Consider the following 72,089-nt stretch of genomic DNA (forward strand, 5'->3'; position numbering starts at 1 on the left):
GTGACACATGATGTTTTTGAGCCTCATCTTGTTCAGTGTTCACTGTGATCACGCCTTTCACAGGCCACTTACATTATCCCTTCTGTGGAGAGACTTCGGCTTGCGTCCCAAATGCCAGCCTATTTCCTATATAGTGCTCTACTTTTGACCGGGGCCAATGGGGCTGGGAATAGGGTGTCATTTGTCACTTAACACCCTCACGGGCTGCTATGAATCTGATGCAGTCGCTCTTTAGAACCGAGGTGATAAACTGGATCATATTTGATTGTGTCATAATGGATGCATTCCAAATGGCACCTCAATATGTTCTACTCCGAGTGCACTACTTCAGACCAGTGGTAGTGCACTGCGTAGGGAATAGGGTGCCATTTTGGAATGCAGACACCATCTCACTTTCAGAGAGGGAAGAAAGGGCACATCGTGTCCATACTTCATATTACATGATGGAGGATCAGAACCCAGCCAGTGTGGGTTGTATTTCAACGATAGGCCTCTATCTACACTGTTCAAGACAACACCGCCCAGCGATGAGTCATCCAACTAGTACTCGTAAAGGAAGAACAGTAATGTGATTTAGCAGACACATACAATTACCTGAGAAAAAACACAGAAAGACACAACAACAGATCTGTCCCTCAATTTTCTGTCTCTGTCATATCCATCAATATGTTCTTCTTTCTCACAAATGCTTTCTCTCTTTCTCTGTCTGTCTACATCATTGTGTCAGTGGGTCTAGTGGGAACACTTTGATTGTGACACCTGTTGTGCCTGTATGTCCAGGGGGGAACACTTTGATTGTGACACCTGTTGTGCCTGTATGTCCAGGGGGGAACACTTTGATTGTGACACCTGTTGTGCCTGTATGTCCAGGGGGGAACACTTTGATTGTGACACCTGCTGTGCCTGTATGTCCAGGGGGGAACACTTTGATTGTGACACCTGTTGTGCCTGTATGTCCAGGGGGGAACACTTTGATTGTGACACCTGTTGTGCCTGTATGTCCAGGGGGGAACACTTTGATTGTGACACCTGTTGTGCCTGTATGTCCAGGGGGGAACACTTTGATTGTGACACCTGCTGTGCCTGTATGTCCAGGGGGGAACACTTTGATTGTGACACCTGCTGTGCCTGTATGTCCAGAGGGGGAACACTTTGAACGTAACAGCTGCTGTGCCTGGTCATCCGTTGGAAAATCAACATGTGACAGAGAAGGACCATCATCATCATCATCATCATCATCATCATCATCATCATCATCATCATCATCATCATCATCATCACATGAAAAGGAGAGACGACACATGACATCACACCTCTTTTTGAACACATGACTGGAAAGGAGCAACAGGCCTACAGGAGCAGAACATCAGTAATGTTACATGTTGGGTCCTGAGTCTGTCCAGACTATGTTCCAGGTACTGTCTGATCCCAGAAGATGTCAAATGCTGCACCTAGATTAAAAGCAGAGAACATTCTGGGCCAGTGTGCTGCACCTAGGTTAAAAGCAGAGAACATTCTGGGCCAGAATGCACCTAGAATCAGAATCATAAAACACGGGACGAGATGTTAAAAACTGTCCATTGTGCCAATAGATGGAATGCACTCACATGAGATTTGCCGTGATGTTGACAGAGTGGCATGGGAGGTTTATTTCTTAGACTGGGGTAAGATGTCAATTTTGGGACACATCCTCAGTAGTGTGCCTTCGAATCAGTGGGTGTTTCGGCCTTTAATCACTAAACACCCTCATCAAAGGTGGCCAGCTAAAGGGTGATCAAGCCTTAGCTTGTGTCCCATGCCCAATTAAGATGTCCCACGGGACTATGCAAGGCAGGGGCGTCCTCTTCCCTGAGCCAGCCATACAGCTGACCGCATACCTCATATGCCCTCCTCAAGTTGGAGGGATCTGAATTGGGTTCTCAGGTGGGGGTGGGGGGTCATGAAGTTATAGCCCAGCAAGGGTCCTTCCGTTTGATCCAGATCCACTGGCTGCCTCTTTCAGCTGCTTGAGAAACTGCTCTGACGGTCTGCCGCAGAGCCTGTCCATGGATTCCAAGTTCTTTCAGCAACCTGATGATGGAAGAAGCCACGAATCCTCTGCATCCCACTTCAACTGGCCAGACCTTTGCATTCCAGCCACGCTGAGTTGCGTCTGCTGCCAACTCTGTGTAACGCAGTTTCTTACGCTCGTAGGCCTCTTCAACAGAGTTTTCCCATGGGACTGTGAGCTCTATGATGTACACAGCCTTTCGTGAAGGGGACCAGAGTACCATGTCTGGCCTAAGGTTGGTAGAAGCAATCTCAGGTGGAAAAATGAGTTGCTGGCCAATATCGACAAGCATCTTCCAGGTTAAAAGCCTTCCTAGGTTAAAAGCAGAGAACATTCTGGGCCAGGATGCACCTAGGTTAAAAGCAAAGAACATTCTGGGCCAGTGTGCTGCACCTAGGTTAAAAGCAGAGAACATTCTGGGCCAGTGTGCTGCACCTAGGTTAAAAGCAGAGAACATTCTGGGCCAGAATGCACCTAGGTTAAAAGCAGAGAACATTCTGGGCCAGTGTGCTGCACCTAGGTTAAAAGCAGAGAACATTCTGGGCCAGAATGCACCTAGGTTAAAAGCAGGGAACATTCTGGGCCAGTGTGCTGCACCTAGGTTAAAAGCAGAGAACATTCTGGGCCAGGATGCACCTAGATTAAAAGCAGGGAACATTCTGGGCCAGAATGCACCTAGGTTAAAAGCAGAGAACATTCTGGGCCAGAATGCACCTAGGTTAAAAGCAGAGAACATTCTGGGCCAGGGTGCTGCACCTAGGTTAAAAGCAGAGAACATGCTGGGCCAGGATGCACCTAGGTTAAAAGCAGAGAACATTCTGGGCCAGGGTGCTGCACCTAGGTTAAAAGCAGAGAACATTCTGGGCCAGGATGCACCTAGATTAAAAGCAGGGAACATTCTGGGCCAGAATGCACCTAGGTTAAAAGCAGAGAACACTCTGCTCCTCCAACCCTCCAACTACCCACTCCTCCAACCCTCCAACTACCCACTCCTCCAACCCTCCAACTACCCACTCCTCCAACCCTCCAACTACCCACTCCTCCAACCCTCCAACTACCCACTCCTCCAACCCTCCACTCCTCCAACCCTCCAACTACCACTCCTCCAACCCTCCAACTACCCACTCCTCCAACCCTCCAACTACCACTCCTCCAACCCTCTAACTACCCACTCCTCCAACCCTCTCCCCATGTCTCCCTCTCCCCATCTCCCCATGTCTCCATCTCCCCATGTCTCCCTCTCCCCATGTCTCCATCTCCCCATGTCTCCATCTCCCCATGTCTCCCTCTCCCCATGTCTCCATCTCCCCATCTCTCCATGTCTCCATCTCCCCATCTCTCCATCTCTCCATGTCTCCATCTCTCCATGTCTCCATCTCCCCATCTCTCCATCTCTCCATGTCTCCATCTCTCCATGTCTCCATCTCCCCATCTCTCCATGTCTCCATCTCCCCATCTCTCCATGTCTCCATCTCCCCATCTCTCCATCTCTCCATGTCTCCATCTCTCCATGTCTCCATCTCCCCATCTCTCCATCTCTCCATGTCTCCATCTCTCCATCTCTCCATGTCTCCATCTCTCCATGTCTCCATCTCTCCATCTCTCCATGTCTCCATCTCTCCATGTCTCCATCTCTCCATGTCTCCATCTCTCCATCTCCCCATCTCTCCATCTCTCCATGTCTCCATCTCCCCATCTCTCCATGTCTCCATGTCTCCATGTCTCCATCTCCCCATCTCTCCATCTCTCCATCTCTCCATGTCTCCATCTCCCCATCTCTCCATCTCCCCATCTCTCCATGTCTCCATCTCTCCATCTCTCCATGTCTCCATCTCTCCATCTCCCCATCTCTCCATCTCTCCATCTCTCCATGTCTCCATCTCCCCATCTCTCCATGTCTCCATGTCTCCATCTCCCCATCTCTTCATGTCTCCATCTCCCCATCTCTCCATGTCTCCATCTCCCCATCTCTCCATGTCTCCATGTCTCCATGTCTCCATCTCCCCATCTCTCCATGTCTCCATCTCTCCATCTCTCCATGTCTCCATCTCTCCATCTCCCCATCTCTCCATCTCCCCATCTCTCCATCTCTCCATGTCTCCATCTCCCCATCTCCCCATCTCTCCATCTCTCCATCTCCCCATCTCTCCATCTCTCCATGTCTCCATCTCTCCATCTCTCCATCTCTCCATCTCCCCATCTCTCCATCTCCCCATCTCCCCATCTCTCCATCTCTCCATCTCTCCATCTCCCCATCTCTCCATCTCCCCATCTCTCCATCTCTCCATCTCTCCATCTCCTCTCCTTTATTCTAATCAAGGCCACTGTTTTTAACAAGTACACAGCACATAAGAGTTATTTTCTCCACACAGCCACACTGGTTGCATCCGAAATGGCACCCTATTCCCTATGTAGTGCACTACTTTTAGCCAAGGAAAATAGGACTCTGTTCAAAAGTAGTGGACCATATAGAGAATAGGGTACCATTTGGAACAGACAGACAGTTGTTTTCTCCACACACAATGGAGTAATGTGACTCAGTGTGCTCCTGATGGAGGAAAGGGAAGGTAGATCCATGTTGCCATGGAAACAGCTCTCTTGTTGCTACGTCTCGGAACTCGAGGCTCCATTCTATCACCACTTCAACGTTCTGTCGCCTACTGAGGAGTCTAGAGGCCTGACACAAGCCCAGAACCCTTGTCCTTAAAGTGAAATCTGTAATAAACAGTTTTTAAAATGTCAAACACATGTTTTTTTTATTTTAATGGTATGCTTGTGTATAAAATCCATTACTTTGAGGTATTTACCACCCACACAGGCCTTTGGAAACAGTATAAAATACATTCAGTAGATATTCTGTGACATTTCAAACTCATTGAGGCTCATAATCTATGGTGTAACGAGAGGAATCAGACAGGAATCAGTAGGATAGTCTGCTCAAGAGATTTGAGCAATGTCCCAAATGGCAAAATATTCCCTATATAGTGTACTACTTTATACCAGAGCACTATGGGCCCTGATCAAAAGTAGTGCACTATGTAGGGAATAGGGTGCCAGCCCTGGTCTAAAGTTGTGCACCCTATAGGGAATATGGTGCCAGCACTGGACTAAAGTAGTGCACTATGTAGGGAATATTTTATTTTTTAAATATTTTTTATTTCACCTTTATTTAACCAGGTAGGCTAGTTGAGAACAAGTTCTCATTTACAACTGCGACCTGGCCAAGATAAAGCATAGCAGTGTGAACAGACAACACAGAGTTACACATGGAGTAAACAATTAACAAGTCAATAACACAGTAGAAAAAAAGGGGGAGTCTATATACAATGTGTGCAAAAGGCATGAGGAGGTAGGCGAATAATTACAATTTGCAGATTAACACTGGAGTGATAAATTATCAGATGGTCATGTACAGGTAGAGATATTGGTGTGCAAAAGAGCAGAAAAGTAAATAAATAAAAACAGTATGGGGATGAGGTAGGTAAAAATGGGTGGGCTATTTGCCGATAGACTATGTACAGCTGCAGCGATCGGTTAGCTGCTCAGATAGCTGATGTTTGAAGTTGGTGAGGGAGATAAAAGTCTCCAACTTCAGCGATTTTTGCAATTCGTTCCAGTCACAGGCATCAGAGTACTGGAACGAAAGGCGGCCAAATGAGGTGTTGGCTTTGGTGCCAGCCCTGGACTAAAGTTGTGCACTATGTAGGGAATAGGGTGCCAGCCCTGGTCTAAAGTTGTGCACTATGTAGGGAATAGGGTACCAGCCCTGGTCTAAAGTTGTGCACTATGTAGGGAATAGGGTGCCAGCCCTGGTCTAAAGTAGTGCACTATGTAGGGAATAGGGTGCCAGCCCTGGTCTAAAGTAGTGCACTATGTAGGGAATAGGGTGCCAGCCCTGGTCTAAAGTTGTGCACTATGTAGGGAATAGGGTGCCAGCCCTGGTCTAAAGTAGTGCACTATGTAGGGAATAGGGTGCCATTTGTGCAAGTTGACGTTTATTGTCATGAATCTTTCCCTGGAGGCAGAACTGAGCAATTTCCAGCAAGATAGTCCAGCTGCAAAGTCAAAATTAGCTTTTTAGTCTTCATTTAAGGTTTGGGTCAGACATTAGGGTCAGACATTAGGGTCAGATATTAGGGTCAGACATTAGGGTCAGACATTAGGGTCAGATATTAGGGTCAGACATTAGGGTCAGACATTAGGGTCAGATATTAGGGTCAGACATTAGGGTCAGACATTAGGGTCAGACATTAGGGTCAGACATTAGGGTCAGACATTAGGGTCAGATATTAGGGTCAGGCATTAGGGTCAGATATTAGGGTCAGAGATTAGGGTCAGACATTAGGGTCAGATATTAGGGTCAGACATTAGGGTCAGACATTAGGGTTAGCAGTGTGGTTAAGGTTTGGGTCAGACATTAGGGTTAGCAGTGTGGTTAAGGTTTGGGTCAGACATTAGGGTCAGACATTAGGGTTAGCAGTGTGGTTAAGGTTTGGGTCAGACATTAGGGTTAGCAGTGTGGTTAAGGTTTGGGTCAGACATTAGGGTTAGCAGTGTGGTTAAGGTTAGGGTCAGACATTAGGGTTAGCAGTGTGGTTAAGGTTAGGGTCAGACATTAGGGTTAGCAGTGTGGTTAAGGTTAGGGTCAGACATTAGGGTTAGCAGTGTGGTTAAGGTTATTGTTAAGGTTTGGGTCAGACATTAGGGTTAGCAGTGTGGTTACGGTTTGGGTCAGACATTAGGGTTAGCAGTGTGGTTAAGGTTTGGGTCAGACATTAGGGTTAGCAGTGTGGTTAAGGTTTGGGTCAGACATTAGGGTTAGCAGTGTGGTTACGGTTTGGGTCAGACATTAGGGTTAGCAGTGTGGTTAAGGTTATCGTTAAGGTTTGGGTCAGACATTAGGGTTAGCATGTGGTTAAGGTTACCGTTAACGTTTGGGTCAGACATTGGGGTTAGCAGTGTGGTTAAGGTTTGGGTCAGACATTAGGGTTAGCAGTGAGGTTAACGTTTGGGTCAGACATTAGGGTTAGCAGTGAGGTTAAGGTTTGGGTCAGACATTAGGGTTAGCAGTGTGGTTAAGGTTAGGGTCAGACATTAGGGTTAACAGTGTGGTTAAGGATATCATTAAGGTTAGGTCCAAAATCAGATGTGATGACTTTGAGGCTGTGCCAGCTAGTGAGCCCTCTGCAGAGCTGCCTCCAGAACAACATTCATGACAATAAATGCCAACCTGCATGACTTCGACTTTTTCTGTTTCTCGTCCTCACTTGATAAGACATTTTGATGAAACTACAGATCAAAAAACACAACCTCAGAAAAGAGCAGAGACACTGTTGAGGCAAAACCACACGAGGGCAGCAGAGATAAAGACATGGTCGATTTCACAATGACAAAACACCAAGAACACCTTCCATGACGTAGACTGACCAGGTGAATCCAGGTGAAAGCTATGATCTCACTTGTTAAATCCACTTCAATCAGTGTGGATGAAGGGGAGGGTTAAAGAAGGATTTCTAAGCCTTGAGACAACCCTGACATGGATAGGGAATGAGTTGCCATTCAGAGGGTGAATGGGCAAGACAAAGATTTATGTGCCTTTGAACGGGGTGTGATAGTAGGTGCCAGGCACACCGGTTTGTGTCAAGAACTGCAACGCTGCTGGGTTTTTCACCCTCAACAGTTTCCCCTGTGTATCAAGAATGGACCACCACCCAAAGGACATCCAGCCAACTGGACACAACTGTGGGAAGCATTGGAGTCAACATGGGCCAGCATCCCTGTGGAACGCTTTCGACACCTTGTAGAGTCAACATGGGCCAGCATCCCTGTGGAACGCTTTCAACACCTTGTAGACTCCATGTCCCAACGAATTGAGGCTGTTCTGTCCTCCTCTTGTCCTCCTCCGCCCCACCTCCTCTGCTGCTGTCTTCCTCTTGTCCTCCCCCACATCCTCTGCTGCTGTCCTCCTCTTGTCCTCCCCATCCCCTCTGCTACTGTCCTCCTCTTGTCCTCCCCCGCCCCACCTCCTATGCTGCTGTCCTCCTCTTGTCCTCCCCTGCCCCGCCCCCCACCTCCTCTGCTGCTGTCCTCCTCTTGTCCTCCCCTGCCCCGCCCCCCACCTCCTCTAGTGCTGTCCTCCTCTTGTCCTCCCCTGCCCCGCCCCACCTCCTCTGCTGCTGTCCTCCTCTTGTGTCCCCCCTGCCCCGCCCCCCTCCTCTGGTCTAAAGTAGTGCACTATATATAGGGAATAGGGTGCCATTGGGCTCTGGACTGAAGTACTGCATTATATAGGGAATAGAGTGATATTGGGCTCTGGTCTAAATTAGTGCAATATATATGGAATAGGGTGCCATTGACTGTTGAGCTCTGGTCTAAAGTAGTGCACTATATAGGGAATAGGGTGCCATTTGGTACACCGTCTCTTTAAGTGTAATCTTTGTCACTTCAAGGCGGAGGGAGCAGGTATTTCCTGAATATCCTGATTCCCCTCCAACCATAGAGTCAGTCACAGGATCAGCAGATGTCCTTATGTCAACCTGTATAGGAATGCTCTTTCACTTTGATGGATTACAGTTGATTGCAGGGTACAGGTTATTATCATTACGTGTGGGGTGTTGTTGTTGTTGTTGTTGTTGTTTGTGTGTGTGGGGGGGGGGGGATACCTAGACAGTTGTACAACTGAATGCCTTCAACTGAAATTTGTCTTCCGGATTTAACCCAACCCCTCTGACACACACACACACACACACACACACACACACACACACACACACACACACACACACACACACACACACACACACACACACACACACACACAGAAGAATGTGTCCTTATTTCCTCTGAGAGGGAAACTGATTCAGAGGAGAGGCTTGTACTGTATTATACATGAGGACATGACATCACACAACGTCCCATTAGTGGAGACGAGTCAAGAGCAAGAGAGCATAATGTGTGTGTGTGTGTGTGTGTGGGGGGGGGGTAGGAAATAGAGTGCTTAGTGGAGTCCCTTAGGATCTCCACTTTGTCTTAATATGACCCTGAGAGAATGTCATTACGGTAAGTGCTGTGAGTCATCATCATCATCACCACCTTCATCGTCATTCCTATAATCATCATCATCATCATCACCACCTTCATCGTCATTCCTATAATCATCATCACCACCTTCATCGTCATTCCTATAATCATCATCATCACCTTCATCGTCATTCCTATCATCATCATCATCACCACCTTCATCGTCATTCCTATAATCATCATCATCATCATCATCATCACCACCTTCATCGTCATTCCTATAATCATCATCATCATCTCCACCTTCATCTTCATTCCTATAATCATCATCACCACCTTCATCATCATTCCTATCATCATCATCACCTTCATCGTCATTCCTATCATCATCATCATCATCATCATCATCATCACCTTCATCGTCATTCCTATCATCATCATCACAACCTTCATCGTCATTCCTATAATCATCATCATCACCTTCATCGTCATTCCTATAATAATCATCATCATCATCACCACCTTCATCGTCATTCCTATAGTCATCATCATCATCACCACCTTCATCGTCATTCCTAAATCATCATCATTATACCATCTTCATCGCCATTCCTATAATCATTCATCACCACCTTCATCGTCATTCCTAAATCATCATCATCATCATCACCATCTTCATCGTCATTCCTATAATCATCATCATCATCATCACCACCTTCATCGTCATTCCTATAATCATCATCACCACCTTCATCGTCATTCCTATAATCATCATCTCCACCTTCATCTTCAGTCATATAGTCATCATCACCACCTTCATCGTCATTCTTATAATCATCATCTCCACCTTCATCTTCATTCATATAGTCATCATCACCACCTTCATCGTCATTCCTATAATCATCATCTCCACCTTCATCGTCATTCATATAGTCATCATCATCATCATCATCACCGCCTTCATCTTCATTCCTAAAGTCATCATCATCATCATCATCATCATAACCACATTCATCTTCATTCCTATAGTCATCCTTGTCATCATCATCATCATCATCACCAGCTGCAGCATCTGCGGCAAATGCAATTGACTGGGCATGATTTGGAAAGGCACACACCTGTCTATATGTCCCACAGTTGACTGGGCATGATTTGGAAAGGTACACACCTGTCTATATGTCCCACAGTTGAATGGGCATGATTTGGAAAGGTACACACCTGTCTATATGTCCCACAGTTGACAGGGCATGATTTGGACAAAACACAAGCCATGAGGTCTATATGTCCCACAGTTGAATGGGCATGATTTGGAAAGACAGGATTGTGTTGACTGGGCATGAGGCACAGACTTGTCTATATGTCCCAAAATTGACTGGGCATGATTTGAAGGTCCACCTGTCATATGTCCCATCAGTCTTCACTGGGCAGATTTGGAACCACACACTGGTCCCACAGTGACTGGGCATGATTTGGAGCTGGCTATATGTCCCACAGTTGACTGGGCATGATTTGGTCAGGGAGGTGACCAAGAACCCGATGGTGTCTAGATGTCCCAGAGTTGACTGTGGAGATTTAGAAAGGGACACACCTGTCTATATGTCCCTGTAGTTGACTGGGCATGATTTGTGAAGGGGCACACCCTGTCTATATGTCCCACAGTTGACTGGGCATGATTTGAAGAAAGGCACACACCTGTCTATATGTCCCACAGTTGACTGGGCATGATTTGTGAAAGGCTACTGACACCTGTCTATATGTCCCAAGTTGACTGGGCATGACCCTTATGGAAAGGCACCTGACACCCTGTATGTGAAGAGCAGTTGACACCCTGCATGTCAGAACAAAAACTGAACCCATGAGGTCAAAGGAATTGTCTGACACTCCGAGACAGGGCTGTGTCGAGGCACAGATATGGGGAAGGGCTGTTTCAAAATGTCCTTGTATGTGAAGGTCCCCAAGAACACAGTGGCCTCCATCATTCTTCAATGGAAGGGTTTGGAACCACCCAAGCTGGCCCCTCTGCCAGACTGAGCAGAGCTGGGGAGAAGGGCCTTGGTCAGGGAGGTGACCAAGAACCCTGATGGTCACTGTGTCTAACAGAGCTCCAGAGTTCCTCTGTGGAGATGGGAGAACTGTTCTGACAGAATGTGACAGACCATGTCTGCAGCACCCCCTGTATGTGAAGGGCTGTGTCTGACACCCTGTATGTGAAGGGCTGTGTCTGACACCCTGTATGTGAAGGGCTGTGTCTGACACCCTGTATGTGAAGGGCTGTGTCTGACACCCTGTATGGCTGTGTCTGTGTCTGACACCCTGTATGTGAAGGGCTGTGTCTGACACCCTGTATGTGAAGAGCTGTGAAGAGCTGTGTCTGACACCCTGTATGTGAAGGGCTGTGTCTGACACCCTGTATGTGAAGGGCTGTGTCTGACACCCTGTATGTGAAGGGCTGTGTCTGACACCCTGTATGTGAAGAGCTGTGTCTGACACCCTGTATGTGAAGGGCTGTGTCTGACACCCTGTATGTGAAGAGCTGTGTCTGACACCCTGTATGTGAAGGGCTGTGTCTGACACCCTGTATGTGAAGAGCTGTGTCTGACACCCTGTATGTGAAGAGCTGTGTCTGACACCCTGTATGTGAAGAGCTGTGTCTGACACCCTGTATGTGAAGAGCTGTGTCTGACACCCTGTATGTGAAGAGCTGTGTCTGACACCCTGTATGTGAAAGTGTCCCCACAACACTTGTCTGTGACAGGTCATTCGGCCTCTGACTGGAGAGAATAGAGAGCGCGAGAGAGAAGGAGAGAGCGATGTCTTTATTATTTTGGAACTTTTGTGAGTGTAATGTACCCTGTAAATGTATTATTGTTTATTTCACGTTTGTTTATCTATTTACCTGCTTTGGCAATGTAAACATATGTTTCCCATGCCAATAAAGCACCTTAAATTGAAAAATAAATTGGATTGAGAAGTTGAAGTTGCTTACCACCCGGGGTACAACGGGTTAAAGCCTGACTCCGCAGGCACAACGCACCCCTCCCTATTCTACCTCTCTCTCCCTCTGTCGTTCCATTTTACTGTGTGTGCTCAGGGGGTTTCTTTGCCATCTGCGAGCACCGCGCTCATGTGTTTGTGTGTTCAGTCTTATGCACACACAATAAACTTTTTTTACCGGACACCAGATAGAATTTCAAAGACACCTGCACCGAAAACAATAATATTCGGAACATTTCTTCCGGACATAATCCTGGACTGCTCTGGAGATCCTTTTTCGTTTGTGGCTTTTAGTACCCCTTTCAACGATTTCTTTTTCATTCGAAACAGGAGCTCGGAAACATGTTGAGGAGAGGAGGTATTTATTTTGAAAGGTTCCCGAAGTTGGGACGCCGATGATGCGCGATGCAAGAGGTAAGGGGAGGAAAGGGGTTTCGGGAAACCGCCCAGTGGTTTGGTAGACGTGATTTTCGGTTTGTTTGAGCGGTTCATTTGTTCGGTTTAGTATGTAACTGTTAGCGCCGATAGCTGAGTCACTGTTGTGCTCTGTGCCTGCCTGGTTGGGCTCGCTGCTCTGTTCTGCACTACTGTTTTGGGAAACCGGGCCCTGCTCTGTCCTATCTGACGCAATGTGCTGCATGATGTGGGTTCATTGCCCCAGTTTATACCTAAACTCGGAGGGCGAAACTGATACCTTGGGCAGGGCAACTAATCTAGGATATAGCCACAAACTTGTAAAACCCAGGTGCTAGGTTGGGCAGACACTTGTCAACAGTAAGGATAGCAGAACATGAACAAGAAAACTATCCCCGATTGCTTAATTCAGACACACCTATGATGTTAAGTAATGAAGGCTATTGTAGGCATGTGGCCGATCGCCTACTCATTACAATGTAACAAACTTCAGCAAGGACTCTGAAGATTATTTACGACGGAGCCAATTCTGAAATCAATCCAGAGATGGACTATTGTCAGAAAGTATTTGTGGGCCTCTTTCTAAGGTTTTAAACATTCAAATGAAACCATGATTCCACCTGCATTACACCGTCTCACGTAGGTCTACCTGTCCAGCATTAGGCTACATAAACTCACGTAGGTCTACCTGTCCAGTATTAGACTACATAAACTCACGTAGGTCTACCTGTCCAGCATTAGGCTACATAAACTCACGTAGGTCTACCTGTCCAGCATTAGGCTACATAAACTCACGTAGGTCTACCTCTATTAGACTGTAAACTCAGCATTAGTATTAGACTACATAAACTCACGTAGGTCTACCTGTCCAGTATTAGACTACATACATAGACTACATCACGTAGGTCTCTACCTGTCCAGTATTAGACTACATAAACTCAAACTACCTGTCCAGCATTAGGTACATAAACTCACGTAGGTCTACCTGTCCAGCATTAGGCTACATAAACTCACGTAGGTCTGTCTACCTGTCCAGTATTAGACTACATAAACTCACGTAGGTCTACCTGTCCAGCATTAGGCTACATAAACTCACGTAGGTCTACCTGTCCAGCATTAAGGTACATAAACTCACGTAGGTCTACCTGTCCAGCATTAGGCTACATAAACTCACGTAGGTCTACCTGTCCAGCATTAGGCTACATAAACTCACGTAGGTCTACCTGTCCAGCATTAGGCTACATAAACTCACGTAGGTCTACCTGTCCAGCATTAGGCTACATAAACTCACGTAGGTCTACCTGTCCAGCATTAGGCTACATAAACTCACGTAGGTCTACCTGTCCAGCATTAGGCTACATAAACTCACGTAGGTCTACCTGTCCAGCATTAGACTACATAAACTCACGTAGGTCTACCTGTCCAGCATTAGACTACATAAACTCACGTAGGTCTACCTGTCCAGCATTAGGCTACATAAACTCACGTAGGTCTACCTGTCCAGCATTAGACTACATAAACTCACGTAGGTCTACCTGTCCAGCATTAGTCCAGCATTAGACTACATAAACTCACGTAGGTCTACCTGTCCAGCATTAGGCTACATAAACTCACGTAGGTCTACCTGTCCAGCATTAGGCTACATAAACTCACGTAGGTCTACCTGTCCAGCATTAGGCTACATAAACTCACGTAGGTCTACCTGTCCAGTATTAGACTACATAAACTCACGTGCTGGTCTACATAAACCTGTCCAGCATATAGATCTACATAAACTCACGTAGGTCTACCTGTCCAGCATTAGGCTACATAAACTCACGTAGGTCTACCTGTCCAGCATTAGGCTACATAAACTCACGTAGGTCTACCTGTCCAGTTTAGACTACATAAACTCATAAACTCGGTTGGTCTAGTAACCATGTCCAGCATTAGGCTACATAAACTCACGTAGGTCTACCTGTCCAGTATTAGACTACATAAACTCACGTAGGTCTACCTGTCCAGTATTAGACTACATAAACTCACGTAGGTCTACCTGTCCAGTATTAGACTACATAAACTCACGTAGGTCTACCTGTCCAGTATTAGACTACATAAACTCACGTAGGTCTGTCTACCTGTCCAGTATTAGACTACATAAACTCACGTAGGTCTACCTGTCCAGCATTAAGGTACATAAACTCACGTAGGTCTACCTGTCCAGCATTAAGGTACATAAACTCACGTAGGTCTACCTGTCCAGCATTAGGCTACATAAACTCACGTAGGTCTACCTGTGTCCAACCCGGGATTTACAGGTCCCAACCCACCAGTGCTGTCTACACTTGCAGGCCTTTGATCCTACATCATAGAATAGGCCTATAACACGTCTTCATGCTCAGTCATACATCATTTATAACTTGTACTGTACTCGTGCTCATGCAGGGTTGGAGTTATGTTTAATCAAGGGCTAGGTCATGGTCTCTCGGTTGTATACAGGAACCATCATGTCCTCTTAGAGACGACAGATACTAAAGGAGAAATCTGCAGTCGCTACATCAGACTTATAAATGAATAATAGGTACCCATTGATTATTGAAGAATATAACTTATACATTCCTCAGGAGCTTAGTTCAACTGTGGTACCCCATCAGAACCCCAAATATAACCTGGTTTTACTCCAATGTTTACAAACAAAGTAAATGTAAATAAACACTGTGGAGCCTCAAAACATTGTTAAAACTATCATTTTTATCATGGATGGTCAGTCCTCCATAGCTCTGTCTAGGAATATGAGGTTGGTTAAATGAAACCCACGTGAGGTCTACCTGTGTCCAACCGAGGGTTGTACAGGTCCCAACCCAGCAGTGCTGTCTACACTTGCATCCATAGCCCTGTCTATGAATATGAGATTGGTTTAGTTTCACCAGCCTCGTCCCTCAGTTTTTACAGAAACAGTGACGGGACTATGCTCTGTTATTGTTTCAACTACGGATTGCCCCTTTAAGTATCCTCTTATATTGGTTTTGTTTTGATGAGTTTGTGTTTTGGGTCGGAGTGGAGTGTTGGCTTGTCAGACCAGCCCTGTTTGTCTCAGGGGATATATGAAGTTTGTGTTGGTGTGTTGTGTGTTGTGTGAGTGGTGTGTGTGACGTGGTGTGCTAGGACCTGTGTCTGAGTGTGTGTGTGTTGCCCTGTGCCCACGGTTTCTTTTGGACCCACTGACTGAATGAGAGAAGGACATGGTACCGTATAGGCATGTCAAGGTGGATATGCTGTAAGGTGCACAATAGTGTAGTTCTATCCTCAAGCCTGCATTATGGATGGAGTGAGGAAAGAGAAAGGAAATAGAACCCATTCCTAATTTAGATAGAAAACAGAGGCCTAGTAAGCCTGAGTGGTGCAGCTAGGACCTAGCCTGAGTGGTGCAGCTAGGACCTAGCCTGAGTGGTGCAGCTAGGACCTAGCCTGAGTGGTGCAGCTAGGACCTAGCCTGAGTGGTGCAGCTGGGACCTAGCCTGAGTGGTGCAGCTAGGACCTAGCCTGAGTGGTGCAGCTAGGACCTAGCCTGAGTGGTGCAGCTAGGACCTAGCCTGAGTGGTGCAGCTAGGACCTAGCCTGAGTGGTGCAGCTAGGACCTAGCCTGAGTGGTGCAGCTGGGACCTAGCCTGAGTGGTGCAGCTGGGACCTAGCCTGAGTGGTGCAGCTAGGACCTAGCCTGAGTGGTGCAGCTGGGACCTAGCCTGAGTGGTGCAGCTGGGACCTAGCCTGAGTGGTGCAGCTGGGACCTAGCCTGAGTGGTGCAGCTAGGACCTAGCCTGAGTGGTGCAGCTAGGACCTAGCCTGAGTGGTGCAGCTAGGACCTAGCCTGAGTGGTGCAGCTAGGACCTAGCCTGAGTGGTGCAGCTAGGACCTAGCCTGAGTGGTGCAGCTAGGACCTAGCCTGAGTGGTGCAGCTAGGACCTAGCCTGAGTGGTGCAGCTAGGACCTAGCCTGAGTGGTGCAGCTAGGACCTAGCCTGAGTGGTGCAGCTAGGACCTAGCCTGAGTGGTGCAGCTAGGACCTAGCCTGAGTGGTGCAGCTAGGACCTAGCCTGAGTGGTGCAGCTAGGACCTAGCCTGAGTGGTGCAGCTGGGACCTAGCCTGAGTGGTGCAGCTGGGACCTAGCCTGAGTGGTGCAGCTGGGACCAGGCAATTGAAGGAGAAAACAGATCTGGGACCAGGCAATGGGAGGACAGCGACATATCTGGACCTGCAAGCTAGAAGGAGTGGTGCAGCTGGACAGATCTGCCTGAGGAATACAGTGTTGCCCAGGGCTAGCTAGGAGGAGAGGGAGGAAATGAAGCCTGAGTGGACCAGGCATACGTAGCCTGAGGAGCTGAACAGAACCTGCCTGGTGACTGAGGCCCTAGCCTGAAAACGACCCCTAGGACCTATGGCCCTGGCTCAAAACGACCAGATCTGGGACCAGGCTATGTCAAAGACAACAGATCTATAACCAGGCTATGTCAAGGAGACAACCCCTGATAGGCCCTTGTCAAAGACGACTATCCCCTATAGGCCCTTGACAAACCTGATCTGGGACCAGGCCCTGTCAGCTGGAGACAACCTATCTGGGACCAGGCCCTGTCAGAAGGACCCCTATCTGGGACCAGCCTGAGCTATAGAAGGAGACAAAGATCTGGGACCCATCCCCTATAGGCCCTGTCCTGAAAACAGATCTGGGATCCAGTCTATAGTTCTAGCAAAACAGAATCATTTAATAAACTACAGGATAATATCCCCTAGTGTTTCAAAGGAGATTGATCACTGTGGAGGCCCTGGTCAAAACGACCCCTATCCCCCATAGGCCCTTGTCAAACACTTTGCCAACGACACTCACCCCTATAGGCCCTTGTCAAACGACCCCTATCCCCTATAGGCCCTTGTCAAAACGACCCCTATCCCCTACCCTCAAAACGACCCTATCCCCTATAGGCCCTTGTCAAAACGACCCCTCTCCTGCAGCCCCCATAGGCCCTTGTCAAAACGACCCCTATCCCCTATAGGCCCTGTCAAAACAGACTCTATCCCCTAATGCCAGGAATACATCAGTGGCCCTTGTCAAAACAGGGCCTATCCCCCATAGGCCCTGAAGTCAAAACAATGCCTATCCCCTATAGCTGTCAACATGAACCTGCCCCTATAGGCCCTTGTCAAAACGACCCCTATCCCCTATAGGCCCTTGTCAAAACGACCCTATCCCCTATCAAAACGACCCCCCTATAGGCCCTTGTCAAAACGACCCCTATCCCCTATAGGCCCTTGTCAAAACGACCCCTATCCCCTAAAACGACCCCTAGGCCCTTGTCAAAACGACCCCTAACCCCTATAGGCCCTTGTCAAAACGACCCCTATCCCCTATAGCCCTTGTCAAAACGACCCCTTTCCCCTATAGGCCCTTGTCAAAACGACCCCTTTCCCCTATAGGCCCTTGTCAAAACGACCCCTATCCCCTATAGCCCTTGTCAAAACGACCCCTATCCAAAATGACCCCTATAGCGCCCTTGTCAAAACGACCCTATCCCCTATAGCCCTTGTCAAAACGACCCCTATCCCCCATAGCCCCTTGTCAAAACGACCCCTATCCCCTATAGGCCCTTGTCAAAACGACCCCTATCCCCTATAGGCCCTTGTCAAAACGACCCCTATCCCCTATAGGCCCTTGTCAAAACGACCCCTATCCCCTATAGCCCTTGTCAAAACGACCCCTATCCCCTATAGCCCTTGTCAAAACGACCCCTATCCCCTATAGCCCTTGTCAAAACGACCCCTATCCCCTATAGCCCTTGTCAAAACGACCCCTATCCCCTATAGCCCTTGTCAAAACGACCCCTATCCCCTATAGCCCTTGTCAAAACGACCCCTATCCCCTATAGCCCTTGTCAAAACGACCCCTATCCCCTATAGGCCCTTGTCAAAACGACCCCTATCCCCTATAGGCCCTTGTCAAAACGACTTGACTTGTGGAGATCTGTAGTTAGTGTGAATCCTACGGGGAAGGTTCCACCTAACTAATATTTATTTATTTTATTTATTTAACTAGGCAAGTCAGTTAAGAACAAATTCTTATTTACAATGACGGCCTACCAGGGAACAGTGTGTTAACTGCCTTATTCAGGGGCACAACAGTAGATTTCTACCTCGTCAGCTCGGGGATTTGATCTAGCAACCTTTCGGTTACAAACCACTATACTACCTGCCACCCCTAATATAAGAGGTCAAGAGGTAGGGGTTGTTTCTGGCCTGGATGTGTCAGGACCACTGGAGATAGTGGTAGTGGAGTTGTTTCTGGCCTGGATGTGTCAGGACCACTGGAGATAGTGGTAGTGGGGTTGTTTCTGGCCTGGATGTGTAAGGACCACTGGAGATAGTGGTAGTGGGCATGTTTCTGGCCTGGATGTGTCAGGACCACTGGAGATAGTGGTAGTGGGGTTGTTTCTGGCCTGGATGTGTAGGACCACTGGAGATAGTGGTAGTGGTAGTGGGGTTGTTTCTGGCCTGGATGTGTCAGGACCACTGGAGATAGTGGTAGTGGGGTTGTTTCTGGCCTGATGTGTAAGGACCACTGGAGATAGTGGTAGTGGGGTTGTTTCTGGCCTGGATGTGTCAGGACCACTGGAGATAGTGGTAGTGGGGTTGTTTCTGGCCTGGATGTGTAAGGACCACTGGAGATAGTGGTAGTGGGGTTGTTTCTGGCCTGGATGTGTCAGGACCACTGGAGATAGTGGTAGTGGGTTGTTTCTGGCCTGGATGTGTAAGGACCACTGGAGATAGTGGTAGTGGAGTTGTTTCTGGCCTGGATGTGTCAGGACCACTGGAGATAGTGGTAGTGGGGTTGTTTCTGGCCTGGATGTGTCAGGACCACTGGAGATAGTGGTAGTGGGGTTGTTTCTGGCCTGGATGTGTCAGGACCACTGGAGATAGTGGTAGTGGAGTTGTTTCTGGCCTGGATGTGTCAGGACCACTGGAGATAGTGGTAGTGGGGTTGTTTCTGGCCTGGAGATAGTGGTAGGGGGGTTGTTTCTGGCCTGGACTGGAGATAGTGGTAGTGGGGTTGTTTCTGGCCTGGATGTGTAAGGACCACTGGAGATAGTGGTAGTGGGGTTGTTTCTGGCCTGGATGTGTCAGGACCACTGGAGATAGTGGTAGTGGGGTTGTTTCTGGCCTGGATGTGTCAGGACCACTGGAGATAGTGGTAGTGGGGTTGTTTCTGGCCTGGATGTGTAAGGACCACTGGAGATAGTGGTAGTGGGGTTGTTTCTGGCCTGGATGTGTAAGGACCACTGGAGATAGTGGTAGTGGGGTTGTTTCTGGCCTGGATGTGTCAGGACCACTGGAGATAGTGGTAGTGGGGTTGTTTCTGGCCTGGATGTGTCAGGACCACTGGAGATAGTGGTAGTGGGGTTGTTTCTGGCCTGGATGTGTCAGGACCACTGGAGATAGTGGTAGTGGGGTTGTTTCTGGCCTGGATGTGTCAGGACCACTGGAGATAGTGGTAGTGGGGTTGTTTCTGGCCTGGATGTGTCAGGACCACTGGAGATAGTGGTAGTGGGGTTGTTTCTGGCCTGGATGTGTCAGGACCACTGGAGATAGTGGTAGTGGGGTTGTTTCTGGCCTGGATGTGTAAGGACCACTGGAGATAGTGGTAGTGGGGTTGTTTCTGGCCTGGATGTGTCAGGACCACTGGAGATAGTGGTAGTGGGGTTGTTTCTGGCCTGGATGTGTCAGGACCACTGGAAATAGTGGTAGTGGGGTTGTTTCTGGCCTGATGGCCCACTGGAGATGTTGTTTCTGGCCTGGATGTGTAGGACCACTGGAGATAGTGGTAGTGGTCATCTGACCGTACAGGAAGCATCCATGGCTATTTTCATCAGCCATCAGTCTATTTCCAACCAGGACTATGACACTGATGTTACTGTACAGTTGTAGCCATAGGGCCCTATATCACAGCAGTGGAGGCTCGGTACACCTACTGAGTCATGATCTTATTCTAGTCAGTTCCGTGTAATCTCTCTCCCAACACTCGTAACATTATCAGGCCTGAGGTCAGCGTTGACATGAAGATTTGATTCTGGGTTCCAAGATGAGTTACTTGACATTGTACTGAATAATTGTTAATGTCAATGTTCCGGTTGTCTTAATTGTGTGATCATTTTGTCATCTATGTATTGGTGAATAGACTTGTTTTATCTAGGTAACATTTTACATGAAGATGGACTTTATAAATTATTTACAAGGGGTTTATTAGGGGTTTATTAGGGGTTTATTAGGGTTTAGTATGATGTTTATTAGGGGTTTATTAGGGTTTATTAGGATGTTTATTAGGGTTTTAGTGGGTTTATTAGGGTTTATTAGGGGTAATTAGCGTTTGTTAGGGGTTTTATTAATTAGGGTTTATTAGGGGTTTGTTTTATTAGGGGTTTTATTTTATTAGGGGTTTATTAGGGTTTATTAGGGGTTTATTTTTGGGGGTTTATTAGGGTTTATTGGGGTTTATTAGGGTTTATTAGTCGTAAATTCATTAGGGCTTATTAGGGGTTATTATGGTTTATTAGGGGTTTATTAGGGTTTAGCTTCAGGGGGCTTCAGCTGGATATTTCAGCTGGATCGATACAGTCAAGAGGGCTTTCGATTCAAGAGGGTTTCAGCTTAGGGAGGGCTTTATTACAGTCAAGGGTTTAGCTTCGAGGGGTTTATTATCGATACAGTAAAAGAGGGCTTCAGCTGGATATACAGTCAAGAGGGCTTTGCATATCGACAGTCAAGTCTGGACTGTCAAAAGAGGGCCAGGTTTTCAAGCAGCTGGATCGATACATTCACTACAGTCAAGAGGGCTTCAGCTGGATCTCTGAGGACTTTGAGGGCTTCATGGGATACAGTCAAGAGGGCTTCAGCTGGATCGATATTCAAAGGGCTTCAGCTGGATCGATACAGTTCAAGAGGGCTACTGGATTCAAGAGGGCTTCAGCTGGATTCAGCCGGATCGATACAGTCAAGAGGGCTTCAGCCGGATCGATACATTCAAGAGGGCTTCAGCCGGATCGATACAGTCAAGAGGGCTTCAGCCGGATCGACAGTCAAGAGGGCAGTCAAGAGGGCTTCAGCTGGCTGGATCGATACAGTCAAGAGGGCTTCAGCTGGATCGATACATCAAGAGGGCTTCAGCTGATCGATACAGTCAAGAGGGCTTCAGCTGGATCGATCAGAGGGCTTCAGCTCGATACAGTCAAGAGGGCTTCAGCCGGATCGATACAGTCAAGAGGGCTTCAGCTGGATCGATACAGTCAAGAGGGCTTCAGCCGGATCGATACAGTCAAGAGGGCTTCAGCCGGATCGATACAGTCAAGAGGGGCTTCAGCCGGATCGATACAGTCAAGAGGGCTTCAGCTGGATTCAGCCGGATCGACAGTCAAGAGGGCTTCTGGAGCTGGATCGATACAGTCAAGAGGGCTTCAGCCGGATCGATACAGTCAAGAGGGCTTCAGCTGGATCGATACAGAGGGCTCAGCTGGATCGATACATTCAAGGGGCTTCAGCTGGATCGATACAGTCAAGAGGGCTTCAGCCGGATCGATACATTCAAGAGGGCTTCAGCTGGAGGGCTTCAGATACATTCAAGAGGGCTTCAGCTGGATCGATACATTCAAGAGGGCTTCAGCTCGGATTCAGCCGGATCGATATATTCATTTCAGCTGGATCGATACATTCAAGAGGGCTTCAGCTGGATCATTCAAGATTCAGCTGGATCGATACATTCAAGAGGGCTTCAGCCGGATCGATATATTCAAGAGGGCTTCAGCATCGATACAGTCAGAGGGCAGCCGGATCGATACAGTCAAGAGGGCTTCAGGATCGATCAAGAGGGCTTCAGCTGGATCGATCAAAGAGGGCTTCAGCCGGATCGATACAGTCAAGAGGGCTTCAGCCGGATCGAAGTCAAGAGGGCTTCAGCCGGATCGATACAGTCAAGAGGGCTTCAGCCGGATCGATACAGTCAAGAGGGCTTCAGCCGGATCGATACAGTCAAGAGGGCTTCTGCTGGATCGATACAAGTCAATAGCACTGCTTCTAAAACACCCCATTGACACCTGCTCGTCCAACATCTCATTCTAAAATCATGGGCATTAAAATGGAGTTGTTCCCCACTTTGTTTCTATAACAGCCTCAACTTTTCTGGGAAGACTTTCCACTAGTTGATGGAACATTGCTGCGGGGACTTGCTTTCATTCAGCCACAAGAGTGTTATTGGGGTCAGGCACTGATGTTGGGCGATTAGGCCTGGTTTCTGCATGGACGTCACTTTGTGCATGGGGAAATTGTCATGCTGAAACTGGAAAGGTGCCATCCCCAAACTGTTGCCACAAAGTTTGAAGCAGAGAATCGTCTAGAATGTTATTGTATGCTGTAGCTATAGAAGATTTCCCTTCACTGGAACTAAAGGGCCCGAACCATGAAAAACAGCCCCAGACCATTATTCCGTCTTACTGTTGGAACTATGCATTAGGGCAGGTAGCGCTCTCCTGGCATCAGCCAAACTCAGATTCGTCTGTCAGACTGCCAGATGGTAAAGTGTGATTCATCACTCCAGGGAACGCGTTTCCACTGCTCCAGAGTACAATGGTGGCGAGCTTTACACCACTCCAGCAGACGCTTGGCATTGCGCCTGGTGATCTTAAGCTTGTGTGTGGCTGCCCGGCCATGGAAACCCCTTTCATGAAGCTCCTGACAGTTATTGTGCTGACGTTGCTTCCAGAGGCAGTTTGGAACTCGGTAGTGAGTGTTGCAACTGAGGACAGACAATTTTTTACGCGCTACGTGCTTCAGCACACAGCTTGTGTGGTCTACCACTTCGCAGCTGAGCTGTTGTTGCTCCTAAACGTTTCCACTTCACAATAACAGCACTTACAGTTGACCGGGGCAGCTGTAGCAGGGCAGAAATTTGACAAACTGACTTGTTGAAAAGGTGGCATTGTATGGAGGTGCCACGATGAAAGTCACTGAGCTCTTCAGTACGGGCCATTCTACTGCCAATGTTTGTCTATGGAGATTACTTGGCTGTCTAGCAAGGTAGAGATTTGACAAACTGACTTGTTAGAAAGGTGACGGTGTCATAGAATGGCAACTGAAGAGTCACTGAGCTCTTCAGTATGGGCCGGGCTGTTTGTCTATGGAGATTGCATGGTGGTGTGCTCAATTTTATACACCTGTCAGCAACCGGTGTAACCGAATCCACTAATTTGAAGGGGATATACTTTTGTATATATAGTATACCATTCACTTATGAACCTGCCTTGAATCCCAAAGCCTGTAGAAGTTTCAGACATGGAGACGTACGACCAGGTCAACGTCTGACTGAGTTAGAGGATAGATCCTCAGTCTGCCTGCTCTAAACCCTTTGTTTAATAGGTACTGCTGACTTATGAGAGGAAAGTGTACTGGCATGACGGTGATGTTTTGGCTGACTCATGGCCCTGGCAGCATGCTGGTAACATGAAGTAGTTTGTTGTCGTCCAGATCTGGGCTGTTCTGTTGTTGTACTACTATTCTATACCCGTTGTTTCTTCTAAAAGACTGGACACGGAAGAGAGTGGATCATTTTTTAAAAAGTCACATCACTTTTTACCAGAGTGGATGTAGTTAAAGTCACATCACTTTTTACCAGAGTGGATGTAGTTAAAGTCACATCACTTTTTACCAGAGTGGATGTGTAGTTAGTCACATCACTTTTTACCAGAGTGGATGTGTAGTTAGTCACATCACTTTTTACCAGAGTGGATCACTTTTTACCAGAGTGGATGTAGTTAAAGTCACATCACTTTTTACCAGAGTGGATGTAGTTAGTCACATCACTTTTTACCAGAGTGGATGTGTAGTTAGTCACATCACTTTTTACCAGAGTGGATGTAGTTAGTCACATCACTTTTTACCAGAGTGGATGTAGTTAAAGTCACATCACTTTTTACCAGAGTGGATGTAGTTAGTCACATCACTTTTTACCAGAGTGGATGTGTAGTTAGTCACATCACTTTTTACCAGAGTGGATGTAGGTAGTCACATCACTTTTTACCAGAGTGGATGTAGTTAAAGTCACATGACTTTTTACCAGAGTGGATGTAGTTAAAGTCACATCACTTTTTACCAGAGTGGATGTAGTTAAAGTCACATCACTTTTTACCAGAGTGGATGTAGTTAAAGACACATCACTTTTTACCAGAGTGGATGTAGTTAAAGTCACATCACTTTTTACCAGAGTGGATGTAGTTAAAGTCACATCACTTTTTACCAGAGTGGATGTAGTTAAAGTCACATCACTTTTTACCAGAGTGGATGTAGTTAAAGACACATCACTTTTTACCAGAGTGGATGTAGTTAGTCACATCACTTTTTACCAGAGTGGATGTAGTTAAAGACACATCACTTTTTACCAGAGTGGATGTAGTTAGTCACATCACTTTTTACCAGAGTGGATGTAGTTAAAGTCACATCACTTTTTACCAGAGTGGATGTAGTTAAAGACACATCACTTTTTACCAGAGTGGATGTAGTTAGTCACATCACTTTTTACCAGAGTGGATGTGTAGTTAGTCACATCACTTTTTACCAGAGTGGATGTAGTTAAAGTCACATCACTTTTTACCAGAGTGGATGTAGTTAATCACATCACTTTTTACCAGAGTGGATGTAGTTAAAGACACATCACTTTTTAACAGAGTGGATGTAGTTAAAGTCACATCACTTTTTACCAGAGTGGATGTAGTTAAAGTCACATCACTTTTTACCAGAGTGGATGTAGTTAAAGACACATCACTTTTTACCAGAGTGGATGTGTAGTTAATCACATCACTTTTTACCAGAGTGGATGTAGTTAAAGTCACATCACTTTTTACCAGAGTGGATGTAGTTAAAGTCACATCACTTTTTACCAGAGTGGATGTAGTTAAAGACACATCACTTTTTACCAGAGTGGATGTGTAGTTAATCACATCACTTTTTACCAGAGTGGATGTAGTTAAAGTCACATCACTTTTTACCAGAGTGGATGTAGTTAAAGACACATCACTTTTTACCAGAGTGGATGTGTAGTTAATCACATCACTTTTTACCAGAGTGGATGTAGTTAAAGTCACATCACTTTTTACCAGAGTGGATGTAGTTAAAGTCACATCACTTTTTACCAGAGTGGATGTAGTTAGTCACATCACTTTTTACCAGAGTGGATGTAGTTAAAGTCACATCACTTTTTACCAGAGTGGATTTAGTTAAAGACACATCACTTTTTACCAGAGTGGATGTAGTTAAAGACACATCACTTTTTACCAGAGTGGATGTAGTTAAAGACACATCACTTTTTACCAGAGTGGATGTAGTTAGTCACATCACTTTTTACCAGAGTGGATGTAGTTAAAGACACATCACTTTTTACCAGAGTGGATGTAGTTAGTCACATCACTTTTTACCAGAGTGGATGTGTAGTTAGTCACATCACTTTTTACCAGAGTGGATGTAGTTAAAGTCACATCACTTTTTACCAGAGTGGATGTAGTTAAAGACATCACTTTTTACCAGAGTGGATGTAGTTAAAGACACATCACTTTTTACCAGAGTGGATGTAGTTATAGTCACATCACTTTTTACCAGAGTGGATGTAGTTAGTCACATCACTTTTTACCAGAGTGGATGTAGTTAAAGTCACATCACTTTTTACCAGAGTGGATGTAGTTAATCACATCACTTTTTACCAGAGTGGATGTAGTTAAAGACACATCACTTTTTACCAGAGTGGATGTAGTTAATCACATCACTTTTTACCAGAGTGGATGTAGTTAAAGACACATCACTTTTTACCAGAGTGGATGTAGTTAAAGTCACATCACTTTTTACCAGAGTGGATGTAGTTAAAGTCACATCACTTTTTACCAGAGTGGATGTAGTTAAAGACACATCACTTTTTACCAGAGTGGATGTAGTTAAAGTCACATCACTTTTTACCAGAGTGGATGTGTAGTTAAAGTCACATCACTTTTTACCAGAGTGGATGTAGTTAAAGTCACATCACCTTTTACCAGAGTGGATGTAGTTAAAGTCACATCACTTTTTACCAGAGTGGATGTAGTTAAAGTCACATCACTTTTTACCAGAGTGGATGTGTAGTTAGTCACATCACTTTTTACTAGAGTGGATGTAGTTAAAGTCACATCACTTTTTACCAAAGTGGATGTAGTTAAAGTCACATCACATTTTACCAGAGTGGATGTAGTTAAAGTCACATCACTTTTTACCAGAGTGGATGTAGTTAGTCACATCACTTTTTACCAGAGTGGATGTAGTTAAAGACACATCACTTTTTACCAGAGTGGATGTAGTTAAAGTCACATCACTTTTTACCAGAGTGGATGTAGTTAAAGACACATCACTTTTTACCAGAGTGGATGTGTAGTTAATCACATCACTTTTTACCAGAGTGGATGTAGTTAAAGTCACATCACTTTTTACCAGAGTGGATGTAGTTAAAGACACATCACTTTTTACCAGAGTGGATGTGTAGTTAATCACATCACTTTTTACCAGAGTGGATGTAGTTAAAGTCACATCACTTTATACCAGAGTGGATGTAGTTAAAGTCACATCACTTTTTACCAGAGTGGATGTAGTTAGTCACATCACTTTTTACCAGAGTGGATGTAGTTAGTCACATCACTTTTTACCAGAGTGGATGTAGTTAAAGTCACATCACTTTTTACCAGAGTGGATGTGTAGTTAGTCACATCACTTTTTACCAGAGTGGATGTAGTTAAAGTCACATCACTTTTTACCAGAGTGGATGTAGTTAAAGACATCACTTTTTACCAGAGTGGATGTAGTTAAAGACACATCACTTTTTACCAGAGTGGATGTAGTTATAGTCACATCACTTTTTACCAGAGTGGATGTAGTTAGTCACATCACTTTTTACCAGAGTGGATGTAGTTAAAGTCACATCACTTTTTACCAGAGTGGATGTAGTTAATCACATCACTTTTTACCAGAGTGGATGTAGTTAAAGACACATCACTTTTTACCAGAGTGGATGTAGTTAATCACATCACTTTTTACCAGAGTGGATGTAGTTAAAGACACATCACTTTTTACCAGAGTGGATGTAGTTAAAGTCACATCACTTTTTACCAGAGTGGATGTAGTTAAAGTCACATCACTTTTTACCAGAGTGGATGTAGTTAAAGACACATCACTTTTTACCAGAGTGGATGTAGTTAAAGTCACATCACTTTTTACCAGAGTGGATGTGTAGTTAAAGTCACATCACTTTTTACCAGAGTGGATGTAGTTAAAGTCACATCACCTTTTACCAGAGTGGATGTAGTTAAAGTCACATCACTTTTTACCAGAGTGGATGTAGTTAAAGTCACATCACTTTTTACCAGAGTGGATGTGTAGTTAGTCACATCACTTTTTACTAGAGTGGATGTAGTTAAAGTCACATCACTTTTTACCAGAGTGGATGTAGTTAAAGTCACATCACATTTTACCAGAGTGGATGTAGTTAAAGTCACATCACTTTTTACCAGAGTGGATGTAGTTAAAGTCACATCACTTTTTACCAGAGTGGATGTAGTTAAAGTCACATCACTTTTTACCAGAGTGGATGTAGTTAAAGTCACATCACTTTTTACCAGAGTGGATGTAGTTAAAGTCACATCACTTTTTACCAGAGTGGATGTAGTTAAAGTCACATCACTTTTTACCAGAGTGGATGTAGTTAAAGTCACATCACTTTTTACCAGAGTGGATGTAGTTAAAGTCACATCACTTTTTACCAGAGTGGATGTAGTTAAAGACACATCACTTTTTACCAGAGTGGATGTAGTTAAAGACACATCACTTTTTACCAGAGTGGATGTAGTTAGTCACATCACTTTTTACCAGAGTGGATGTAGTTAAAGACACATCACTTTTTACCAGAGTGGATGTAGTTAAAGTCACATCACTTTTTACCAGAGTGGATGTAGTTAAAGTCACATCACTTTTTACCAGAGTGGATGTAGTTAGTCACATCACTTTTTACCAGAGTGGATGTAGTTAAAGACACATCACTTTTACCAGAGTGGATGTAGTTAAAGACACATCACTTTTTACCAGAGTGGATGTAGTTAGTCACATCACTTTTTACCAGAGTGGATGTAGTTAAAGTCACATCACTTTTTACCAGAGTGGATGTAGTTAAAGTCACATCACTTTTTACCAGAGTGGATGTAGTTAAAGTCACATCACTTTTTACCAGAGTGGATGTAGTTAAAGTCACATCACTTTTTACCAGAGTGGATGTAGTTAAAGTCACATCACTTTTTACCAGAGTGGATGTAGTTAATCACATCACTTTTTACCAGAGTGGATGTAGTTAAAGACACATCACTTTTTACCAGAGTGGATGTAGTTAGTCACATCACTTTTTACCAGAGTGGATGTAGTTAAAGACACATCACTTTTTACCAGAGTGGATGTAGTTAAAGTCACATCACTTTTTACCAGAGTGGATGTAGTTAAAGTCACATCACTTTTTACCAGAGTGGATGTAGTTAAAGACACATCACTTTTTACCAGAGTGGATGTAGTTAGTCACATCACTTTTTACCAGAGTGGATGTAGTTAAAGACACATCACTTTTTACCAGAGTGGATGTAGTTAAAGTCACATCACTTTTTACCAGAGTGGATGTAGTTAGTCACATCACTTTTTACCAGAGTGGATGCAGTTAATCACATCACTTTTTACCAGAGTGGATGTAGTTAAAGTCACATCACTTTTTACCAGAGTGGATGTAGTTAAAGACACATCACTTTTTACCAGAGTGGATGTAGTTAAAGTCACATCACTTTTTACCAGAGTGGATGTAGTTAAAGTCACATCACTTTTTACCAGAGTGGATGTAGTTAAAGTCACATCACTTTTTACCAGAGTGGATGTGTAGTTAGTCACATCACTTTTTACCAGAGTGGATGTGTAGTTAGTCACATCACTTTTTACCAGAGTGGATGTAGTTAGTCACATCACTTTTTACCAGAGTGGATGTAGTTAAAGTCACATCACTTTTTACCAGAGTGGATGTGTAGTTAAAGTCACATCACTTTTTACCAGTGTGGATGTAGTTAAAGTCACATCACTTTTTACCAGAGTGGATGTAGTTAAAGTCACATCACTTTTTACCAGAGTGGATGTAGTTAGTCACATCACTTTTTACCAGAGTGGATGTAGTTAAAGTCACATCACTTTTTACCAGAGTGGATGTAGTTAAAGTCACATCACTTTTTACCAGAGTGGATGTAGTTAGTCACATCACTTTTTACCAGAGTGGATGTAGTTAAAGTCACATCACTTTTTACCAGAGTGGATGTAGTTAGTCACATCACTTTTTACCAGAGTGGATGTAGTTAGTCACATCACTTTTTACCAGAGTGGATGTAGTTAGTCACATCACTTTTTACCAGAGTGGATGTAGTTAAAGTCACATCACTTTTTACCAGAGTGGATGTGTAGTTAAAGTCACATCACTTTTTACCAGAGTGGATGTGTAGTTAAAGTCACATCACTTTTTACCAGTGTGGATGTAGTTAAAGTCACATCACTTTTTACCAGAGTGGATGTAGTTAAAGTCACATCACTTTTTACCAGAGTGGATGTAGTTAGTCACATCACTTTTTACCAGAGTGGATGTAGTTAAAGTCACATCACTTTTTACCAGAGTGGATGTAGTTAAAGTCACATCACTTTTTACCAGAGTGGATGTAGTTAGTCACATCACTTTTTACCAGAGTGGATGTAGTTAAAGTCACATCACTTTTTACCAGAGTGGATGTAGTTAGTCACATCACTTTTTACCAGAGTGGATGTAGTTAGTCACATCACTTTTTACCAGAGTGGATGTAGTTAGTCACATCACTTTTTACCAGAGTGGATGTAGTTAAAGTCACATCACTTTTTACCAGAGTGGATGTAGTTAAAGTCACATCACTTTTTACCAGAGTGGATGTAGTTAGTCACATCACTTTTTACCAGAGTGGATGTAGTTAAAGTCACATCACTGTTTACCAGAGTGGATGTGTAGTTAAAGTCGCATCACTTTTTACCAGAGTGGATGTAGTTAAAGTCACATCACTTTTTACCAGAGTGGATGTGTAGTTAAAGTCACATCACTTTTTACCAGAGTGGATGTGTAGTTAAAGTCACATCACTTTTTACCAGAGTGGATGTGTAGTTAAAGTCACATCACTTTTTACCAGTGTGGATGTAGTTAGTCACATCACTTTTTACCAGAGTGGATGTGGTTAAAGTCACATCACTTTTTACCAGAGTGGATGTGTAGTTAAAGTCACATCACTTTTACCAGAGTGGATGTGTAGTTAAAGTCACATCACTTTTTACCAGTGTGGATGTAGTTAGTCACATCACTTTTTACCAGAGTGGATGTAGTTAAAGTCACATCACTTTTTACCAGAGTGGATGTGTAGTTAAAGTCACATCACTTTTTACCAGAGTGGATGTGTAGTTAAAGTCACATCACTTTTTACCAGAGTGGATGTAGTTAAAGTCACATCACTTTTTACCAGAGTGGATGTAGTTAGTCACATCACTTTTTACCAGAGTGGATGTAGTTAAAGTCACATCACTTTTTACCAGAGTGGATGTAGTTAAAGTCACATCACTTTTTACCAGAGTGGATGTAGTTAGTCACATCACTTTTTACCAGAGTGGATGTAGTTAAAGTCACATCACTTTTTACCAGAGTGGATGTGTAGTTAAAGTCACATCACTTTTTACCAGAGTGGATGTGTAGTTAAAGTCACATCACTTTTTACCAGTGTGGATGTAGTTAAAGTCACATCACTTTTTACCAGAGTGGATGTAGTTAAAGTCACATCACTTTTTACCAGAGTGGATGTAGTTAGTCACATCACTTTTTACCAGAGTGGATGTAGTTAAAGTCACATCACTTTTTACCAGAGTGGATGTAGTTAAAGTCACATCACTTTTTACCAGAGTGGATGTAGTTAGTCACATCACTTTTTACCAGAGTGGATGTAGTTAAAGTCACATCACTTTTTACCAGAGTGGATGTAGTTAGTCACATCACTTTTTACCAGAGTGGATGTAGTTAGTCACATCACTTTTTACCAGAGTGGATGTAGTTAGTCACATCACTTTTTACCAGAGTGGATGTAGTTAAAGTCACATCACTTTTTACCAGAGTGGATGTAGTTAAAGTCACATCACTTTTTACCAGAGTGGATGTAGTTAGTCACATCACTTTTTACCAGAGTGGATGTAGTTAAAGTCACATCACTGTTTACCAGAGTGGATGTGTAGTTAAAGTCGCATCACTTTTTACCAGAGTGGATGTAGTTAAAGTCACATCACTTTTTACCAGAGTGGATGTGTAGTTAAAGTCACATCACTTTTTACCAGAGTGGATGTGTAGTTAAAGTCACATCACTTTTTACCAGAGTGGATGTGTAGTTAAAGTCACATCACTTTTTACCAGTGTGGATGTAGTTAGTCACATCACTTTTTACCAGAGTGGATGTAGTTAAAGTCACATCACTTTTTACCAGAGTGGATGTGTAGTTAAAGTCACATCACTTTTTACCAGAGTGGATGTGTAGTTAAAGTCACATCACTTTTTACCAGTGTGGATGTAGTTAGTCACATCACTTTTTACCAGAGTGGATGTAGTTAAAGTCACATCACTTTTTACCAGAGTGGATGTGTAGTTAAAGTCACATCACTTTTTACCAGAGTGGATGTGTAGTTAAAGTCACATCACTTTTTACCAGAGTGGATGTAGTTAAAGTCACATCACTTTTTACCAGAGTGGATGTAGTTAGTCACATCACTTTTTACCAGAGTGGATGTAGTTAAAGTCACATCACTTTTTACCAGAGTGGATGTAGTTAAAGTCACATCACTTTTTACCAGAGTGGATGTAGTTAGTCACATCACTTTTTACCAGAGTGGATGTAGTTAAAGTCACATCACTTTTTACCAGAGTGGATGTAGTTAGTCACATCACTTTTTACCAGAGTGGATGTAGTTAGTCACATCACTTTTTACCAGAGTGGATGTAGTTAGTCACATCACTTTTTACCAGAGTGGATGTAGTTAAAGTCACATCACTTTTTACCAGAGTGGATGTAGTTAAAGTCACATCACTTTTTACCAGAGTGGATGTAGTTAGTCACATCACTTTTTACCAGAGTGGATGTAGTTAAAGTCACATCACTGTTTACCAGAGTGGATGTGTAGTTAAAGTCGCATCACTTTTTACCAGAGTGGATGTAGTTAAAGTCACATCACTTTTTACCAGAGTGGATGTGTAGTTAAAGTCACATCACTTTTTACCAGAGTGGATGTGTAGTTAGTCACATCACTTTTTACCAGTGTGGATGTAGTTAGTCACATCACTTTTTACCAGAGTGGATGTAGTTAAAGTCACATCACTTTTTACCAGAGTGGATGTAGTTAAAGTCACATCACTTTTTACCAGAGTGGATGTAGTTAGTCACATCACTTTTTACCAGAGTGGATGTAGTTAAAGTCACATCACTTTTTACCAGTGTGGATGTAGTTAAAGTCACATCACTTTTTACCAGAGTGGATGTAGTTAAAGTCACATGACTTTTCGTGCTGCTGGGATGAAACAATCTTGTAATAGGAAAGTAGTCAATGAATTTCTCCAACATGAATAATTACAAGATGACAAGGTTTGTGTCCTATAAGGATCTCGGTCAGGTCTGGGACAGGTATGTGGTAGAGTGTGTGTCCTATAAGGATCTCGGTCAGGTCTGGGACAGGTATGTGGTAGAGTGTGTGTCCTATAAGGATCTTGGTCAGGTCTGGGACAGGTATGTGGTAGAGTGTGTGTCCTATAAGGATCTTGGTCAGGTCTGGGACAGGTATGTGGTAGAGTGTGTGTCCTATAAGGATCTCGGTCAGGTCTGGGACAGGTATGTGGTAGAGTGTGTGTCCTATAAGGATCTCGGTCAGGTCTGGGACAGGTATGTGGTAGAGTGTGTGTCCTATAAGGATCTCGGTCAGGTCTGGGACAGGTATGTGGTAGAGTGTGTGTCCTATAAGGATCTCGGTCAGGTCTGGGACAGGTATGTGGTAGAGTGTGTGTCCTATAAGGATCTCGGTCAGGTCTGGGACAGGTATGTGGTAGAGTGTGTGTCCTATAAGGATCTCGGTCAGGTCTGGGACAGGTATGTGGTAGAGTGTGTGTCCTATAAGGATCTCGGTCAGGTCTGGGACAGGTATGTGGTAGAGTGTGTGTCCTATAAGGATCTCGGTCAGGTCTGGGACAGGTATGTGGTAGAGTGTGTGTCCTATAAGGATCTCGGTCAGGTCTGGGACAGGTATGTGGTAGAGTGTGTGTCCTATAAGGATCTCGGTCAGGTCTGGGACAGGTATGTGGTAGAGTGTGTGTCCTATAAGGATCTCGGTCAGGTCTGGGACAGGTATGTGGTAGAGTGTGTGTCCTATAAGGATCTCGGTCAGGTCTGGGACAGGTATGTGGTAGAGTGTGTGTCCTATAAGGATCTCGGTCAGGTCTGGGACAGGTATGTGGTAGAGTGTGTGTCTATAAGGATCTCGGTCAGGTCTGGGACAGGTATGTGGTAGAGTGTGTGTCCTATAAGGATCTCGGTCAGGTCTGGGACAGGTATGTGGTAGAGTGTGTGTCCTATAAGGATCTTGGTCAGGTCTGGGACAGGTATGTGGTAGAGTGTGTGTCCTATAAGGATCTCGGTCAGGTCTGGGACAGGTATGTGGTAGAGTGTGTGTCCTATAAGGATCTTGGTCAGGTCTGGGACAGGTATGTGGTAGAGTGTGTGTCCTATAAGGATCTCGGTCAGGTCTGGGACAGGTATGTGGTAGAGTGTGTGTCCTATAAGGATCTCGGTCAGGTCTGGGACAGGTATGTGGTAGAGTGTGTGTCCTATAAGGATCTTGGTCAGGTCTGGGACAGGTATGTGGTAGAGTGTGTGTCCTATAAGGATCTTGGTCAGGTCTGGGACAGGTATGTGGTAGAGTGTGTATCCTATAAGGATCTCGGTCAGGTCTGGGACAGGTATGTGGTAGAGTGTGTGTCCTATAAGGATCTTGGTCAGGTCTGGGACAGGTATGTGGTAGAGTGTGTGTCCTATAAGGATCTCGGTCAGGTCTGGGACAGGTATGTGGTAGAGTGTGTGTCCTATAAGGATCTCGGTCAGGTCTGGGACAGGTATGTGGTAGAGTGTGTGTCCTATAAGGATCTCGGTCAGGTCTGGGACAGGTATGTGGTAGAGTGTGTGTCCTATAAGGATCTCGGTCAGGTCTGGGACAGGTATGTGGTAGAGTGTGTGTCCTATAAGGATCTCGGTCAGGTCTGGGACAGGTATGTGGTAGAGTGTGTGTCCTATAAGGATCTTGGTCAGGTCTGGGACAGGTATGTGGTAGAGTGTGTGTCCTATAAGGATCTCGGTCAGGTCTGGGACAGGTATGTGGTAGAGTGTGTGTCCTATAAGGATCTTGGTCAGGTCTGGGACAGGTATGTGGTAGAGTGTGTGTCCTATAAGGATCTTGGTCAGGTCTGGGACAGGTATTATTACAGTAGTGTAACAGGTACACCCACAGCCGTTTCTTATTACAGTAGTGTAGCAGGTACATCTACAGCCGTTTCTTATTACAGTAGTGGAACAGGTACATCTACAGCCGTTTCTTATTACAGTAGTGTAGCGGGTACATCTACAGCCGTTTCTTATTACAGTAGTGTAGCAGGTACATCTACAGCCGTTTCTTATTACAGTAGTGTAGCAGGTACATCTACAGCCGTTTCCTATTACAGTAGTGTAGCAGGTACATCTACAGCCGTTTCTTATTACAGTAGTGTAACAGGTACATCTACAGCCGTTTCTTATTACAGTAGTGTAGCAGGTACATCTACAGCCGTTTCTTATTACAGTAGTGTAGCGGGTACATCTACAGCCGTTTCTTATTACAGTAGTGGAACAGGTACACCCACAGCCGTTTCTTATTACAGTAGTGTAGCAGGTACATCTACAGCCGTTTCTTATTACAGTAGTGTAGCAGGTACATCTACAGCCGTTTCTTATTACAGTAGTGTAACAGGTTTGTCCGTAGCTGTTTAGTAACTCTAACCTTTGGTGCCCAAGCCGCTTTTCTGCTCTGCTGCCATGGTGATGATGGAATCCTGTCAGACAAACAAGCAGGGGGTGGTGCTCCTCCCTGTCTGTTGGATAACAAAACTTTCAAAGAAGAAAATGCCTATGACTATAGACTAAAAATAATCAGTTTGGGCCCTTCCCAAATGGCACCCTATACCCTCAAAATTAAAGCAAAAGCTTTGACGAAGGCTGTGAGCTTGACAAGCAAGTGATAATGACAATGGCAGTGTGTAGGATTTTATTATATAGGGATAAGTCCCAAAATGCACCCTAACACCTATATGTCCCCTTATAGGCTCTGGTCAAAAGTAGTGAGCTACAAAGGGCTGTGTCCTCACGGTTAAGTCCCCCTCCTGAAAACAAATATTTGTATTCCTGTAAAAAAAAAAACGTCCTTTTGTCCTTCATGATTCTGAAATGGCTGACTGGACAGAGAGGGATGATAGATCGTCTATAGTCAGCTCTCTGTGTGTGTGGTCAGGTCCCACCATGTCTCTTTCTTTCTTGTCCCAAAAGGCACCCTATTCCCTAGTACACTACTTAGTGCACCACTACTACCCCATGGGTCCTGGTCTAAAGTAGTGCACTATATAAGGAATAGGGTGCCATTTGGGCTCTGGTCTAATGGGGTGCACTATATAGGGAATGGGGTGTATTAGGGACACAGCCCTGGTCTACTGGTCACTGATATTACAGTGTGCATCTGTATGTCAGTCTAACTGTGATGTTCTCTTCCCGACCAGGAACACACACTCTGGGCGCCACTGAACTCATCTAGAGGACCACATCTCATCTCCTCCCCTCTCCTTAACTCTACTGACCTCCTCCCTCCCTACCTCTCTCCTCCATCCCAGTTTAAGACTCCCCCCTCCTTAACTCTACTGACATCCCACCCTACCTCCCTCCTCCATCCCAGTTAAAGACTCCCCCCTCCTTAACTCTACCTGTGAGAAGAAAGCTAGTGGGCAGGCCCACTGTACGGTTCCATTGCCCACTTCTTATATATATATATATATTCTTAACACCTGTGAAACACTGACCAATCACCATGCAGACATCATCTCTCCGCCGCCAGGTGAAGAACATGGTCAACCAATACTCAGAGGCAGAGATCAAGGTTTGTTGTTGTGCTTGTTGTTGTTGTTATTTAACATTTGTATTGTTACCTAAAGTTGAAGTTGGAAGTTTACATACACCTGAGCCAAATACATTTAAACTCAGTCTTTCACATTTCCTGACATTTAATCCTAGTAAAAATTCCCTCTCTCATCAGTTAGGATCATCACTTTATTTTAAGAATGTTAAATGTCAGAATAATAGAAGAGAGAATTATTTATTTCAAGTTTTATTTCTTTCATCACATTCCCAGTGGGTCAGAAGTTTACATACACTCAATTAGTCTTTGGTAGCATTGCCTTTAAATAGTTTAACCTGGGTCAAATGTTTCGGGTAGCCTTCCACAAGCTTCCCACAATAAGTTTGGTGAATTTTGGCCCATTCGTCCTGACAGAGCTGGTGTAACTGAATCAGGTTTGTAGGCCTCCTTGCTCGCACATGCTTTTTCCTTGACTTTGTTGTCCTTAAGCTATTTTGCCACAACTTTGGAAGTATGCTTGGGGTTATTGTCCATTTGGAAGACCCATTTGCGATCAAGCTTTAACTTCCTGATTGATGTCTTAAGATGTTGCTTCAATATATCCCCATAATGTTCCTACCTCATGATGCCATCTAGTTTGTGAAGTGCTCCAGTCCCTCCTGCAGCAAAGCACCCCCACAACACGATGCTGCCACCCCCATGCTTCACGGTTGGGATGGTGTTCTTCGGCTTGCAAGCCTCCCCCTTATTCCTCCAAACATAAGATGGTCATTATGGCCAAACTGTTCTATTTTTGTTTCATCAGACCAGAGAACATTTCTCCAAAAAGTACAATCTTTGTCCCCATGTTCAGTTGCAAACCGTAGTCTGTTTTTTTTATGGCGGTTTTTTGGAGCAGTGGCTTCTTCCTTGCTGAGCGGCCTTTCAGGTTATGTCGATATAGGACTCGTTTTACTGTGGATGTAGATACTTTTGTACCCGTTTCCTCCAGCATCTTCACAAGGTCCTTTGCTGTTGTTCTGGAATTGATTTGCACTTTTCACACCAAAGTACGTTCATCTCTAGGAGACAGAACGCGTCTCCTTCCTGAGCGGTATGACGGCTGCGTGGTCCCATGGTGTTTATTCTTGCGTACTGTTGTTTGTACAGATGAATGTGGTACCTTCAGGTGTTTGGAAATCATTTGGACATTTTTTTGAGGTATTGGTGGATTTCTTTTGATTTCCCCATGATGTCAAGAAGAGAGGCTCTGAGTTTGAAGGTAGGCCTTGAAATACATCCACAAGTACACCTCCAATTGACTCAAATGATGTCAACTAGCCTATCAGAAGCTTCTAATGTCATGACATAATTTTCTGGCATTTTTCAAGCTGTTTAAAAGGCACAGTCAACTTTGTGGATGTAAACTTCTGACCCACTGGAATTGTGATACAGTGAATTATAAGTGAAATAATCTGTCTGTAAACAATTGTTGGAAAACATTACTTGTGTCATGCACAAAGTAGATGTCCTAACCGACTTGCCAAAACTATAGTTTGTTAACAAGAAATATGTGGAGTGGTTGAAAAACGAGTTTTAACGACTCCAACATAAGTGTATGTAAACCTTCGACTTCAACTGTCAATATTGTAAAGCTTCTTTGGGTCTGAGAAAAGAGCCATCATAAATCATTCTTATATATTGTAGTTTATCATTTTTCTTGGGCTGGGATTCAAACCGATCGTGCTTTGTTGGTGATTTTAAAGGGAATGTTTGGAGACCTCATTCACGCTGAATGCTGCGTATGTCGGCTCATTCGGAAACGTACTTTTAAATGGCGCATCGCTGACAAAATGAGATCGGATTGAATCCCGGCCCGAATTATATTTTGTCAAACTAAATATGTATTCATATTATTATTATATTAAGGTCCGCGAGGCGACCTCCAACGACCCGTGGGGCCCCCCCTCCTCTCTGATGTCAGAGATCGCTGACCTGACCTTCAACGTGGTGGCGTTCACTGAGGTCATGGGTATGATCTGGAAACGCCTCAACGACAGCGGGAAGAACTGGAGACACGTCTACAAGGTCAACATTCACCTGGAAACTAAATGTTTTCTCTCTGATATTTACTAACATACAACATTCACCTGGAAACTAAATGTTTTCTCTATGATATTTACTGACATACAACATTCACCTGGAAACTAAATGTTTTCTCTATGATATTTACTAACATACAACATTCACCTGGAAACTAAATGTTTTCTCTCTGATATTTACTGACATACAACATTCACCTGGAAACTAAATGTTTTCTCTCTGATATTTACTAACATACAACATTCACCTGGAAACTAAATGTTTTCTCTCTGATATTTACTAACATACAACATTCACCTGGAAACTAAATGTTTTCTCTCTGATATTTACTGACATACAACATTCACCTGGAAACTAAATGTTTTCTCTATGATATTTACTGACATACAACATTCACCTGGAAACTAAATGTTTTCTCTCTGATATTTACTAACATACAACATTCACCTGGAAACTAAATGTTTTCTCTCTGATATTTACTGACATACAACATTCACCTGGAAACTAAATGTTTTCTCTCTGATATTTACTAACATACAACATTCACCTGGAAACTAAATGTTTTCTCTCTGATATTTACTAACATACAACATTCACCTGGAAACTAAATGTTTTCTCTATGATATTTACTAACATACAACATTCACCTGGAAACTAAATGTTTTCTCTCTGATATTTACTAACATACAACATTCACCTGGAAACTAAATGTTTTCTCTCTGATATTTACTAACATACAACATTCACCTGGAAACTAAATGTTTTCTCTATGATATTTACTAACATACAACATTCACCTGGAAACTAAATGTTTTCTCTATGATATTTACTAACATACAACATTCACCTGGAAACTAAATGTTTTCTCTATGATATTTACTGACATACAACATTCACCTGGAAACTAAATGTTTTCTCTATGATATTTACTAACATACAACATTCACCTGGAAACTAAATGTTTTCTCTATGATATTTACTAACATACAACATTCACCTGGAAACTAAATGTTTTCTCTATGATATTTACTGACATACAACATTCACCTGGAAACTAAATGTTTTCTCTATGATATTTACTAACATACAACATTCACCTGGAAACTAAATGTTTTCTCTATGATATTTACTGACATACAACATTCACCTGGAAACTAAATGTTTTCTCTATGATATTTACTAACATACAACATTCACCTGGAAACTAAATGTTTTCTCTATGATATTTACTGACATACAACATTCACCTGGAAACTAAATGTTTTCTCTCTGATATTTACTGACATACAACATTCACCTGGAAACTAAATGTTTTCTCTATGATATTTACTGACATACAACATTCACCTGGAAACTAAATGTTTTCTCTATGATATTTACTGACATACAACATTCACCTGGAAACTAAATGTTTTCTCTCTGATATTTACTAACATACAACATTCACCTGGAAACTAAATGTTTTCTCTCTGATATTTACTAACATACAACATTCACCTGGAAACTAAATGTTTTCTCTCTGATATTTACTAACATACAACATTCACCTGGAAACTAAATGTTTTCTCTCTGATATTTACTAACATACAACATTCACCTGGAAACTAAATGTTTTCTCTCTGATATTTACTAACATACAACATTCACCTGGAAACTAAATGTTTTCTCTCTGATATTTACTGACATACAACATTCACCTGGAAACTAAATGTTTTCTCTATGATATTTACTGACATACAACATTCACCTGGAAACTAAATGTTTTCTCTATGATATTTACTGACATACAACATTCACCTGGAAACTAAATGTTTTCTCTCTGATATTTACTAACATACAACATTCACCTGGAAACTAAATGTTTTCTCTCTGATATTTACTAACATACAACATTCACCTGGAAACTAAATGTTTTCTCTCTGATATTTACTAACATACAACATTCACCAGGAAACTAAATGTTTTCTCTCTGATATTTACTAACATACAACATTCACCTGGAAACTAAATGTTTTCTCTATGATATTTAATAACATACAACATTCACCTGGAAACGAAATGTTTTCTCTATGATATTTAATAACATACAACATTCACCTGGAAACTAAATGTTTTCTCTATGATATTTAATAACATATAACATTCACCTGGAAACTAAATGTTTTCTCTCTGATATTTACTAACATACAACATTCACCTGGAAACTAAATGTTTTCTCTCTGATATTTACTGACATACAATATTCACCTGGAAACTAAATGTTTTCTCTATGATATTTACTAACATACAACATTCACCTGGAAACTAAATGTTTTCTCTATGATATTTACTGACATACAACATTCACCTGGAAACTAAATGTTTTCTCTCTGATATTTACTAACATACAACATTCACCTGGAAACTAAATGTTTTCTCTATGATATTTACTGACATACAACATTCACCTGGAAACTAAATGTTTTCTCTATGATATTTACTAACATACAACATTCACCTGGAAACTAAATGTTTTCTCTATGATATTTACTAACATACAACATTCACCTGGAAACTAAATGTTTTCTCTCTGATATTTACTAACATACAACATTCACCTGGAATCTACTGTTAGATGTGTGTGGTGTCTGTATTGTTTATCCCTTGTCTTTCTATCTACTGTTAGATGTGTGTGGTGTCTGTCTGTATTGTTTAACCCTTGTCTTTCTATCTACTGTTAGATGTGTGTGGTGTCTGTCTGTATTGTTTAACCCTTGTCTTTCTATCTACTGTTAGATGTGTGTGGTGTCTGTTTAACCCTTGTCTTTCTATCTACTGTTAGATGTGTGGTGTCTGTCTGTATTGTTTAACCCTTGTCTTTCTATCTACTGTTAGATGTGTGTGGTGTCTGTATTGTTTAACCCTTGTCTTTCTATCTACTGTTAGATGTGTGTGGTGTCTGTATTGTTTAACCCTTGTCTTTCTATCTACTGTTAGATGTGTCTTTCTATCTACTGTTAGATGTGTCGTTCTATCTACTGTTAGATGTGTGTGGTGTCTGTCTATATTGTTTAACCCCTGTCTTTCTATCTACTGTTAGATGTGTGTGGTGTCTGTCTGTATTGTTTAACCCTTGTCTTTCTATCTACTGTTAGATGTGTGTGATGTCTGTCTGTATTGTTTAACCCTTGTCTTTCTATCTACTGTTAGATGTGTGTGTGGTGTCTGTCTGTATTGTTTAACCCTTGTTTTTCTATCTACTGTTAGATGTGTGTGGTGTCTGTCTGTATTGTTTAACCCATGTCTTTCTATCTACTGTTGGATGTGTGTGTGGTGTCTGTCTGTATTGTTTAACCCTTGTCTTTCTATCTACTGTTAGATGTGTGTGGTGTCTGTCTGTATTGTTTAACCCTTGTCTTTCTATCTACTGTTAGATGTGTGCGGTGTCTGTCTGTATTGTTTAACCCTTGTCTTTCTATCTACTGTTAGATGTGTGTGGTGTCTGTCTGTATTGTTTAACCCTTGTCTTTCTATCTACTGTTAGATGTCTGTCTGTATTGTTTAATCCTTGTCTTTCTATCTACTGTTAGATGTCTGTCTGTATTGTTTAACCCATGTCTTTCTATCTACTGTTAGATGTGTGTGGTGTCTGTCTGTATTGTTTAACCCATGTCTTTCTATCTACTGTTAGATGTCTGTCTGTATTGTTTAACCCATGTCTTTCTATCTACTGTTAGATGTCTGTCTGTATTGTTTAACCCATGTCTTTCTATCTACTGTTAGATGTCTGTCTGTATGGTTTAACCCATGTCTTTCTATCTACTGTTAGATGTGTGTGGTGTCTGTCTGTATTGTTTAACCCATGTCTTTCTATCTACTGTTAGATGTGTGTGGTGTCTGTTTTGAAATGTGTTGTGTGTAAGTGAAGTGGATTGTTATTTTATTGCTAGGCCCTGACTCTACTGGACTACCTGATCAAAACGGGCTCAGAACGTGTGGCGCAGCAGTGCAGGGAGAACGTCTACACCATACAGGTTAGGTTGACGGTTCGAATCCCGAGTCTGTCGGGATAAATGTCTGAGTGAGTGCACTGAGCTGGCTTCTGAATGGTTACTATCTGCAGAAAAAGTATAATAAAGTATATTTCCTTCTCTTCCTCTTCCTTATCTTCCTCCTCCTCCTCTGTAGACCCTACGGGACTTCCAGTTCACAGACAGGGATGGCAGGGACCAGGGGGTGAATGTTAGGGAGAAGGCCAAGCAGCTGGTGGCCCTGATGAGGGATGAGGAGAGGCTGAAACAGGTATGACATGGTACTTGTATTCTATTGGTTTGGTTTTGTTCAGAATGTGTGTCTGCTTCTGTTTTCCCAGATACATTATGTCTGGTCCTGGACTTCTGTTAGACTTCAGATACATTATATCTGGTCCTGGACTTCTGTTGGACATCAGACACATTATGTCTGGTCCTGGACTTCTGTTTGACTTCAGATACATTATGTCTGGTCCTGGACATCAGATACATTATGTCTGGTCCTGGACATCAGACACATTATGTCTGGTCCTGGACATCAGATACATTATGTCTGGTCCTGGACATCAGATACATTATGTCTGGTCCTGGACATCAGACACATTATGTCTGGTCCTGGACATCAGATACATTATGTCTGGTCCTGGACATCAGATACATTATGTCTGGTCCTGGACATCAGACACATTATGTCTGGTCCTAGACATCAGATACATTATGTCTGGTCCTAGACATCAGATACATTATGTCTGGTCCTGGACATCTGTTTGACTTCAGATACATTATGTCTGGTCCTGGACATCAGATACATTATGTCTGGTCCTGGACATCAGACACATTATGTCTGGTCCTGGACATCAGATACATTATGTCTGGTCCTGGACTTCTGTTTGACTTCAGACACATTATGTCTGGTCCTGGACATCAGATACATTATGTCTGGTCCTGGACTTCAGATACATTATGTCTGGTCCTGGACATCAGATACATTATGTCTGGTCCTGGACATCAGATACATTATGTCTGGTCCTGGACATCAGATACATTATGTCTGGTCCTGGACATCAGATACATTATGTCTGGTCCTGGACATCAGATACATTATGTCTGGTCCTGGACATCAGATACATTATGTCTGGTCCTGGACATCAGATACATTATGTCTGGTCCTAGACATCAGATACATTATGTCTGGTCCTGGACATCAGATACATTATGTTTGGTCCTGGACATCAGATACATTATGTCTGGTCCTGGACATCAGATACATTATGTCTGGTCCTGGACATCAGATACATTATGTCTGGTCCTGGACATCAGATACATTATGTCTGGTCCTGGACATCAGATACATTATGTCTGGTCCTGGTCTTCAGATACATTATGTCTGGTCCTGGACATCAGATACATTATGTCTGGTCCTGGACATCAGATACATTATGTCTGGTCCTGGACATCAGATACATTATGTCTGGTCCTGGACTTCTCCATTGATCTGGCTTTTTAGTCCCGGTCTAGGCGTAATCTGTGTCCAGGAAACCGTCCTGGTATTGTCCCCTCGATGATGAATAAAATCCCTATCTACATTATGTAAATACCTAGCTATCTATTTGTCTAGGAGAGGACCCTGGCCCTGAAGACCAAGGAGAGGATGGCTGGAGCAGCTGCAGGGTCAGGGATGGGCTCTAGTTCTCTACCTCCACCCTACCCAGGCCGCCGTACCAGCCAGCCCAGCATGACTGCTCTCTACGGGGATGACTTCAGCCGGTCCAGGGAGTCCCATTCCTCTTTCAATTGTGAGTAGTACCATGCAACTGGGAATATGCAAACACACACACACACACACACACACACACACACACACACACACACACACACACACACACACAATCACGTTATTGGAAACGAAGGCTGTTCTGAGGTCGGGCCAGGTTGTGGCTCGATAAGTTTGAGTCGGGTCAGGGACAATTTAAAAAAATTTCAGCTAACCCTAATCCCTTTCGTAACCTTAACCTAGTTCTCCTAAAGCTTACTACTCGGTCTACGGAGTTGCGATGTCGTTTTTCGTCACAAAAGGGGCGGCTCCTTGTAAATACTCTCTGGCATTCAACATACTTTTTGAACTTCCTTAAAATTGAGACGCGCCATATCATTCCTTCCACAGCCGTGGAGGCGGTGTTGTAGCTTGGTTCCTACATCTGACATCTATACAGTATATAGGCTATTCCTCAAAGTAGCTTATTTTGCATTGATAACCAAAAAATTATCTCAGCAACTGTTCAAACAGTAAACCAACAGAGTCCACCCTAAAAGGTATTTTGTTTAGAAGTAATAAGTAGTGGTTACAGGGTTTGGTGAAATGGTACAACCAGCTGTAGCCAACTAACAAGGCAAGTGTTTTTTTTCTTTGTGACCAAAACATGATGACGTTCTATTTTTAACTGTGTCCAGACTTTTGACTGGTACTGTATATTTAAGCAATAAGGCCTGAGGAGCTGTCTTATATGGAGTACCGGGTGGAGTACCGGGTGGTAGCCGGGTAGAGTACCGGGTGGTAGCCTAGGCTACCAACGTGATAGAGCAGTAAAAATAAATGTTTTGTCCGGGTAGCCAATCAGCATTCAGGGCTAGAGTTTATATATATATATATATATATATATATGGTAGCATTCTCTCAACCAGCTGGTTGAGAGAATGCCACTGTCATCAGGAAAAGGGTAGCCTTTAAATAATATATATTTAAAATAGATTTGTTTAACACTTTGTTGGTTACTTTCGCAAGATTCCATACATAGTTTTAATGTCTGCACTGTTATTCTACAATGTAGAAAATAGAAAAAATAAAGAAAAAAACCCTTGGGTAAACTATTGAGTACTCTATATAAATGGTGTGTATTGACAGTATATGAATAAAAAGGTGGTAGCCAGGTTAGAAAGTGACCTTGACTGGTAGCCATGAAGGGTAGATGTAAACATGATTAAAGTGGCCAGCCGGACTATGTAGAGCGGTCTCTAAGGTGCCGGGTGGTAGCCGGGTAGAGTACCGGGTGGAGTACCGGGTGGTAGCCGGGTAGAGTACCGGGTAGAGTACCGGGTAGAGTACCGGGTGAGTACCGGGTGGTAGCCGGGTAGAGTACCGGGTGGTAGCCGGATAGTGACAGTGTCTGAGTTCAGGGTAGAGTACCGGGTGGTAGCCGGGTAGAGTACCGGGTGGTAGCCGGGGTAGAGTACCGGGTGGTAGCCGGGTAGAGTACCGGGTAGAGTACCGGGTAGAGTACCGGGTGGTAGCCGGGTAGAGTACCGGGTAGAGTACCGGGTAGAGTACCGGGTGGAGTACCGGGTGGTAGCCGGGTAGAGTACCGGGTGGAGTACCGGGTGGTAGCCGGATAGTGACAGTGTATTACAGTTGATAGCAGGGATACATTTTAAAAGGCCAAACATGTTCCCACAGCCTGAAGCATTGAAGAGGCAGTGGAACACACAGTGGAGCCAGAATGTAATGAAAGCATAAAGGCTTGAATGCCTGAAACATTGATCAGCCATTCTGTTCTTCAGTGAGAATCCATGTTGAGAGATTTGGTCTGGCTCTGCTCAGGTCTGCACTGACAGCTAGTCAGTAAGTTGGCGAAGGAACTCTCCATGTTAGTGTTATCCCACAGGAAACAACCAGTGGGGGAAAAAGTACCCAGTTGTCATATTTGAGTAAAAGTAAAGATACCTTCATAGAAAATGACTCAAGTAAAAGTGAAAGTCACCCAGTAAAATACTACTTCAGTAAAAGTCTAAAAGTGTTTGGTTTTAAATATACCTAAGTATCAAAAGTAAAGGTATGAATCATTTCAAATTCCTGAAATTAAATAAACCAGACAGCACCATTTTTAAAAATGTAATTACTTAAAAAAAAAAAAACATTCACAGATAGCAAGGGGCACACTCCAACTTTCAGACATAGTTTTTACAAATGAAGCATTTGTGTTTAGTGAGTCCACCAGATCAGAGGGAGTAGAGATGACCAGGGATGTTCTCTTGATAAATGTGTGAATGATGGTTACACTATGTATTACTAGTAAACAACAACATGGAGGATGGTTACACTATGTATTACTAGTAAACAACAACACAGAGGATGGTTACACTATGTATTACTAGTAAACAACAACATGGAGGATGGTTACACTATGTATTACTAGTAAACAACAACACAGAGGATGGTTACACTATGTATTACTAGTAAACAACAACACAGAGGATGGTTACACTATGTATTACTAGTAAACAACAACAACACAGAGGATGGTTACACTATGTATTACTAGTAAACAACAACACGGAGGATGGTTACACTATGTATTACTAGTAAACAACAACACAGAGGATGGTTACACTATGTATTACTAGTAAACAACAACACAGAGGATGGTTACACTATGTATTACTAGTAAACAACAACACAGAGGATGGTTACACTATGTATTACTAGTAAACAACAACACAGAGGATGGTTACACTATGTATTACTAGTAAACAACAACACAGAGGATGGTTACACTATGTATTACTAGTAAACAACAACAACACGGAGGATGGTTACACTATGTATTACTAGTAAACAACAACACAGAGGATGGTTACACTATGTATTACTAGTAAACAACAACACAGAGGATGGTTACACTATGTATTACTAGTAAACAACAACAACACAGAGGATGGTTACACTATGTATTACTAGTAAACAACAACACGGAGGATGGTTACACTATGTATTACTAGTAAACAACAACAACACGGAGGATGGTTACACTATGTATTACTAGTAAACAACAACACAGAGGATGGTTACACTATGTATTACTAGTAAACAACAACACAGAGGATGGTTACACTATGTATTACTAGTAAACAACAACACGGAGGATGGTTACACTATGTATTACTAGTAAACAACAACAACACGGAGGATGGTTACACTATGTATTACTAGTAAACAACAACACGGAGGATGGTTACACTATGTATTACTAGTAAACAACAACACAGAGGATGGTTACACTATGTATTACTAGTAAACAACAACACAGAGGATGGTTACACTATGTATTACTAGTAAACAACAACACAGAGGATGGTTACACTATGTATTACTAGTAAACAACAACACAGAGGATGGTTACACTATGTATTACTAGTAAACAACAACACAGAGGATGGTTACACTATGTATTACTAGTAAACAACAACACAGAGGATGGTTACACTATGTATTACTAGTAAACAACAACACAGAGGATGGTTACACTATGTATTACTAGTAAACAACAACACGGAGGATGGTTACACTATGTATTACTAGTAAACAACAACAACACGGAGGATGGTTACACTATGTATTACTAGTAAACAACAACACGGAGGATGGTTACACTATGTATTACTAGTAAACAACAACACAGAGGATGGTTACACTATGTATTACTAGTAAACAACAACACAGAGGATGGTTACACTATGTATTACTAGTAAACAACAACACAGAGGATGGTTACACTATGTATTACTAGTAAACAACAACACAGAGGATGGTTACACTATGTATTACTAGTAAACAACAACACAGAGGATGGTTACACTATGTATTACTAGTAAACAACAACACAGAGGATGGTTACACTATGTATTACTAGTAAACAACAACACACGGAGGATGGTTACACTATGTATTACTAGTAAACAACAACAACACAGAGGATGGTTACACTATGTATTACTAGTAAACAACAACACAGAGGATGGTTACACTATGTATTACTAGTAAACAACAACACAGAGGATGGTTACACTATGTATTACTAGTAAACAACAACAACACAGAGGATGGTTACACTATGTATTACTAGTAAACAACAACACAGAGGATGGTTACACTATGTATTACTAGTAAACAACAACACGGAGGATGGTTACACTATGTATTACTAGTAAACAACAACATGGAGGATGGTTACACTATGTATTACTAGTAAACAACAACACAGAGGATGGTTACACTATGTATTACTAGTAAACAACAACACAGAGGATGGTTACACTATGTATTACTAGTAAACAACAACATGGAGGATGGTTACACTATGTATTACTAGTAAACAACAACACAGAGGATGGTTACACTATGTATTACTAGTAAACAACAACACGGAGGATGGTTACACTATGTATTACTAGTAAACAACAACAACACGGAGGATGGTTACACTATGTATTACTAGTAAACAACAACACAGAGGATGGTTACACTATTACTAGTATGGTTACTGTAGTAAACAACAACACAGAGGATTACTAGTAAACAACAACACAGAGGATGGTTACACTATGTATTACTAGTAAACAACAACACAGAGGATGGTTACACTATGTATTACTAGTAAACAACAACATGGAGGATGGTTACACTATGTATTACTAGTAAACAACAACACAGAGGATGGTTACACTATGTATTACTAGTAAACAACAACACGGAGGATGGTTACACTATGTATTACTAGTAAACAACAACAACACGGAGGATGGTTACACTATGTATTACTAGTAAACAACAACACGGAGGATGGTTACACTATGTATTACTAGTAAACAACAACACAGAGGATGGTTACACTATGTATTACTAGTAAACAACAACACAGAGGATGGTTACACTATGTATTACTAGTAAACAACAACACAGAGGATGGTTACACTATGTATTACTAGTAAACAACAACACAGAGGATGGTTACACTATGTATTACTAGTAAACAACAACACAGAGGATGGTTACACTATGTATTACTAGTAAACAACAACACAGAGGATGGTTACACTATGTATTACTAGTAAACAACAACACAGAGGATGGTTACACTATGTATTACTAGTAAACAACAACACAGAGGATGGTTACACTATGTATTACTAGTAAACAACAACACAGAGGATGGTTACACTATGTATTACTAGTAAACAACAACACAGAGGATGGTTACACTATGTATTACTAGTAAACAACAACACAGAGGATGGTTACACTATGTATTACTAGTAAACAACAACATGGAGGATGGTTACACTATGTATTACTAGTAAACAACAACACAGAGGATGGTTACACTATGTATTACTAGTAAACAACAACACAGAGGATGGTTACACTATGTATTACTAGTAAACAACAACACAGAGGATGGTTACACTATGTATTACTAGTAAACAACAACACAGAGGATGGTTACACTATGTATTACTAGTAAACAACAACACAGAGGATGGTTACACTATGTATTACTAGTAAACAACAACACAGAGGATGGTTACACTATGTATTACTAGTAAACAACAACACGGAGGATGGTTACACTATGTATTACTAGTAAACAACAACAACACGGAGGATGGTTACACTATGTATTACTAGTAAACAACAACACGGAGGATGGTTACACTATGTATTACTAGTAAACAACAACACGGAGGATGGTTACACTATGTATTACTAGTAAACAACAACAACACGGAGGATGGTTACACTATGTATTACTAGTAAACAACAACAACACGGAGGATGGTTACACTATGTATTACTAGTAAACAACAACAACACGGAGGATGGTTACACTATGTATTACTAGTAAACAACAACAACACGGAGGATGGTTACACTATGTATTACTAGTAAACAACAACACGGAGGATGGTTACACTATGTATTACTAGTAAACAACAACACAGAGGATGGTTACACTATGTATTACTAGTAAACAACAACAACACGGAGGATGGTTACACTATGTATTACTAGTAAACAACAACAACACGGAGGATGGTTACACTATGTATTACTAGTAAACAACAACACGGAGGATGGTTACACTATGTATTACTAGTAAACAACAACACGGAGGATGGTTACACTATGTATTACTAGTAAACAACAACAACACAGAGGATGGTTACACTATGTATTACTAGTAAACAACAACACAGAGGATGGTTACACTATGTATTACTAGTAAACAACAACAACAACACGGAGGATGGTTACACTATTACTAGTAAACAACAACAACACAGAGGATGGTAATACATTATGTATTACTTATATATAATGTAAATTCTTCAGGGAATTAATGGTCATGGTATGTCCCTTAGTCTATGGCAGTCATATACATATCAGGCAGTCATATTTGCATTTTTTCCCTCATCCAGATTGATTCACAGCTTTATGTTATTAGTAAATGCACAGAAGTTGGACATTGATTGAGATATTGTCTTGAAAAAAATCTGATCTTATTTGGGAGATTATTCTAGAACACAGGTGGCATATACACTCAGTAAGAACTCACGGTTCTTATCTTATCAACGTGTCAGTCAGTTTGTGTGTGTCTGTGTCTGTGTGTCGGTGTCTGTGTCTGTGTGTCTGTGTTTCTGTGTGTCATCAGAAAGGGACTAAAAGTTCAGTTACTTGGGTCTCCAGAGATACTGCTGACGGAACACTTTATCTGTATCTGGATTCAATGTAGAGATGGCTGGTTGTGTACACAGAAATAGAGTCTATAGAACAGACGTTCCCATTCATGTCAATGATGGCAGCATAGATTGTGTTTCTTTCTATAGTCGTATACCCGTGATCATTGTCCCTCACAGGCCCTATTCAAGTAGGTGCTATTGTCCTGTTGCTCCATGAAACAGGCAGCTGGACCTGGACAAGTCTCAATGAATAACTCTGCCCCAAATGGTACCCTGTTCCATAAGGGCCCTGGTCAATAGTAGTGCACTATATAGGGAATAGGGCCCTGGTCAATAGTAGTGCACTATATAGGGAATAGGGCCCTGGTAAATAGTAGTGGACTATATAGGGAATAGGGCCCTGGTCAATAGTAGTGGACTATATAGGGAATATGGTCCTGGTCTAAAGTAGTGCACTATATAGGGAATAGGGTGCCATTGGCCATAGGGCTCTGGTCAAAAGTAGTGCGCTATATAGGGAATAGGGTGCCATAGGGCTCTGGTCAAAAGTAGTGCACTATATGGTGCCATTTGGGAAGCAGTCCATGTCTCTGTCTATTGTATCATCCTGGTTATTCCCCATTCCTACATAAATTGTTTGTTGGTTTTGGTTACTCTATCCAAGTGTGTGTGTGTGTGTGTGTGTGTGTGTGTGTGTGTGTGTGTGTGTGTGTGTGTGTGTGTGTGTGTGTGTGTGTGTGTGTGTGTGTGTGTGTGTGTGTGTGTGTGTGTGTGTGTGTGTGTGTGTGAGAGAGAGAGAGAGAGAAGCTCTCTATAGCTGAATTCCTAACATTCCTAACATTCTCCTGTTCTCTTTCACTCCAGCTGAACAGCAAACACAAAGAATGGGGGAAACACACCCTCTCTCTACCTTTTTCCCCTGTCTCATCATGGATCTCTGTATACATGGCTGTGCTGTGGTAGCCACGTTTAGCTAGCTGGGACTGGGCATCATGTATTATACATGGCTGTGGTAGCCATGTTTAGCTAGCTGGGACTGGGCGTCATGTATTATACATGGCTGTGGTAGCCACGTTTAGCTAGCTGGGACTGGGCATCATGTATTATACATGGCTGTGGTAGCCATGTTTAGCTAGCTGTGGTAGTCACGTTTAGCTAGCTGGGACTGGGCATCATGTATTATACATGGCTGTGGTAGCCACGTTTAGCTAGCTGGGACTGGGCATCATGTATTATACATGGCTGTGGTAGCCACGTTTAGCTAGCTGGGACTGGGCATCATGTATTATACATGGCTGTGGTAGCCACGTTTAGCTAGCTGGGACTGGGCATCATGTATTATACATGGCTGTGGTAGCCACGTTTAGCTAGCTGGGACTGGGCATCATGTATTATACATGGCTGTGGTAGCCATGTTTAGCTAGCTGTGGTAGCCACGTTTAGCTAGCTGGGACTGGGCATCATGTATTATACATGGCTGTGGTAGCCACGTTTAGCTAGCTGGGACTGGGCATCATGTATTATACATGGCTGTGGTAGTCACGTTTAGCTAGCTGGGACTGGGCATCATGTATTATACATGGCTGTGGTAGCCACGTTTAGCTAGCTGGGACTGGGCATCATGTATTATACATGGCTGTGGTAGCCATGTTTAGCTAGCTGGGAGTGGGCATCAAGTGGGCATCATGTATTGTACATGGCTGTGGTAGTCACGTTTAGCTAGCTGGGACTGGGCATCATGTATTATACATGGCTGTGGTAGTCACGTTTAGCTAGCTGGGACTGGGCATCATGTATTATACATGGCTGTGGTAGCCACGTTTAGCTAGCTGGGACTGGGCATCATATATTATACATGGCTGTGGTAGCCACGTTTAGCTAGCTGGGACTGGGCATCATGTATTATACATGGCTGTGGTAGCCATGTTTAGCTAGCTGGGACTGGGCATCATATATTATACATGGCTGTGGTAGTCACGTTTAGCTAGCTGGGAGTGGGCATCAAGTGGGCATCATGTATTATACATGGCTGTGGTAGCCACGTTTAGCTAGCTGGGACTGGGCATCATGTATTATACATGGCTGTGGTAGCCACGTTTAGCTAGCTGGGACTGGGCATCATATGTTATACATGGCTGTGGTAGCCACGTTTAGCTAGCTGGGACTGGGCATCATGTATTATACATGGCTGTGGTAGCCACGTTTAGCTAGCTGGGACTGGGCATCATATATTATACATGGCTGTGGTCGTCACGTTTAGCTAGCTGGGACTGGGCATCATGTATTATACATGGCTGTGGTCGTCACGTTTAGCTAGCTGGGACTGGGCATCATATATTATACATGGCTGTGGTCGTCACGTTTAGCTAGCTGGGACTGGGCATCATATGTTATACATGGCTGTGCTGTGGTAGTCACGTTTAGCTAGCTGTGGTAGCCACGTTTAGCTAGCTGGGACTGGGAATCATGTATTACCTGTTTATTCAATTGATCCAAGACATATTATTTTAATAAACATACACTGAGTGTACAAAACATTCAGAACACCTGCTATTTCCATGACATCGATTTTAAGCCTTGAGACAATTGAGTACTGTACTGTGTATGTATGCCATTCCGAGGGTAAATGGGCAAGACAAAATATTTAAGTGCCTTTGAATGGTTTATGTGAAGCAAATTCTAGATTTGACAGTTATATATATATATTATAGTTATATATATTATATATTATATTATAGCCATTAAAAGTTGACTAAGGCCAACGATTTGAGTTGAACACATTGAGTTTGAGTTGTTAGATAGTAGTATTATGATACAGTAGGATGTGGTGGAGTTGTTAGATAGTAGTATTATGATACAGTAGGATGTGGTGCAGGTGTTAGTACAGTAGTTTTATGATACAGTAGGATGTGGTGTAGGTGTTAGTACAGTAGTTTTATGATACAGTAGGATGTGGTGTAGGTGTTAGTACAGTAGTTTTATGATACAGTAGGATGTGGTGTAGGTGTTAGTACAGTCATTTTATGATACAGTAGGATGTGGTGCAGGTGTTAGTACAGCAGTTTTATGATACAGTAGGATGTGGGGGAGTTGTTGGATAGTGCAGTAGTATTATGATACAGTAGGATGTGGTGGAGTTGTTAGATAGTACAGTAGTAGTATGATACAGTAGGATGTGGTGGAGTTGTTGGATAGTACAGTAGTATTATGATACAGTAGGATGTGGTGGAGTTGCTGGATAGTACAGTAGTATTATGATACAGTAGGATGTGGTGGAGTTGTTAGATAGTACAGTAGTATTATGATACAATAGGATGTGGTGGAGTTGTTAGATAGTAGTATTATGATACAGTAGGATGTGGTGGAGTTGTTGGATAGTACAGTAGTTTTATGATACAGTAGGATGTGGTGGAGTTGTTAGATAGTACAGTAGGATGTGGTGGAGTTGTTGGATAGTACAGTAGTATTATGATACAGTAGGATGTGGTGGAGTTGTTAGATAGTACAGTAGGATGTGGTGGAGTTGTTGGATAGTACAGTAGTATTATGATACAGTAGGATGTGGTGGAGTTGTTAGATAGTACAGTAGTATTATGATACAGTAGGATGTGGTGGAGTTGTTGGATAGTACAGTAGTTTTATGATACAGTAGGATGTGGTGGAGTTGTTGGATAGTACAGTAGTATTATGATACGGTAGGATGTGGTGGAGTTGTTGGATAGTACAGTAGTATTATGATACAGTAGGATGTGGTGGAGTTGTTAGATAGTACAGTAGTAGTATGATACAGTAGGATGTGGTGGAGTTGTTAGATAGTACAGTAGTAGTATGATACAGTAGGATGTGGTGGAGTTGTTAGATAGTACAGTAGTAATATGATACAGTAGGATGTGGTGTAGGTGTTAGTACAGTAGTTTTATGATACAGTAGGATGTGGTGCAGGTGTTAGTACAGTCGTTTTATGATACAGTAGGATGTGGTGCAGGTGTTAGTACAGCAGTTTTATGATACAGTGGGATGTGGTGGAGTTGTTAGATAGTACAGTAGGATGTGGTGGAGTTGTTAGATAGTACAGTAGTAATATGATACAGTAGGATGTGGTGGAGTTGTTAGATAGTGCAGTAGTATTATGATACAGTAGGATGTGGTGGAGTTGTTAGATAGTACAGTAGTAATATGATACAGTAGGATGTGGTGGAGTTGTTAGATAGTACAGTAGTAGTATGATACAGTAGGATGTGGTGGAATTGTTGGATAGTACAGTAGTATTATGATACGGTAGGATGTGGTGGAGTTGTTGAACAGTACAGAAGGATGGTGCAGAGAACAAAGCCAGTTGCCAGTGTAATATAATGTGTGTGGTCTCATCACCAGCTGTGTGCAGCCTCTGCACCAGCTGAGTGCAGTCTGTGCACCAGCTGAGTAAAGGTTGTGTGTGGGAAGCTAAGTAGCGTGAGCATGGTTTCAGTTAGTCACACTGTGTTAATGTTATACTTCTGGTGTCTGTGGCATGTTTGATTTTCCCACACACACACCAGTCTCAAAGTCAACAGTGAAGAGGTGACTCCGGGATGGTGGCCTTCTAGGCAGAGTTGCAAAGAAAAGCCATATCTCAAACTGGCCAATAAAAAGAAAAGATTAAGATGGGCAAAAGAACACAGACACTGGACAGAGGAACTCTGCCTAGAAGGCCAGCATCCCGGAGTCGCCTCTTCACTGTTGACTTTGAGACTGGTGTTTTGTGGGTACTAATGAAGCTGCCATTTGAGGACTTGTCCAATCTGTTTCTCAAACTAGAAACTCGAATGTACTTGTCCTCTTGCTCAGTTGTGCACTGGGGCCTCCCACTCCTCTTTCTATTCTGGTTAGAGCCAGTTTGCGCTGTTCTGTGAAGGGATTATTATCATTGCGTTTACTTGATAGCTACCTACACAAATAGCTAGCTAGAACAAAGTGTTAATAAGATAAATTCATTTAAAAAGATTAAAAGCAATACAAATAAGTTATCCAGTAGGCATCATACACAGCGTTGTACGAGATCTTCAGTTTCTTGCAAATTTCTTGCATGGAATAGCCTTCTATTCTCAGAACAAGAATAGACTGACGAGTTTAGGAAGAAAGTCTTTGTTTCTGGCCATTTTGAGCCTGTAATCGAACCCACAAATGCTGCTGCTCCAGATATTCAACTAGTCTAAAGAAGGCCAGTTTTATTGCTTCTTTAATCAGAACAATAGTTTTCAGTTGTGCTAACATAATTGCAAAAGGGTTTTCTAATGATCAACTAGCCTTTAAAAATGCTAAACTTGGATTAGCTAACACAACGTGCCATTGGAAGACAGGAGTGATGGTTGCTGATAATGGGCCTCTGTAGTCTGTACACCTATGTAGATATTCCATAAAAAAATCTGCCATTTCCATCTACAATAATCATTTACAACTTTAAAAATGTTTACACTATTTCTGATCAATTTAATGTTATTTTAATTGACAAAATTAGCTTTCTTTAAAAAATATGGACATGTCTAAGTGACGCCAAACTTTTGAACGGTAGTGTATATATACAGTACCAGTTAGAAGCTTGGACACACCTACTCATTCAAGGGGTTTTCTTTATTTTTACTATTTTCTACGTTGTAGAATAATAGTGAAGATGTCATAACCTAGGAAATAACACATATTGAATCATGCAATAATGTTTTGGGGCTGTTGAAGGGCTACACAGACTTTCAACTCCCTCCAAAGATCCCCCCACACACACACTTATTTTTTTTTATACTACTGACATACTTTTTATACTACTACATACTTTTTATGCTACTACATACTTTTTATACTACTACATACTTTTTCTACTACTACATACTTTTTATACTACTGACATACTTTTTATACTACTACATACTTTTTATGCTACTACATACTTTTTATGCTACTACATACTTTGAAGATAATTACTGTGTAATGATTCAGACTACGTCCATATTGACATATCCCATAAAATGCATCAGTCACTCTGGCCTGATTCCTGCTCCATTTCAGCACTGTAACAGAAGGATAGTCTGGTCAATGACGGTGGAGGACATACTATGTGTCCTGGATTGATGATCTGAGTCTGTCTGTCCTGTCTGTCATTGCAGTTTTAGATGGACCTGATGGATGGGGGCTGGGTGGTTGAGTGGGGGGGTCAGAGAGTTGGCCTGGCACTGTGGCAGTAGCTCCCTGTCCCATTCCCAGACAGACCTGGGTTCAAATACAATTTGAAATAATTTCAAACTACTTTGTCTGTGCTTTGATTGAGCTTGTCTGGCGTAACGGAACCCATAGAAGAGATCCCGCCCACCTGGCACTGCAGGCAGGTTAAAGCAAACGCTTGCACTATTTGAGAAGATATGGAATAGTATTTGAACCCAGGGCCCAGCCAGACGACAGTCCAGCCCAGGCAGGCCACATTGAGAGGCGGTGTACTGGAAGTGATTGGGGTTCATCAGAGATCGACTGGACCGTGCCAATGGCCTCGTTCCAAATCACACTATTATTGCCTTTTATAGGGGCTCTGGTGAAAAGTAGTGCACTACATCGGGAATAGGGTGCCATTTGGGACGTATATACAGTACTGCCCCCCTCCTTCCCTCCACAGCCCCCTCCCTTACAGCCATGACCCCACCCCTTACAGCCATGACCCCACCCCTTACAGCCATGACCCCACCCCCTTACAGTCATGACCCCACCCCGCCTTACAGCCATGACCTCCCCTCCCCTTACAGCCATGACCCCACCCCCGCCTTACAGCCATGACCCCACCCCTTACAGTCATGACCCCACCCCGCCTTACAGCCATGACCTCCCCTCCCCCCCCTTACAGCCATGACCCCACCCCGCCTTACAGCCATGACCCCACCCCTTACAGCCATGACCTCCCTCCCCTTACAGCCATGACCCCACCCCCGCCTTACAGCCATGACCTCCCCTCCTTACAGCCATGACCCCACCCCCTTACAGCCATGACCCCCACTACCCCTCTACTTATCCACCTCCATTACCGCTCTACCTTCACAACCCATCTACTCCTCTGCCCCTGCCACCTCCTCTACCCCCCTACCCATCTATCCCCTCTACATATCATAATAATAATAATATCATATCTACCTCCACTACCCCTCCACCCTCACTACCCACCTACTCCTCCACTCCCAGTACACCTTCTACCCCCTCGACCCTCTACTCATCTACCCCCTCTACCTCCTTTACTTGGGGGGGTTAGGGTTAGGGGGGCGCAGCTAGCCTAGTGGTTGGAGCGTTGGACTAGTAACTGAAAGGTTGCAAGATCGAATCCCCGAGCTGACAAGGTAAAACATCTGTTGTTCTGCCCCTGAACAAGGCAGTTAACACACTGTTACTAGGCCATCATTGAAAATAAGAATTTGTTCTTAACTGACTTGCCAAGTTAAAGGTAAAATCAAATTAAAATGAAAAAATACCTCCTTTACCTACTCCACAAAAGCCACCATTGTTCCTAGTGCAGGAGGCAGAGAGCAGCAGCTAGGATCCGTCCCTAATGCCCCCTATTCCCTATATAGTGCACTACTTAGGACCAGGGTCCATAGTCAAAAGTAGTGCACTAAATAGACAATAGGGGCCATTTGGGGTGCGGCCTTGCAGACCAAGGCAGAGCATGCCATGCCAACACAGGCCTGCTGGAATAACACAACACACAGTGGTTGGACAGCAGACTTAACATGCAAACCCAGCTCTCTCCACTAAAACTCTGCTCTTAAAAATCACACACTCTCTCTCTCTCCTCTGCCACCTGCCCCTCTTTCTCTCCCTCTCTCCCCCACCTCTCCCTCTCAATCTCTTTCTCCCTCCCTCTCTTTCTCTCTACATCTCCTCTGCCACCTCCCTCCTCTTTCTCTCTCTCTCTCTCTCTCTTTCTCCACTCCCTCCCTCTTTCCTCCTCTTCCTCCTCCCAGCCACCTCTTCCTCTCCTCGCCGTGCCGCATCAGACATGGAACAGGCCCGCCCACAGACCAGCGGGGAGGAGGAGCTACAACTGCAGCTGGCTCTGGCCATGAGCCGAGAGGAGAGTGAAAAGGTAACACTCACACACACACACACATTCACACAGTACACACACACACACACACACACACACACACACACACACACACACACACACACACACACACACACACACACACACACACACACACACACACACACACACACACACACACACTGAACAAGTGGCACTGACACACTCTGACTACATGCAGTGTGAGAATGTTATGAATGTGGCTGCCTCCCTCCCACTCATACACACTCCCCTGCAGAGCTCAAATCTCTCTCTCTCTCTCTCTCTCTCTCTCTCTCTCTCTCTCTCTCTCTCTCTCTCTCTCTCTGTCCTCTAAGTGTCATCCATTTCACTGAGCCTTAAATAGAAACCAATATCACCCCTCTCTCCTTGTGATGCGATCTATAACACCTGGCCAATCAAAGACACTAATACTCAGAGTTGGCCGCCGATCTGGCCAATTACAGAGTGCGATGCTGCAGAGTGAACCGCCGGCAGCTGTGCAGAGTGAATGAGCGACTGGACTGGACAGGGTGGAGCTATTGATCCACTGTTAGCTAGCCTGATATTGATGGCACTGTTAGCTAGCCTGGTATCGATCCACTGTTAGCCAGCCTGGAATTGATGGCACTATTAGCTATCCTGGTATTGATCCACTGTTAGCTAGCCTGGAATTGATGGCACTGTTAGCTATCCTGGTATTGATCCACTGTTAGCTAGCCTGGAATTGATGGCACTGTTAGCTATCCTGGTATTGATCCACTGTTAGCTAGCCTGGTATTGATCCACTGTTAGCTAGGCTGGTATTGATCCACTGTTAGCTAGCCTGGTATTGATCCACTGTTAGCTATCCTGGTATTGATCCACTGTTAGCTAGCCTGGTATTGATCCACTGTTAGCTATCCTGGTATTGATCCACTGTTAGCTAGCCTGGTATTGATCCACTGTTAGCTATCCTGGTATTGATCCACTGTTAGCTAGCCTGGTATTGATCCACTGTTAACTAGCCTGGTATTGATCCACTGTTAGCTAGCCTGGTATTGATCCACTGTTAGCTAGCCTGGTATTGATCCACTGTTAGCTATCCTGGTATTGATCCACTGTTAGCTAGCCTGGTATTGATCCACTGTTAGCTATCCTGGTATTGATCCACTGTTAGCTAGCCTGGTATTGATCCACTGTTAGCTAGCCTGGTATTGATCCACTGTTAGCTAGCCTGGTATTGATGGCACTGAATGGCCTCTGTGTCTCTGTGTTGTTAGATGGTGCATTCTGCACCGAGGCCTGGGACTGAAAAACACTTAGCTCCTTTTATAAAACACACACAATATCTTAGCTCCTTTTATAAAACACACACAATATCTTAGGTCCTTTTATAAAACACACACAATATCTTAGGTCCTTTTGTTCAACACCACAATATCTTAGGTCCTTTTGTTCAACACCACAATATCTTAGCTCCTTTTATAAAACACACACAATATCTTAGGTCCTTTTGTTCAACACCACAATATCTTAGGTCCTTTTGTTCAACACTACAATATCTTAGGTCCTTTTGTTCAACACCACAATATCTTAGGTCCTTTTGTTCAACACCACAATATCTTAGGTCCTTTTGTTCAACACCACAATATCTTAGGTCCTTTTGTTCAACACCACAATATCTTAGCTCCTTTTGTTCAACACCACAATATCTTAGGTCCTTTTGTTCAACACCACAATATCTTAGGTCCTTTTGTTCAACACCACAATATCTTAGGTCCTTTTGTTCAACACCACAATATCTTAGGTCCTTTTGTTCAACACCACAATATCTTAGGTCCTTTTGTTCAACACCACAATATCTTAGCTCCTTTTGTTCAACACCACAATATCTTAGGTCCTTTTGTTCAACACCACAATATCTTAGGTCCTTTTGTTCAACACCACAATATCTTAGGTCCTTTTGTTCAACACCACAATATCTTAGGTCCTTTTGTTCAACACCACAATATCTTAGGTCCTTTTGTTCAACACCACAATATCTTAGGTCCTTTTGTTCAACACCACAATATCTTAGGTCCTTTTGTTCAACACCACAATATCTTAGGTCCTTTTGTTCAACACCACAATATCTTAGGTCCTTTTGTTCAACACCACAATATCTTAGGTCCTTTTGTTCAACACCACAATATCTTAGGTCCTTTTGTTCAACACCACAATATCTTAGGTCCTTTTGTTCAACACCACAATATCTTAGGTCCTTTTGTTCAACACCACAATATCTTAGGTCCTTTTGTTCAACACTACAATATCTTAGGTCCTTTTGTTCAACACCACAATATCTTAGGTCCTTTTGTTCAACACCACAATATCTTAGCTCCTTTTGTTCAACACCACAATATCTTAGGTCCTTTTGTTCAACACCACAATATCTTAGCTCCTTTTGTTCAACACTACAATATCTTAGGTCCTTTTGTTCAACACTACAATATCTTAGGTCCTTTTATAAAACACACACAATATCTTAGGTCCTTTTGTTCAACACCACAATATCTTAGGTCCTTTTGTTCAACACCACAATATCTTAGGTCCTTTTGTAAAACACCACAATATCTTAGGTCCTTTTGTTCAACACTACAATATCTTAGGTCCTTTTGTTCAACACTACAATATCTTAGGTCCTTTTGTTCAACACTACAATATCTTAGGTCCTTTTGTTCAACACCACAATATCTTAGGTCCTTTTGTTCAACACCACAATATCTTAGGTCCTTTTGTTCAACACCACAATATCTTAGGTCCTTTTGTAAAACACCACAATATCTTAGGTCCTTTTGTTCAACACTACAATATCTTAGGTCCTTTTGTTCAACACCACAATATCTTAGGTCCTTTTGTTCAACACTACAATATCTTAGGTCCTTTTGTTCAACACCACAATATCTTAGGTCCTTTTGTTCAACACTACAATATCTTAGCTCCTTTTGTTCAACACCACAATATCTTAGCTCCTTTTGTTCAACACCACAATATCTTAGCTCCTTTTGTTCAACACCACAATATCTTAGGTCCTTTTGTTCAACACCACAATATCTTAGGTCCTTTTGTTCAACACTACAATATCTTAGCTCCTTTTGTTCAACACCACAATATCTTAGGTCCTTTTGTTTAACACCACAATATCTTAGCTCCTTTTGTTCAACACTACAATATCTTAGGTCCTTTTGTTCAACACCACAATATCTTAGGTCCTTTTGTTCAACACCACAATATCTTAGCTCCTTTTGTTCAACACCACAATATCTTAGGTCCTTTTGTTCAACACCACAATATCTTAGGTCCTTTTGTTCAACACTACAATATCTTAGCTCCTTTTGTTCAACACCACAATATCTTAGGTCCTTTTGTTTAACACCACAATATCTTAGCTCCTTTTGTTCAACACTACAATATCTTAGGTCCTTTTGTTCAACACTACAATATCTTAGGTCCTTTTGTTCAACACTACAATATCTTAGGTCCTTTTATAAAACACACACAATATCTTAGCTCCTTTTGTTCAACACCACAATATCTTAGGTCCTTTTGTTTAACACCACAATATCTTAGGTCCTTTTGTTCAACACCACAATATCTTAGGTCCTTTTGTTCAACACCACAATATCTTAGGTCCTTTTGTTTAACACCACAATATCTTAGGTCCTTTTGTTCAACACCACAATATCTTAGGTCCTTTTGTTCAACACCACAATATCTTAGGTCCTTTTGTTCAACACCACAATATCTTAGGTCCTTTTGTTCAACACCACAATATCTTAGCTCCTTTTGTTCAACACCACAATATCTTAGGTCCTTTTGTTCAACACCACAATATCTTAGGTCCTTTTTGTTCAACACCACAATATCTTAGGTCCTTTTGTTCAACACCACAATATCTTAGGTCCTTTTGTTCAACACCACAATATCTTAGGTCCTTTTGTTCAACACCACAATATCTTAGGTCCTTTTGTTCAACACCACAATATCTTAGGTCCTTTTGTTCAACACCACAATATCTTAGGTCCTTTTGTTCAACACCACAATATCTTAGGTCCTTTTGTTCAACACCACAATATCTTAGGTCCTTTTGTTCAACACCACAATATCTTAGGTCCTTTTGTTCAACACCACAATATCTTAGGTCCTTTTGTTCAACACCACAATATCTTAGGTCCTTTTGTTCAACACCACAATATCTTAGGTCCTTTTGTTCAACACTACAATATCTTAGGTCCTTTTGTTCAACACCACAATATCTTAGGTCCTTTTGTTCAACACCACAATATCTTAGCTCCTTTTGTTCAACACCACAATATCTTAGGTCCTTTTGTTCAACACCACAATATCTTAGCTCCTTTTGTTCAACACTACAATATCTTAGGTCCTTTTGTTCAACACTACAATATCTTAGGTCCTTTTATAAAACACACACAATATCTTAGGTCCTTTTGTTCAACACCACAATATCTTAGGTCCTTTTGTTCAACACCACAATATCTTAGGTCCTTTTGTAAAACACCACAATATCTTAGGTCCTTTTGTTCAACACTACAATATCTTAGGTCCTTTTGTTCAACACTACAATATCTTAGGTCCTTTTGTTCAACACTACAATATCTTAGGTCCTTTTGTTCAACACCACAATATCTTAGGTCCTTTTGTTCAACACCACAATATCTTAGGTCCTTTTGTTCAACACCACAATATCTTAGGTCCTTTTGTAAAACACCACAATATCTTAGGTCCTTTTGTTCAACACTACAATATCTTAGGTCCTTTTGTTCAACACCACAATATCTTAGGTCCTTTTGTTCAACACTACAATATCTTAGGTCCTTTTGTTCAACACCACAATATCTTAGGTCCTTTTGTTCAACACCACAATATCTTAGGTCCTTTTGTTCAACACTACAATATCTTAGCTCCTTTTGTTCAACACTACAATATCTTAGGTCCTTTTGTTCAACACTACAATATCTTAGGTCCTTTTGTTCAACACTACAATATCTTAGGTCCTTTTATAAAACACACACAATATCTTAGCTCCTTTTGTTCAACACCACAATATCTTAGGTCCTTTTGTTTAACACCACAATATCTTAGGTCCTTTTGTTCAACACTACAATATCTTAGGTCCTTTTGTTCAACACTACAATATCTTAGGTCCTTTTGTTCAACACCACAATATCTTAGGTCCTTTTGTTCAACACCACAATATCTTAGGTCCTTTTGTTCAACACCACAATATCTTAGGTCCTTTTGTTCAACACCACAATATCTTAGGTCCTTTTGTTCAACACCACAATATCTTAGGTCCTTTTGTTCAACACCACAATATCTTAGGTCCTTTTGTAAAACACCACAATATCTTAGGTCCTTTTGTTCAACACCACAATATCTTAGGTCCTTTTGTTCAACACCACAATATCTTAGGTCCTTTTGTAAAACACCACAATATCTTAGGTCCTTTTGTTCAACACTACAATATCTTAGGTCCTTTTGTTCAACACTACAATATCTTAGGTCCTTTTGTTCAACACCACAATATCTTAGCTCCTTTTGTTCAACACCACAATATCTTAGGTCCTTTTGTTCAACACCACAATATCTTAGCTCCTTTTGTTCAACACCACAATATCTTAGGTCCTTTTGTTCAACACTACAATATCTTAGGTCCTTTTGTTCAACACCACAATATCTTAGGTCCTTTTGTTCAACACCACAATATCTTAGGTCCTTTTGTTCAACACCACAATATCTTAGCTCCTTTTATAAAACACACACAATATCTTAGGTCCTTTTGTTCAACACCACAATATCTTAGGTCCTTTTGTTCAACACTACAATATCTTAGGTCCTTTTGTTCAACACCACAATATCTTAGGTCCTTTTGTTCAACACCACAATATCTTAGGTCCTTTTGTTCAACACCACAATATCTTAGGTCCTTTTGTTCAACACCACAATATCTTAGCTCCTTTTGTTCAACACCACAATATCTTAGGTCCTTTTGTTCAACACCACAATATCTTAGGTCCTTTTGTTCAACACCACAATATCTTAGGTCCTTTTGTTCAACACCACAATATCTTAGGTCCTTTTGTTCAACACCACAATATCTTAGGCCCTTTTGTTCAACACCACAATATCTTAGCTCCTTTTGTTCAACACCACAATATCTTAGGTCCTTTTGTTCAACACCACAATATCTTAGGTCCTTTTGTTCAACACCACAATATCTTAGGTCCTTTTGTTCAACACCACAATATCTTAGGTCCTTTTGTTCAACACCACAATATCTTAGGTCCTTTTTGTTCAACACCACAATATCTTAGGTCCTTTTGTTCAACACCACAATATCGTAGGTCCTTTTGTTCAACACCACAATATCTTAGGTCCTTTTGTTCAACACTACAATATCTTAGGTCCTTTTGTTCAACACCACAATATCTTAGGTCCTTTTGTTCAACACCACAATATCTTAGGTCCTTTTGTTCAACACCACAATATCTTAGGTCCTTTTGTTCAACACCACAATATCTTAGGTCCTTTTGTTCAACACCACAATATCTTAGGTCCTTTTGTTCAACACTACAATATCTTAGGTCCTTTTGTTCAACACCACAATATCTTAGGTCCTTTTGTTCAACACCACAATATCTTAGCTCCTTTTGTTCAACACTACAATATCTTAGGTCCTTTTGTTCAACACCACAATATCTTAGCTCCTTTTGTTCAACACTACAATATCTTAGGTCCTTTTGTTCAACACTACAATATCTTAGGTCCTTTTATAAAACACACAATATCTTAGGTCCTTTTGTTCAACACCACAATATCTTAGGTCCTTTTGTTCAACACCACAATATCTTAGGTCCTTTTGTAAAACACCACAATATCTTAGGTCCTTTTGTTCAACACTACAATATCTTAGGTCCTTTTGTTCAACACTACAATATCTTAGGTCCTTTTGTTCAACACTACAATATCTTAGGTCCTTTTGTTCAACACCACAATATCTTAGGTCCTTTTGTTCAACACCACAATATCTTAGGTCCTTTTGTTCAACACCACAATATCTTAGGTCCTTTTTGTAAAACACCACAATATCTTAGGTCCTTTTGTTCAACACTACAATATCTTAGGTCCTTTTGTTCAACACCACAATATCTTAGGTCCTTTTGTTTCAACACTACAATATCTTAGGTCCTTTTGTTCAACACCACAATATCTTAGGTCCTTTTGTTCAACACTACAATATCTTAGCTCCTTTTGTTCAACACCACAATATCTTAGCTCCTTTTGTTCAACACCACAATATCTTAGCTCCTTTTGTTCAACACCACAATATCTTAGGTCCTTTTGTTCAACACCACAATATCTTAGGTCCTTTTGTTCAACACTACAATATCTTAGCTCCTTTTGTTTTCAACACCACAATATCTTAGGTCCTTTTGTTTAACACCACAATATCTTAGCTCCTTTTGTTCAACACTACAATATCTTAGGTCCTTTTGTTCAACACCACAATATCTTAGGTCCTTTTGTTCAACACCACAATATCTTAGCTCCTTTTGTTCAACACCACAATATCTTAGGTCCTTTTGTTCAACACCACAATATCTTAGGTCCTTTTGTTCAACACTACAATATCTTAGCTCCTTTTGTTCAACACCACAATATCTTAGGTCCTTTTGTTTAACACCACAATATCTTAGCTCCTTTTGTTCAACACTACAATATCTTAGGTCCTTTTGTTCAACACTACAATATCTTAGGTCCTTTGTTCAACACTACAATATCTTAGGTCCTTTTATAAAACACACACAATATCTTAGCTCCTTTTGTTCAACACCACAATATCTTAGGTCCTTTTGTTTAACACCACAATATCTTAGGGTCCTTTTGTTCAACACTACAATATCTTAGGTCCTTTTGTTCAACACTACAATATCTTAGGTCCTTTTGTTCAACACCACAATATCTTAGGTCCTTTTGTTCAACACCACAATATCTTAGGTCCTTTTGTTCAACACCACAATATCTTAGGTCCTTTTGTTCAACACCACAATATCTTAGGTCCTTTTGTTCAACACCACAATATCTTAGGTCCTTTTTGTTCAACACCACAATATCTTAGGTCCTTTTGTAAAACACCACAATATCTTAGGTCCTTTTGTTCAACACCACAATATCTTAGGTCCTTTTGTTCAACACCACAATATCTTAGGTCCTTTTGTTCAACACCACAATATCTTAGGTCCTTTTGTAAAACACCACAATATCTTAGGTCCTTTTGTTCAACACTACAATATCTTAGGTCCTTTTGTTCAACACCACAATATCTTAGCTCCTTTTGTTCAACACCACAATATCTTAGGTCATTTTGTTCAACACCACAATATCTTAGGTCCTTTTGTTCAACACCACAATATCTTAGGTCCTTTTGTTCAACACTACAATATCTTAGGTCCTTTTGTTCAACACCACAATATCTTAGGTCCTTTTGTTCAACACTACAATATCTTAGGTCCTTTTGTTCAACACTACAATATCTTAGGTCCTTTTGTTCAACACTACAATATCTTAGGTCCTTTTGTTCAACACCACAATATCTTAGGTCCTTTTGTTCAACACTACAATATCTTAGGTCCTTTTGTTCAACACCACAATATCTTAGGTCCTTTTGTTCAACACTACAATATCTTAGGTCCTTTTGTTCAACACCACAATATCTTAGGTCCTTTTGTTCAACACCACAATACCTTAGGTCCTTTTGTTCAACACCACAATATCTTAGCTCCTTTTGTTCAACACTACAATATCTTAGGTCCTTTTGTTCAACACTACAATATCTTAGGTCCTTTTGTAAAACACCACAATATCTTAGGTCCTTTTGTTCAACACTACAATATCTTAGCTCCTTTTGTTCAACACCACAATATCTTAGGTCCTTTTGTAAAACACCACAATATCTTAGGTCCTTTTGTTCAACACTACAATATCTTAGGTCCTTTTGTTCAACACCACAATATCTTAGGTCCTTTTGTTCAACACTACAATACCTTAGGTCCTTTTGTAAAACACTACAATATCTTAGGTCCTTTTGTTCAACACTACAATATCTTAGCTCCTTTTGTTCAACACCACAATATCTTAGGTCCTTTTGTAAAACACTACAATATCTTAGGTCCTTTTGTTCAACACCACAATATCTTAGGTCCTTTTGTTCAACACTACAATATCTTAGGTCCTTTTGTTCAACACCACAATATCTTAGGTCCTTTTGTTCAACACCACAATATCTTAGGTCCTTTTGTTCAACACCACAATATCTTAGGTCCTTTTGTAAAACACTACAATACCTTAGGTCCTTTTGTTCAACACCACAATATCTTAGGTCCTTTTGTTCAACACCACAATATCTTAGGTCATTTTGTTCAACACCACAATATCTTAGGTCCTTTTGTTCAACACTACAATATCTTAGCTCCTTTTGTTCAACACCACAATATCTTAGGTCCTTTTGTTCAACACTACAATATCTTAGGTCCTTTTGTTCAACACCACAATATCTTAGCTCCTTTTGTTCAACACCACAATATCTTAGGTCCTTTTGTTCAACACTACAATATCTTAGCTCCTTTTGTTCAACACTACAATATCTTAGGTCCTTTTGTTCAACACCACAATATCTTAGCTCCTTTTGTTCAACACTACAATATCTTAGGTCCTTTTGTTCAACACTACAATATCTTAGGTCCTTTTGTTCAACACCACAATATCTTAGGTCCTTTTGTTCAACACCACAATATCTTAGGTCCTTTTGTTCAACACCACAATATCTTAGGTCCTTTTGTTCAACACTACAATATCTTACCTTTTGTTCAACACCACAATATCTTAGGTCCTTTTTGTTCAACACTACAATATCTTAGGTCCTTTTGTTCAACACCACAATATCTTGGGTCCTTTTGTTCAACACCACAATATCTTAGCTCCTTTTGTTCAACACTACAATATCTTAGGTCCTTTTGTTCAACACCACAATATCTTAGCTCCTTTTGTTCAACACCACAATATCTTAGGTCCTTTTGTTCAACACCACAATATCTTAGCTCCTTTTGTTCAACACCACAATATCTTAGCTCCTTTTGTTCAACACCACAATATCTTAGGTCCTTTTGTTCAACACCACAATATCTTAGCTCCTTTTGTTCAACACCACAATATCTTAGGTCCTTTTGTTCAACACCACAATATCTTAGGTCCTTTTGTTCAACACTACAATATCTTAGGTCCTTTTGTTCAACACCACAATATCTTAGGTCCTTTTGTTCAACACCACAATATCTTAGGTCCTTTTGTTCAACACCACAATATCTTAGGTCCTTTTGTTCAACACCACAATATCTTAGGTCCTTTTGTTCAACACCACAATATCTTAGGTCCTTTTGTTCAACACTACAATATCTTAGGTCCTTTTGTTCAACACCACAATATCTTAGGTCCTTTTTGTTCAACACCACAATATCTTAGGTCCTTTTGTTCAACACCACAATATCTTAGGTCCTTTTGTTCAAACCACAATATCTTAGGTCCTTTTGTTCAACACCACAATATCTTAGGTCCTTTTGTTCAACACCACAATATCTTAGGTCCTTTTGTTCAACACTACAATATCTTAGGTCCTTTTGTTCAACACCACAATATCTTAGGTCCTTTTGTTCAACACCACAATATCTTAGGTCCTTTTGTTCAACACCACAATATCTTAGGTCCTTTTGTTCAACACTACAATATCTTAGCTCCTTTTGTTCAACACTACAATATCTTAGGTCCTTTTGTTCAACACTACAATATCTTAGCTCCTTTTGTTCAACACCACAATATCTTAGCTCCTTTTGTTCAACACCACAATATCTTAGGTCCTTTTGTAAAACACTACAATATCTTAGGTCCTTTTGTTCAACACCACAATACCTTAGGTCCTTTTGTTCAACACTACAATACCTTAGGTCCTTTTGTTCAACACCACAATATCTTAGGTCCTTTTGTTCAACACTACAATATCTTAGCTCCTTTTGTTCAACACCACAATATCTTAGGTCCTTTTGTTCAACACTACAATATCTTAGCTCCTTTTGTTCAACACTACAATATCTTAGCTCCTTTTGTTCAACACCACAATATCTTAGGTCCTTTTGTTCAACACCACAATATCTTAGCTCCTTTTGTTCAACACCACAATATCTTAGCTCCTTTTGTTCAACACCACAATATCTTAGGTCCTTTTGTTCAACACTACAATATCTTAGCTCCTTTTGTTCAACACCACAATATCTTAGGTCCTTTTGTTCAACACCACAATATCTTAGCTCCTTTTGTTCAACACCACAATATCTTATGTCCTTTTGTTCAACACTACAATATCTTAGCTCCTTTTGTTCAACACCACAATATCTTAGGTCCTTTTGTTCAACACTACAATATCTTAGGTCCTTTTGTTCAACACTACAATATCTTAGCTCCTTTTGTTCAACACTACAATATCTTAGGTCCTTTTGTTCAACACTACAATATCTTAGGTCCTTTTGTTCAACACTACAATATCTTAGCTCCTTTTGTTCAACACTACAATATCTTAGGTCCTTTTGTTCAACACTACAATATCTTAGGTCCTTTTGTTCAACACCACAATATCTTAGGTCCTTTTGTTCAACACCACAATATCTTAGGTCCTTTTGTTCAACACTACAATATCTTAGGTCCTTTTGTTCAACACTACAATATCTTAGGTCCTTTTGTTCAACACTACAATATCTTAGCTCCTTTTGTTCAACACTACAATATCTTAGGTCCTTTTGTTCAACACTACAATATCTTAGGTCCTTTTGTTCAACACCACAATATCTTAGGTCCTTTTGTTCAACACTACAATATCTTAGGTCCTTTTGTTCAACACTACAATATCTTAGGTCCTTTTGTTCAACACCACAATATCTTAGGTCCTTTTGTTCAACACCACAATATCTTAGCTCCTTTTGTTCAACACTACAATATCTTAGGTCCTTTTGTTCAACACTACAATATCTTAGGTCCTTTTGTTCAACACTACAATATCTTAGCTCCTTTTGTTCAACACTACAATATCTTAGCTCCTTTTGTTCAACACTACAATATCTTAGGTCCTTTTGTTCAACACCACAATATCTTAGGTCCTTTTGTTCAACACTACAATATCTTAGGTCCTTTTGTTCAACACCACAATATCTTAGGTCCTTTTGTTCAACACTACAATATCTTAGGTCCTTTTGTTCAACACTACAATATCTTAGGTCCTTTTGTTCAACACTACAATATCTTAGGTCCTTTTGTTCAACACCACAATATCTTAGGTCCTTTTGTTCAACACCACAATATCTTAGGTCCTTTTGTTCAACACTACAATATCTTAGGTCCTTTTGTTCAACACCACAATATCTTAGCTCCTTTTGTTCAACACTACAATATCTTAGGTCCTTTTGTTCAACACTACAATATCTTAGGTCCTTTTGTTCAACACTACAATATCTTAGGTCCTTTT

At 42.0% G+C, this 72,089-nt stretch overlaps 1 protein-coding gene across 1 annotated transcript; it reads left to right on the forward strand.

Annotated features, from left to right (window-relative positions):
- Positions 1 to 12,115: 12,115 nt before the first annotated feature.
- Positions 12,116 to 60,264, forward strand: LOC127930297 (epsin-3-like). Its single transcript, XM_052519846.1, has 7 exons — positions 12,116 to 12,478; positions 36,456 to 36,829; positions 38,717 to 38,875; positions 42,820 to 42,903; positions 43,058 to 43,171; positions 44,519 to 44,696; positions 59,382 to 60,264. The coding sequence occupies exons 2-7, from the start codon at positions 36,761 to 36,763 to the stop codon at positions 59,648 to 59,650; spliced, it is 873 nt and encodes a 290-aa protein (XP_052375806.1). The 5' UTR covers positions 12,116 to 12,478; positions 36,456 to 36,760; the 3' UTR covers positions 59,651 to 60,264.
- Positions 60,265 to 72,089: the final 11,825 nt, after the last annotated feature.

This window comes from Oncorhynchus keta, chromosome 5, assembly GCF_023373465.1.
Source record: "Oncorhynchus keta strain PuntledgeMale-10-30-2019 chromosome 5, Oket_V2, whole genome shotgun sequence".
Taxonomy (NCBI): domain Eukaryota; kingdom Metazoa; phylum Chordata; class Actinopteri; order Salmoniformes; family Salmonidae; genus Oncorhynchus; species Oncorhynchus keta.

What these genes read in the sequence shown, in the direction of transcription:
- LOC127930297 (XM_052519846.1), top strand. Translation starts at nt 36,761, where the DNA reads ATGCAGACATCATCTCTCCGCCGCCAGGTGAAGAACATGGTCAACCAA. An exon ending in ACTCAGAGGCAGAGATCAAG is followed by an intron (nt 36,830 to 38,716) that starts GTTTGTTGTTGT and finishes TATTATATTAAG; the next exon opens with GTCCGCGAGGCGACCTCCAA. An exon ending in GTCCCATTCCTCTTTCAATT is followed by an intron (nt 44,697 to 59,381) that starts GTGAGTAGTACC and finishes TCCTCCTCCCAG; the next exon opens with CCACCTCTTCCTCTCCTCGC.